This window comes from Semicossyphus pulcher, unplaced genomic scaffold, assembly GCF_022749685.1.
Source record: "Semicossyphus pulcher isolate SPU_LCO1_2020_fin unplaced genomic scaffold, fSemPul1.0.p SCAF_19, whole genome shotgun sequence".
NCBI classification, from domain to species: domain Eukaryota; kingdom Metazoa; phylum Chordata; class Actinopteri; order Labriformes; family Labridae; genus Semicossyphus; species Semicossyphus pulcher.
In genome coordinates, this window is record NW_027211692.1 from 4,938,499 (window position 1) to 4,999,446 (window position 60,948).

The 60,948-nt window shown below is 41.7% G+C and overlaps 4 protein-coding genes across 6 annotated transcripts; 3 read left to right on the forward strand and 1 right to left on the reverse strand.

Annotated features, from left to right (window-relative positions):
- The first annotated feature begins 4,811 nt into the window (after positions 1–4,811).
- bcl9l (bcl9 like) lies at positions 4,812–29,634 on the forward strand. Of its 2 annotated transcripts, none has more exons than XM_069668364.1 (9): positions 4,812–4,893; positions 20,118–20,192; positions 20,394–20,815; positions 23,629–23,751; positions 24,121–24,295; positions 24,462–24,546; positions 24,867–27,276; positions 27,369–27,623; positions 27,786–29,634. In XM_069668364.1, the coding sequence occupies exons 3-9, from the start codon at positions 20,482–20,484 to the stop codon at positions 28,964–28,966; spliced, it is 4,563 nt and encodes a 1,520-aa protein (XP_069524465.1). In that variant the 5' UTR covers positions 4,812–4,893; positions 20,118–20,192; positions 20,394–20,481; the 3' UTR covers positions 28,967–29,634. The 2 variants fall into 2 exon arrangements, with proteins under 2 accessions (XP_069524465.1, XP_069524466.1); XM_069668365.1 differs by having other exon boundaries at positions 27,459–27,623.
- LOC138596905 (C-X-C chemokine receptor type 5) lies at positions 29,604–31,832 on the reverse strand. Its single transcript, XM_069668367.1, has 2 exons — positions 31,770–31,832; positions 29,604–30,829 (listed from the first exon to the last, which is right to left on the reverse strand). Exons 1-2 carry the CDS (start codon positions 31,800–31,802, stop codon positions 29,759–29,761), a joined length of 1,104 nt encoding a protein of 367 aa, XP_069524468.1. The 5' UTR covers positions 31,803–31,832; the 3' UTR covers positions 29,604–29,758.
- A 2,212-nt stretch (positions 31,833–34,044) lies between these two features.
- On the forward strand, positions 34,045–45,044 carry ddx6 (DEAD (Asp-Glu-Ala-Asp) box helicase 6). Of its 2 annotated transcripts, none has more exons than XM_069668352.1 (14): positions 34,045–34,136; positions 34,891–35,490; positions 35,604–35,667; positions 36,396–36,500; positions 36,854–36,983; positions 37,261–37,407; positions 38,322–38,416; positions 38,546–38,668; positions 38,774–38,902; positions 39,164–39,280; positions 39,772–39,835; positions 40,844–40,945; positions 41,066–41,245; positions 41,861–45,044. In XM_069668352.1, the coding sequence occupies exons 2-13, from the start codon at positions 35,291–35,293 to the stop codon at positions 41,239–41,241; spliced, it is 1,452 nt and encodes a 483-aa protein (XP_069524453.1). In that variant the 5' UTR covers positions 34,045–34,136; positions 34,891–35,290; the 3' UTR covers positions 41,242–41,245; positions 41,861–45,044. The 2 variants fall into 2 exon arrangements, with proteins under 2 accessions (XP_069524453.1, XP_069524454.1); XM_069668353.1 differs by lacking the exon at positions 34,045–34,136 and adding an exon at positions 34,518–34,576.
- A 935-nt stretch (positions 45,045–45,979) lies between these two features.
- Positions 45,980–53,903, forward strand: treh (trehalase (brush-border membrane glycoprotein)). The gene is made up of 16 exons (XM_069668873.1): positions 45,980–46,062; positions 46,847–46,947; positions 47,028–47,175; positions 47,257–47,344; positions 47,562–47,662; positions 47,833–47,925; positions 48,066–48,182; positions 48,390–48,512; positions 48,605–48,654; positions 49,244–49,444; positions 49,549–49,766; positions 50,680–50,791; positions 52,326–52,438; positions 52,531–52,584; positions 52,896–53,040; positions 53,862–53,903. Exons 1-15 carry the CDS (start codon positions 45,980–45,982, stop codon positions 53,031–53,033), a joined length of 1,740 nt encoding a protein of 579 aa, XP_069524974.1. The 3' UTR covers positions 53,034–53,040; positions 53,862–53,903.
- Positions 53,904–60,948: the final 7,045 nt, after the last annotated feature.

Below are 60,948 nucleotides of genomic sequence, written 5' to 3' on the forward strand. Positions count from 1 at the left end.
ATAGGATACGATACGATGCGATAGGATACGATGCGATAGGATACGATAAGATACGATGCGATACGATACGATGCGATACGATACGATACGATGCGATACGATACGATGCGATACGATACGATGCGATAGGATACGATATGATACGATGCGATAGGATACGATGCGATAGGATACGATGCGATAGGATACGATACGATACGATACGATACGATGCGATAGGATACGATACGATACGATGCGATACGATACGATACGATACGATGCGATAGGATACGATATGACACGATGCGATAGGATACGATGCGATATGATACGATGCGATAGGATACGATACGATATGATACGATGCGATAGGATACGATACGATACGATACGATACGATACGATGCGATAGGATACGATGCGATATGATACGATGCGATAGGATACGATACGATACGATACGATGCGATGCGATGCGATATGATACAATACGATACGATACGATACGATACGATGCGATAGGATACGATGTGATATGATACGATACGATACGATACGATGCGATGCCATTCGATCAGATGAGATCAGATGAGAAAAGAGACGATAAGATAAGGTAAGATAAGCCAAGATATATAACAATACGATATGAAACGATATGGTAAGATGATAAGATAAGGTACAGTACAATATGATATGATATGAAAAGGTACGATACAGTAAGATAACATAACATAACATGAAATAAGAAAAGAGACAAGGTGAGACGAGACAATGGGATATGGTATGGTACGGTACGATAAGATACAATTTGATACAAGCCGAAACGCTACGATACTATACGATACAATGATGCGTTAAGATATGATATGATATGATAAGAGACGAGACGAGACGAGGCGAGGCTAGACGGTACGGTATGTTAAGATAAGACAAAATAAGTCACATTACGATATGATATGAAACAGTAACATACGATAAGATAACACTGTGTGATACGATTCGATAATACAAAGAACAATAATTAGAAAATAAAAGCTGTAATAATGATAATAAACACATTATGTACAAGTTTAACTTATTTATATAGATATGAATTAGGTAGGGTTCACAGAAGTGTGCAGTTGATTTTAATACACACATGCTGTGTAGCATTTTAATATAAAATATTGTACATGAATATTGCACTGTATGAAACACAGATATTATTGCACAGAATTATATATGTGTATATATGTGTTGTGATTCAATGGTGACATTGACAGAGTAGTACTGTGATCACATTGTAGTTGTCATTATTTGTCATCATTTACTTTTATAAATGTATTTTTGTTTTAAACTTCTGTATTTGCATATAATGTTATAGAAAGTCCTCCCTTCAATACATCTCCCTGCTCATTTCTTCCCCGTAGCGCCATCTCGCTCCCTGAGGATAAACCGATTTACATTCTTGTTTTGCTCTTCAGATCCATGCCAGTTTCCATGACAACATAGTTTCACTTTCTCATCCTCTCTGTCTCCCTCTCTCTCCGCTGCTCTCTCCTTCTCCACTGCTCCGTTCTTATGTTCTCTTGACCTTCCTCCTCCAATGTTTCATTTTCTTTCTCTCCAAATACCGAGGGTCCAAATTCCCTCCTCTCCTCTCGTTTCCTCACCTAATTGAGCTCATTCCTCTGCTTGCCATAAACCAGCAGAGAATAATGGACTCAGATAAAATGCATCTCGAGGGGGAAACGGTGGGAGAGGACTCGCAGCATCTTTTTTGCATTTTCATCATAATACCAAATGCATCACACTCTGTCTGCAGGCTATTTTATTCACTCTTAAATATCCCCAGGCTGCTCTGTTTGGCAGGAAATTATTTAACTAAAACCACGTGCAGCAGACGCTTCTTTCTTTTGATTAAAGCAACACTTCTATTTGGGATTAGTGTGTCTTCACAATAGTATGTGAACTAAAAAGGAAGACAGAACAATTATAAAAACAAGATGCCTCTTTTAAATAATCGTATACGTTTCTTATCCTTTCATTTAGTCGTTCAAACAGAGGAGTAATCAGAAGCTATCATCCTAAATCCAGCATGATCTCCTTTCTGATTTGGCATATCACGACAGAATAATGTAGAGAGCACATCTCTTCCAAGTGTCATAATTAAAATCTCAATTTAATGACTCAATGATTAAAAACTGTCTGCTGCCAACAGGTGTGATGGAGCTTCCCTGGTTAATGAATGCAGCTCTATCTGCTGTGTCTGTAAGAAGGTCATGAAGAAGGTGGTCCTCTCGCTCCATGTCTGCCTGCAGTCGCTCCATGTCTGCAGGTCAGCGAGTCGCACTCACCTCTGTGGTTCCTGATTATTTTCACTGCTCCATTCTGACCCATATCCTCTGCACATTTGTGTTTTATTCCTCTCCCTCTCAGCATAAATCATTGCGGCTCACTCCCCGAGGATTAGGGATGTGCATTATGAGTCCCCAAATATTTAAGTGGTTGTCTCATAAAGAAAATCGTATTCATCCTTTGAGCAAAAAAAAAAGGGAAAAAATCCCAACATTGTGGGTGGTCCAGAAACCTACATCCAAGATTTTCAAGAAGCAACTGTTTCTGGTGAAAATCTGTGCAGCAGTGGAAACATCTGTACAAGGAAAACACATGACATGTGCTCTCCTCCTGAACAATGTCTCATGTTTCCTTCATCATTACAATTATGCGGTATCCAGCCACAGGAAATACGAAGCTTAACTGAATAAATGTGAAATCAGGAATTGAAGCGTTAAAATACACATATGCTCTCAGTTGACAAACTGTGCAAGCATTACTTAAATTCACATTTCAATTTAAAGAGAGTCGGTACATTTGCAAAACATGCCTGTGACCAAAGTTCACATGAGGGTAAGTTTCCAAGCCTCTGCTACCCAAACCACCAGAGGGAGCATTCAACTGAAAAAAGAGCAGCAGTGCAACAACTGGATCCTCATTCTGGGTAGCTTTACAATGCTTCCCCCCAAACGTTAACTGTCTGAGCTTTGTTTACACTGTTTTTGATTCACTTTGAATTTAAAATTAATAATTGGGATCTGAGATTGAGAGGGGGATTTAGCCTACTTAAAAGAAATGCCGTAGAAATAAATCAGATTCTATTGGCTCTAGATGACTGATTCGGTCATGTTTCAGGAAAGCCACACAACATTTTAAGTCTGAAAGATTGAATTTATTTTCAGGGTAAATCATGAGCAAATATTATAAATATCAGAATCAGAATCGGGGTTTATTGCCAAGTAGGTTTACACATAGAAGGAATTTGTTTTGTTGTTTTGGTTAGTGTTGGCAATTACTGCTCTTAGACGGGAGCCGGATCTTTTGGTTCAGTTCCTTTCCGAGACCCGTTCTCGGAGCCATAAGATCTGAGTTGAGAGAGTGGTCAGACTCGGGAACGTGCCTGCACTATATTCTCCTGTGTTAAAAGAGTTAAAAGCAAAAGGCAGAATAATGCAGGAACAATTCATTGACGTCATTGATTAGGCAATAATTTATGAAACAACTCTGTATGACTACAAAGATGTCAACAAACAACAACAAACCTGGCAGAGAGTTATAATGTTGCTCACTGTCACCACTAAGTTGTGGTGACATGATTCCATGTGACCTAGTGTAGTAGAGTTGCAGTTGGAAAAAGCTGCCAGTGGTAATCCGGCATAAAGGGGAGTGGATGTAGGGCGGGCAGTGAAATTTGAAGGGGCTAAAGACTTGCCAAAGAAACATAAGTTCATCATGGTTGGTCATGTTTTTTTTAATTTACGCTTGTCGTCGTGCACCTGGAACGCTCTGAGTTCGGAAGCTGGAAATTTTACTGGGCAGTTCTCAAGTTCCCCGTTGTCTGGACCGCAGCATAAGACTCGGTTCCTGTCGTTCGCACCAAAGAGCCGTTCAAAAGAATCTGATCATTCGCAAACGTCACAGCACTAGTTTTGGTGCAGAGCAACTAACACAGAACTAGACTAAAAGTAAGTAAAAGACTTAAATAGAATAAGATATAAAAAATAGGCAATAAGAATAGAAATATAAAATACAATATGTATAATACAGAATATGTACAACAGGTGTTATTAAAGACTGTACAGATGTGCAGGAGTTGGTTAGTGCAAAAAAGCTTAAAGTGTAAAATTAAAAATAGTGCAATGTGAACAGATAATATAAAAGTCCAGTGTGTGTTAATGTAATGCAGAGTGTGAATATTATTAATACTATACTATTATACTATACTATTAAAACAATTTTATTATAAGAGTGAATAAAATGTTTTTTTATTTTTTTTTTATTGACAAAAATAAACAAGTGCAAAGTTTCAGGTAAAATATAGTGGCACATACAAACAGATCATGAGTGGTGCAAAATTATAAATTGAGACTAATAAAGGACAATCACACAAAATTAAAAAGAAAAAAAAGGAACAGAGACACAGGGGTGCATGTAAGGATATTCAGTTAGAGGATTCAGTGAAAAATAGTGAAAAAAAATGTGAAGCAGCACTGAAGTCCAGTGTGACATATCAGCAGAGTGACATACGGATGCCCGTGTGGCCACACTAATTATTGTCAGCGGCTGGGAGTGATATGGACTCGCAGAGAAATGCAACGTCCTGCCCTTCTACATCTTGAATAGTGGGAGTCATGAACCGCTGCAAGGTGACGCGTCCTCTGATTTCAACCGAAACTTCACCCTAGACACGCCGTGTTATTGATCACCATCTGAACCTCCGTCAAACTGCAGCAGCTCCTTTCTTATCAAACATCCGGATCGGGACCATCTTGCGCAGTGATACGGCGAAGGGAGCAAGCGGTGGCGGCGGCCACTCCGGGGAATGTCGGCTGGCCGTCAGTCCTGACATCGGCCTCTTGTGATCTCAGACAGCAGGTACAGTACACCGCTTTTCAAAACACTGACACTGCCCGAGCATGCTAGCTGTCCGCATATTTCTGAGCTTAGAGAGGACTCGTGTAACTTTCTCCTCTTTTTATGAAGTCTTCGGGTCGCTAGCAAGCCAATAACAAAGTTCAAATCCCGTTAGCTAGCATTGGGTCGCTTGCAGATGTGTGCTACGGCAGCGTCAGTTTAAAGAGAGTAGGGCTAGCGGAGACATGAATTAGCATGCTAAGTTAGCCCGTGGACCTGGCGCAGCAAGTCTCTCCACTCACGAGCGCCGGGGTTCACACCAGGGGCATGTGTCCTTAAATTCTCCTCTCAACATGCGGTGCTTGCTCAACTTTATCTTTTCACGTGCTCAGTCTGCCGATACGAGCATTTCAATCCAGATGTGTAATTTAATAATATTAGCTTGTCAGCAGGCTAATCTGCAGCCAAAGCAGCATTTGAATGGTTTTGTGCTAAGCAGCTAAACCGTGTTCAGCAGGTGACAGACTGCGTAACGATACCTGTCACTTCATCACAGACTCAGCGTGGGCATGTGGAGAGCAACATGCAGCTAATACTTCCGCTGCTCAGCACTATATGCAACCGTAGTACTACAGTGGTACCTCAATTTAGAAATATATAATTTCATAATATAGTATTTAAATAAGCATCTCCTGCCCCGCTGTGATTCTGTTAACACACCTGACAAGCATACTGTGTGGCTGATACCTGACAAATTTAAGTTCTCAAAATGAATATGTTGTGAACAATAGTAGTCTATTCCACTATTACAATTATAGTTATACAATTTTTATAGCCAAATGCAGTCATAAAGCCTGTGTATTCGTATTTGTTTAGTTATTTTACAGGGACAGTGCATATTAATAACATTGCTGAAAATATGCCAGTTAGCCAGAAGGCTAATTTTCATCTGTTGTCCCCAGACAGGCAGTAGTTAAAAACACAACATTTTAGAGCAAAAGCACAAAAATACAATCAACGATAAAAGCAATGAAAATATGCAGATACGAACAAAGCCTGACTACAAAAGATCAAGAAAGACAGCTATTATGACACATAAGTAAGCAAAATAATGAAATGAAAATATAAAACACCTCACTGTTCTAGTGTTCACAAGTCTGATTACTTATAAACCATGCTTTTAGTGTTGAGGAGAAGGAATGGTAGTTAACACAGTTTCTTATGTGTGGTGGCAAATTGTTCCAATCCTGAGAGGCTCTGACTGAAAAAGCACATTGGCCAAAACTACTTTGTCTTCTTGGAAAAAGACCTCCAGTTGTTGCTCTCGTAGTTTGGCTGGTTTGTAATGCGATGTAAGTATGGAGTGGTGGAGGAGCTGTATTATGTAACACCCTGAAAACCAGACAGAATTTTACCAAAATTTCCCAGCTTATGTTTTGTGAAAAGTAATGTTCTGTCTCTCACGTGCATCCTTCCCCTGCCTCTATCTCCCCCCCCTCTCTCTGTATGTGTGTGTGTGTTTTGTCGCAGTCCAGTTAACTTATGACATCCCACGACCCTGCCAGGTTAGCCTGTTGAATATTGTGTGAAAATGCTGCACTTAAACCTGCTTACAGAGAGAGATACTACAGCTTGTCTTTTCCCCTGTGTGTGTGCACAGGCGCTTCATACTGTTTGTGTATCTACAATATCCTGGTGAGCTATATATAGCACCTAACAGAGTTTGCAACTTGATCCGAATTGTCTTTCAGAGCTACAGTACACTGTGCGTTGCTTTCCACTTGAGGTGAAATATCTCCTGGTCCAGAGCATCTTTTTCTTTTTTTCTGACTACTTCTTTTAAAGGACGATCTTCTGCCTTCCTGTAGGCCTTCGTGCGAGTCTGTTGTACTTTAGTGCATTTGTTTTTGTATGAGTGTTCTCCTTAGGGATCTCTGTAAATGCAGTTGAAGAGGATAATGACGGAAACTTTGCACAAGACAATTAATGTAGTATATCAGGGCTTAAAAGGGAATGAAATATTGTTTTGTTTTGGTCCATTATTTATAAACTGCATGGACATTTTACTAAGAATAGTGCACACGCCTGTCCCCCTTTTTAAGGATGAAACAAGTGACAGAACAGGTAATAATGAAGAAGCCTTCCTGTAACAGTAAGAAGGCTGATAGATCTCTAATTTTACAGTAAATTTGTGCCTCTTTTGTTGTCCAAGGTTAATTTGAATGGATAAGCGCGTGGCAGCCGCTGCATGGCCACACACACTGCTCCAGTGTGAGCAGAGGCAGATTTGGTGAGCTGCTGACAAAGTGTTTCTTATCTGGTTAGGTGATCTGAGAAGTTTGGGGTGAGTTACAGGGAGCACCGCTAAGGTGAGCTATGAAAGAATAATGTGATATTGAGAACGTTTCCACATGACAGAATATACTAAGACACTTAAGTACTGCACTCTTCAGGCCTATAGTGTAAAGAGCAAGGCCGAGTCTAATCCCTCACTAGAGCGCATTTTATTACACTTATGACACGTGCGTTATTCTTCACACTAATGCCCCGGTGTCTGTTGTGCTTCTGCGCCTTTCTGCGTTTTTACCTTTTGCATATTTTTGCATACAGTCCTTGTAGACACAAGTCCTCTGTCCGCACTGCTGCTGGTCATCAGCCTTTCAAATTACATTAATATATTTAGTCTCACCAGGCGCGCTCAGAGCAGTGTGTTCTCTTTGCTCTTTAACAGTAGTTTGCTGGGTCAGGTGAGAACAATACCAATGCCACCATAATAAGTGGTGGCGAGCATGCAGTTCTTAGTCATTTTACAAGCAAACTGTGGTGCTGCCTGCGAGAAGTGAGAAAGTAATATGAACCAACCAGAAAATTTAACCCACAGGTACTGTACACAGTTTGTGGGTGCAACAGGAAGGATGTTCACCTATTTGTCAGCACTTACGTATGCTTAGAAGGCGTTGTGTGACAGATCGAGTCACTTTGAATCCTTCTGTTCAAATCTGTCCCAATATATTCTAAACTGATGTGAACCCTATGAGAGACCTGTGGGTCTGCCTGACTTTTGTTTACAGGCGTTAAACCTGTCTGTGTTGAAATTGATGACTCATTTCCAGACATGAAACAAACTGTAGGTGTGATCACAGGGTTGGAGACCAATGAGTCCACATTTCTTATTCACCACGAGGCCTGAGCTCAGATCAGAACTCACAAATCATCAAAGCTTTTTTTTTAACAATAACACAAACAGTTTAAGTAAATTAGGTAAGCTAAGTCTGATCTGTAAATGTGGGAACTGAGCACTGATGAGAAACACAGGTCTTTGTAGGATGGCGTGACTCTCATGTACGCTTTTTAGATCGCTTTAATGTTGTTGAGGTTTCGTTATCATATCTTACAATTACTCTTTCTTTAACAGCGTGGTGTGATTCTTATTTAATGCAATAAACGAATGAACACAAAGCTAATTTTAGAGCAAGTCAAGCAGTATTTAAAAATTGGGCCGGCTGCCGTATGATATTATGCTTTTGATGACAGAATTTGAAATTCCCTTCCTGAGCATGGCGTCATAGCAGCGTGTGAATAAAGTGAATTAAACCGTTTTCCCACTGATCAAAACACCCGCTAACACCTTGCTTAGTGGGAAAGGCTACAATCAGCATTCAGACCCGGGTCAAATGACTCTGCAGTAGACCTGGGTAATTATTGCTTTGGCTCCGATCGGCACTGATGGGAACACAAAACCTGTGTCAACACATTAATCTCCGCCCCCTTTCCGGCGTGATACTATGCTCCGTCGTAACTTCTGCGACTCCTTGTCATCTCAGCTACAAATTCCAGCTGTCACCGTCCGAGCAGCGCTCAAACATTGTTCCAAATTTGACGGTGCCGAGTTTGATACACAGACCAACAGGAGTATACGCCACTGGCAATGGGAATATAATAACAATTTTAATATAATAATAATTAATAGTTCTATAATTGGATCTTCCCGGGTCTGAAAAACCTGCGTCAACACGCTAAATTTAAGTGAGAAAGGGGTTTTAGAGTCTGGTGGTGCTTCCTACAAGTAAACCAACCCCAATGATTTGAGCACAGCGACTTCCATTGCCTTTAAACTAATCTAAAGTTTCCTTTAAGAAAGAATGGTATCAGTTTGACTTTAAAAAGAACTGTGAGGGCGAAGTGCTGTTTTAGAATAAATGCAAACATTTTAATTCATGTAGAAAATCATTAACTCACTTCCTTGTAATTGAATGTTAAAATTTTCCCAAGTCTGTAGATGCTTGTTTGCGTTTTACTTCCTGCTGTATAAATGCACTATAGTATTCTGTCTTTGCGGAGCTCAAACAGTGTACAACATTACTCCCTCCAAGCAGTGTGTATTGCAAATTGTATTACACACAAACAAACGGGCTCTACCTGGGATTCTGCATCCGGATGCGTCGTCCGTCATCACCTCTATCCTCTTAATCTTTCTCCTCTGTAGTCAAGCCACAATTTATAATTGTTTTCAGTTAAAACAAACAGACCCAACAAATACGTTTTATAACATCAATTAAAAATTAGGGTTGTCTCACTTTACACAAGAGACACATGTGCATACAAAGGCCAAACATGCGCAAACACAAGGTAATTTTCCAGCGTGTTTGTATCCATTGCAATCCACCTTCATTCCAGGTGAATGTTCCCGTTTCTTTGGTTTCCTTTCATCTCTTTTCCATCTGAAGTTTCTCACAGCTTGCATCATTGCTTCAGGACAACCTACCTTTCTATTTTGACCTCCACCAAATGTTTTATTTACTTACGACCAGCTAGTAGGAGCAATGTGTGGGTTAGTTGTAACTTGTGTAACCTTTAATGTTCCTGTAATTGTAGCCCTTCTGTCCCCAAGGTAGGCTAATGTTAGGGTGAGTTATGGTCGTATGGGTTGGGTTATGTTCAGGCTAACGTTCTGGTCTCTGTTTATGGTTAGTTCAGTGTTGTTTTGGGAAAAAGACGCTGTGTACAGACGCTAACGCTCCTCAGAGGAACAACAGTTTACACTTTAAGTTCTTTGTGGTTAATTCGCTTTATTTCGCTGCACAGTGTTGACATACATGACAAATGAACATATTTGGACCTGTGAGAAAGCCAACACTCTGTTTGTGCTGGGACAGACTGGTCATCCCCTCTTTAGCAGACTGGTAGGTGTGTGTTAAGCTTGAATTGCTTCTGTCCATCAGTCTGCTTTTGTGCTGTAATGCTTTCTGTCTGTAGTGAGGCTGCAGTTTGCTCTTTTTCCTTGTTCTAGTTGGCTTTCTTCCCAGAATGTGTTGGAAAGGATGCAACCCTTGACCCTCTGTACAGAATGAGCCCAGTACTTCCCTCTCTGAGCTGAGGCTCGACCATGAACGAGGTGCCTGCAGTCTTCTTTCCACTTCATGTTCAGCCTGTTATCAGTGTTTGTCTGGAATAGTCAATGAATCATGTGTAAATTGCCCACATTTCAATGACTTGTGGACATTTTCCCTCGGTCCAGCTCTGTTCAAAACATGAAGGACACAAATATATGTGCCAAATTCATCTTGATGTTGCACAATAAGAGCTGGTCGTGCAATTTCTAGCTTGAATATCCTCCTAACTCCTCTGCTTTTTTCTCCTTTTTGCACAGCTCATAATGTTTTTCCTCGTGAAAAGAAAGGTACATCTTAGGTCATCTCTTTTGTCATCACTGCAGCGAGGCCTGCTGTATCAAAAGGAAGCGATGCTTTGAGATCTTCACAAATGTCTCAGTTTTCCTTTTTTCTCTGTGGCCTTCCTGAGTTGCAGGGCCATCTCTCTCTGCACATCTCCGACTGGTTAGCCTATATTTACTCAGCCCTGTGACATGTTTTGTTGCCACAGCAACCTGCCACAACCCCCCTAGTGTGCTTTTTGTTGGCTGTCACCTGTGTACTGTCCCACAATGCACTGCAGTGCTCTGAGCATTATGAGTGCAGCGAAGGCAGCTATGCAGATCTCAGACATGTAAACAGAGTTTCATGATCAAGTAAAAATACGGTTAAAATAAAGGTTCGAACTGAATCTTTCTTGTTCATCAAATGGATGCTGACCTGCAGTAACCTCTTGTTATGCTCGTAGAGTAACACATTCCTACTACAGTAGGCTGCAGAAAAACAAGTGCATGCTGGGAGAAGAGAACAAGCGAGTGATTGAAGGAAAAAACGGGAGGGAAGAAAAAAATGTTATTTCAAGGACTGTGAAAAGCAAGAAATAGATATGGCTTTACTGCTGAATGTGGTCAATAATCCATGAACAGGGTTTCCCCGCCTCTTACACCCATAGCAGGGCTACTGAGTGCTCTGACCAAGAATGCCAAACATGTAAACTTGTTTTTTCCTACTGCAAGACTTTTAACAAGTTACAGTTGTGTCCTTTCCTAACCTACAGACTCTCACAGCGTTTCCTTCCAACTCTAAAGTTATGACTTTGAATCTACTGCCTCCCTGCAATAAACACTCACACTGGCTGCAAAAGATGGGAACTATTTTCTCACTTCATAATCTGGAATGCGTTGCTATAATATAAGACAAGGGTGGTTGGTGCTTTCCAATTAAGTGACCTTTCAGTGGTCACATTGTTAAGATCCCCGGGAGGGAAATATAACATCTGAAACTTCATTCTTCACAGGGAGTCTGAGAGCTGTAATCTAGTGAGTGCTGGCACCAATAATCACTCAAAATGTACTGATGGCTGTCACTTGCAAGCAGTTTCACATGATTGGTCTCGGTTTGTTTTCCTCGAGTGAAAATTGGCGCCAGCTTGTTGGCTGATTCTACATCTTAAACCTTAAAACAGAGCGCTCCTTTTCCTTTTTCAGAATTTCAACTGTTTCAAAATTGTATTCAGTCATTAATTGTTAACTCTGTTTCCAGTCAAAGTGCTGGTTGTATTTGAAATACATTAGCCCTCCTTTATAGAATAATATACCTTGATGTCAACCACTTACTTATTGTGCAGTGAATGCAGTGATAGCCGCTGCGCACAGGTCTAATCTTTATCAGTCGTACCAACTATAAGCCAATCCTGTTACAGTTCCGAAAGTGTCCCAAAATGGCTCGGAAGAGTGGTGGAAAACTGAGCAGGTGCAGTTGACAGTCTCCTAACGGGACTCTGCATCCTCTTGTTCTGTTGGTATTTTGTTTCTTTTGGTCTTTTCTGCGCCTTTGATTAGCCCTGGATAGGGCTACACTTAGTCCTGAGGTGAACGCATTTTCATATCAGACGAGAGGAATTCCAGGAAAAAGGGAAGTTTGCACAGAGGTGGACACTGTGAACTAAGAGACTGTTAGAGAATACAGCGAGTGGGTTACGTTTCTATTTAAATACATAGTTCTCTTGAAATAATTATCATTCTGTAATCGACACATTAAGAAAGCTGGACTCTATTAAATTTTTAACTTTTATGGATTGTTTTAATGTAACCGCAAACTTGTGCCACCAAACATTACCATCAATCCTAATATGATCTAGCATTAAAGCTTCAGTTGTTGGTTTGTGTTTAGCTGCACGACTTCTTCTCTATTTGGATCATTAAAAGCATTTTTTATATTAGTAAAGTTTTGAGTAATTACAACTCTTTTTCCCCCTCCATTTTATTATATCCTACAATACTGCTGTGCATCCCAATTTTGCTACTCTCTCACAGCAGCTTCAATGGTTAAAGGAAGCAGGCATGACTGTTTCTCTGTTCCAACAAAGAAGGGTTCAAACTGTCCACGTGGCATCGCATCATTTTTCATGTTCCACTGTAGAGTTGATTTACTTTCCCACAGGTAGTGCAACCAGCAGAAAGTCGGAGAGAAAAACAGCATGTCTCTGTCAGTGGAAAGTGGTGATGAGGGTGTCAATTTTGGGCTTGTTTGAAACCTTTGTGTCTGTACTTAAAAGGAGTCTTTACATCAGCCGCACAGCCCACATAAAGTGTGTGTAACATGAAAGCGAGCAAGGGAGAATCCCGTTAGTGGTGTGTGGTGTTCTACATGTGAGCAGGTTGTGACAAACCAGAGCTGCCTGTTGACTTGTTTAGGAAGCCAGGTGAGCTTGACCACTAGCTTACTGTTTGATAGTGATACTTGATTGGACAGGAAAGGTGCTAAATTGCTAGCTAACAATAATGTTAGCTAACCAACAGCTAGCTGGAATTTCTAACAGCAATGTTAGCGAGGAATTGCTTTTATGCTAACGTTAGCTGTCCGTACCAAATATCTTGTTTTACCTTAAAATATGTCTTTTATTTGTTCATTCAAATGTAGATCAATAGAGAAGTGTGACACAACAACGATTTGGTACATTGTCTCCTTTAATTTACCTTCTAAACCTTCAGTACAGAAGTACAAAAATCATGACAGCATTTGAGCTTCCCAGCCTGAGTGCGACATCAGAGGAAAGTGGCCCTCGAGACTGAATAAAAGAAGTGCACATGGCATCTTTGGCGTAATTAATCGGCTTCTTTGAATAATCATTTCTGCATTTTTGCTATAGCCGTCATGTTTCATTGGAGCCAGGAGTGGGAGGGCAGATATGCGTTGCTGCACCTCTTTTCTGTTTGACAGTTTGCCGCTGTAGTGACCTGTCAATCACAAGGTAGCCATGCTGTAAAGCACACCCTGCTTTATTGTCTATCTAACTAAATGGGACACTAATTTACAAATTAACTTCATGCTGTATTGAAGAAGATTTGTTATTAACGATTGTGACCGTAAACTCATTAGGAAAATGTTAACTGAGGTAATAAATCAAGTGACAAGTTTCCTCATAAACTTCTAAACACTTCTTTTAGCGTCCGGCGGAGTCGCCTCCTGTTATTCTGTTAGCAGTCATACATGTTGTGTTAGCCGCGGCCTCGTCCTGAAGCAGAGCGCAGAGCGGGCGAGCACATTTAACTAAACTTTCTCCCCGGGCTGGCGCCATGTGCAAATGCAGTTTGTTAAGCAGCTGATGTAAAAAAAAGTCTCCACTGTGAATCTCAGTGTAACTGTGTGCTCTCCTGCGTCATACACATTATTCATTCATCAGCACTGTTAAACAGTTTGGCCTCAGTGTTTACTGGTGTGGGCCCACAGAGCAGCACTGTGGCATCTGTGTTTTGGACTTGGCGTCGTATTTTGTTCTCACTGTTGGCCCCGACTTCTCAGGGCTCTCTGGGTCTATTAATACCAGCTCGCTCTAAAAATACAGAGTACTGTGTGACCCACTGGGACTAAATATGAGCTCAACCTCTTACCGTAGGCATACTGACATATTCACACACACATATACGCACACACACACACACGGAGCAGTTATTAATTCAGATTTTCTAAGAACACAGCGTCACATAGAACATCAGTATTTTCCGCAATTAAAGGAAAATTGCTTCAGGCAAATTAATTAAAATCAATAATCGAACCTTCAGGCCGAACAGAGAATCGGGCTGTTTGTTTCCACTGATGTAGAAAGAATTTAGGGCTGTGTGTTTGTGCGTTGCCCTTCTTTGTGTGCAGATGTATCATCGCTGCCCTACAAGAAATGGCACTATACGTACAGACCACGTGTTATGGATTTTAAAACTCATTGAATTATTTCCTAATTTGTTTGGAGCAGTGATTTGACGTATCTGGACAAAGTCCAACTGTTAAATTGAGTTAGTTTCCCAAAGCACTTGTGAAAATGTCAAATGAGGAAAGGGAACTGGAGAACACTTTATGCCCAGATAGACCTGAAGTCAGCTCACCTTTTGTTCAAACGTAAACAACACGTCTGAGCTGACACCTGCCCAGACGTGTTTGATTAAAGGCTTAATAAGTTTTCCACATGCCTTGAATAAATAAGACTTAACAATTTATCACCATGTAAACTATAATACCAGCCCTTTGTTTTTGTTTTCAGTTTCGCTGATGGCCCCTGGCCTCATGGGAACTCTGGGAATGTTGGATAATTTCTTTTAACTATTAAAGTTATTTTAGTATTTAAATGCATGTTGGTATTCAGACAAATCCCTCCGTATAATAATCAGCCTGGGCTGGATTATCTTAAATAGATACATTGTGTTAAACTTATTTAACATTGTGCACATCATGAACACAGCGTGCATGTCTTTTCTAACTGTTTACACCTTGTTTTGCTCGAGGAATGACAAAAACTTTTTTTTTTTTGTAGCAGCCAATAGCAGCAGCACGTTTGACCCAAGCAAACAGTCACATTTCTCCTGCTTCAGTTAAAGACCTTACTGTTATTATTTGTGGCCGACCGCCGGGGTCAGCCCTACACACAGCTCTGTATGTGGCTGACTGACTGAGTGAGTGACGGTACTTTCAGAGCCATACAGAGAGAGAGTTGAGACATCACAATGGCGGATCATGGAGCATATTGGACCTCCACTGACGCGACTCTCTGTCTATACGGCTCTGGATACTTTGTTCTGGGAGTAGGCGAGGCAGCTCCTCCGCTGTCCTCACCTACATCCACAGCGTGCACCTGCTTTCAAACACGTTGTCATCGGCCTCATAAGGACTTGTAACACGTTGACCACAAAAGCACACATTGACCTGATGTGGTCAGCCACAGACTAGGTTTTGACCTAGTCTTGTTTTAAATGGGCTCGTTGATATAAGCTCTTAACCCCTTTGGTGTATCCTGGCAACTCTTTTCTTCTGTTTCTTGTACAACTGCTGCACCGTGAAGGCCCGGAAATAGTTTTATAACAAGCAGCTTTTGTGCAATTTGACTAAACATGAACTATAATTGGAACAGTATTTATTTCAATTGGGAGATTTCTGAGTTTTTTATATTTTAAGGTAGGTGGGTCTCTGTTGGAAAAGGTGATGTCACATACTTCTAATCACCAGTCACTTAGCAGTTTTATCAAATGTGGTCAAATCACATCCTCACAGTCCTGATGAGGCAGATTAGCGGAGAGCTGGACTGTTTAAAGTGATAATCTCAGAAGATTTTCATGTAAATAAATGTCTGATAAGTCTCTATCTATCGCTGAATGAGGTAACACAATGGTGATTGAGCCGATGGCCCTCTGATGAAAGCCTTTGCATTTGCAGTATTACAGACTGGGTGTCTGTGTCGACTTGTGGCGACAGTCGAGCGAGGAAAATCCAACCGGTTACAACCGGAGCCAACCGTGGACGTCACACATGCGACACTGTCTGGATATCTGGGAAGTGTGCTCCAGCAATTACCGTCTATCGCCATAGTTGCGGCCAAAAAGAACGAAACTGAGATCTTCTAGATTATCACTTTAACTCTTAATTAATAATAATAAACTTAGAGATGCAGCTGTATATCTACATGTCACCAGTTTCAGCCAATAACGGCTTTAAAATCAGATGTGGCAGCAGCATCAGACTCTATGACCGTCATCAGGAACTAGTGATAGCAAAGTCATGTTCATTTGAGGTGTGCTCGAGTAGAGCAGCATTCTTAAACCTGTATGTGTCTATTTATGAATTACTGGTGAACTAACATACAAGATTATTTTTAAACCAACAAGTTACCAGCAGTCCTGCCCCAATCTGTACGGGGGAAGAAAAGGTTTGTTTTTATCTGGCTACTGTGAACAAGCAGGTTAGCACGGTATCTACTGAACAGTGGACATTTGAGTAAATTTAAAAGTCAAATTTCACCCTGTGTTAGCTGGGTTTCTGTTGCAAGCTTAACACAGTCTTAGAAATGATTCAAAGTGCTTATTTTTCATGTGTTTCTCAGTAATTTGTCAGCCGCTTGTCAGATCGGTGATGCCTTGATTAGTCAGTGTCTGTACACATCAGGTTTGTGTCATTAGTCACAGGAGTCAGTGACCTTTCCACAACAAGCTTAACTGAGGTTTGTACATTTCCGTACTGTGTCAGCACGCTCTTTTACAAAGTCAGATTTGGGTCTTAATCAGGTTTTGTCCATCCATCTGTAATCTCTTTTTCGGCTTGCAGATGGCTGAAGATGTTGGTCACTTCTTAACTACTGGTTTAAGTGCTTAGAATTGTCTGGGGAACAAGTTAATTAGCATTTTGGACATGCAGATACAAATATACGAGAGCGATATATCATTTCTTGCCATTGAAAAGAAGTTACTATAAAAAGGGAAACTACAGAGACCTTGTTTGCGGAGGAAAGCTACAGTCTGTGAGGCCAGATGGAGAGCTGCAACTTTGTCAACATGAACTCGAAAGCTCGACTGAAAACGAACGTTCAAACCTGCTTTTGGCACCAACTGCTCGACTGGGTGAGGGGGAGGGGAAGGGAGAGCACCTCCCTCAGGGGGCATTAACTCTGATTTTACAGCCTCGGTTTTATTGCAGATTAATTGCATAGCAGCCGGCTTGATTTGATTTAATTCCATCATTCAAATGTCACCATAATTAAGCACTAATCATTTCTAAAGCTTGGCTGTTAAATGTCTGGTTATGTGCGGGAGTTGAGGTCGAGATGTAATGAATGCAGATGACACCAATTAGGTTTAGTGTTGGTACTCGAGGTGTTTCTGATTAGTCGACACCTTTTCCATTAACAAAAATGAGAGCTGATCAGAGAGCATGTGACGCTGTTATGTACAGTACACATTGCGGTTTCCCGTTTTGTACTTTTACAGCATTTCAATGAACGTGGATGCATTTTTATTTTTTTAAGATTCTATTTTTGGCTTTTGCCTTTATTCGATAGGGCAGCTGAAGAGAGGAGGAAATGTGGGGAGGAGAGAGTGATGGGTGACATGTACCAAATGATCACAGACTGGGAATCGAGCCTGCGATCAGTGCATCAGGGATTGTAGCCTCTATATATGAGGGGCCTGCTCTCCCAGCTGAGTTAAACCAGCATCCCTGGATGCTTTTTGGACGCTGATCAACTGAAAAAAATAAGTTTTATAGGTAGTTGAAAGGACATCAAGGCGTGACAAAGACTTACGGATCAATGGGCCCCAAGTTTATAACGTGTACCTACAAATTAGTTACCTCGTGTACTTGGGTTGATCATTTCTGCTCTGATTTTATCTCTGGATCTTACCTTCTGTGTCTCAGGTCTAATCTAAAATAAACTTTGAAAACATTATGATTCATGGTTTTTAATTGGACTAGATTCTCTTGTCTGCACTCCACTGAAGCACATTTCTCCATATGTTTCACTACAAACTGGAACTTGTGATTTTTTTAAGCCTGTAAACAGAGCTTTACAAGTACACTGTCTTGGCTTGTTCAGTTTAATGTTATTATACTACCAAAACAACTTTGCAATGGTGGATCATGGAGCATATTTGACCTCCACTGACGCGACTCTCTTTCTATATGGCTCTGGATACTTTGTTCAGGGAGTAGGCGGGGCTGCTCCTCCGCTGCTCGTCCGCTGTCCTCACCTACGTCCGCAGCGCACAGCACGTCATCAGCCCCATCAGGACAGTCCTTGTAACGCATTGCCAAAAAAAGCACACATTGACCGGATGCGGTCAGCCACATACTTGTTTTGATCTCGTCTTGTTTAAGGGTAGATTGGCTTTTATAATCATTTTCATTCATTGGTGTTTTTCCATTTCTCAGAACCTAAAAACCCTCTGAAAGTCATCCCGACTGAAAAAGGCGTTACCTGTCTCGCTGTAATGTTCCTCGTGGCTGATTGCATAAATATAGGCTCCCTACACGTGGAAAGGAGTGGGGATAATGGTAGTGTGTGGCCTAACTCCAGGTTTACAAATGTTCAAGTGAGACTCAAAATTTACTAACAAGACCATCCAATGATTCTCAGCTGCTTCTTTTACAACTGGACTCAGTTTAACTTCTTCAACTTGTTGATCAGATCAACCGCAGCAGGAACGACTGTGAGTGTCCCAGATATCCTCTGGACTGGTATTCACTTTAGATAGGCCTATCTTTTCGTAACTGTCCACTCGAGGGTCAGCGACTCACCATATGATTAGTCTGCCTCCACTTTGTGTTGCACAAAGCAAGTGAGTCACACTTTGTCAACAGGAGCGACGTCTGACTGTCCCCGTTTGAGTTAATGAGTGATGAAGTCCTCAGCCAGAGAACAAGGCTCCTCTCTGTGCTGACTTGAGCCTATGTGAGTTAATGACTAATTACAGCATTGTGTTTACCATTACCTGTCAAGGTGAGTGAGTGGTACAGATGGTTGTGTTAGAGCGGGACAGCTGACCTGACTGACTCGGCTCTGTGCAGCGGTGGGATTGTGTCATCGGCCAAAAATGGAGACCAGTGGAAATGTTTACGTGAGATGTGCGTTTCGTGTGCCAGATATCTCGGCTCGGTGTTTTAGAACAGGCTGTGATGACTGTTTTGACCAACCATTGTTCACCAGCAACAGGTGTGGAAGGGTCTTGTTGAGACCTGCAAAACCTGCAGAAATGTTTAATGCTCTGTGCACGAGCAGCTTTTGTAGGATAGGCAGCAAGAAAACGTGTGTACTAGTTTTTAGCCTGCACTGGAATTCTTCGACACAGAGAAGCACAGCCCAGTCGCAAAGGTTAAAATCAGAAGCTTGGGGTTACGGACACAGGCAGGTGGTGGTGTCAAAAGGGCGTCAGCTTGCAGCTATGGACTTGAACCCAGAATGAAGGCTCATGTACTGGGATGTTTCCTCCAGCCTTAATGTTGACCTAGAACCCTGCTCAGTGAAGGCTTTTTTTAATTCCCTAACATTACCAGCAAAGCTGGAGGTAGATATGAGCAAGACTTCGTCAGCTATTCTCACTAAAATAGACACAAAACAAATGCTGACAAACTCTTGAGGTTTTGTGTTGTGTCTACATAGGCCTAAACTCAGATCTGTAATAAGCAGGTCATGACGTTTTGCCAGTTTGTGCTTAATTTAAAGTGAGAAAGGCAGCACGAGTCTCTGAGTAGGGAGGGAGAGACAGGTATTGCTACAGAGCGTGTTGTGGAATGTGTGGTGGAGTTTTTGTGGTTTGCAAAGTGTTTGGTAGGGGGAGGGACCTAAAACACTGCTGAGCTGCTTCTGAGCTGCAGGTCCCTCCCCCGGCATAAACTCAGTCTTTGCTCTCGGTCTCTTAGAGGAACAGTTTCCTCACAGCGTCTCTTTGGCCTTGCTCTCTTATCAATCTTGTGGCTTCTTCTCTCTCTCTTTTCCGTCTTTGTTCATGAAGTTGATGTTGATCCACAGGCTGAGGACGCACACAGTGACAGATAACACTGACTGTGAAGATTACTATCTGTCTCCACTGATGATATTACTCTGTTGGTGTCCCCCAGGTCCCATGTGTGGTCAGTGAAGTGTCCTACAGAGCAGCATGGCTGTGTGTCAGCTGAGCGTCTGGGTGAGATGAGGTGAGTGAACAGGCTGAAAAGTTTTAAAGGCCAGAGTGTGTTGTTTATCATCCACTCAGTACAGGCTCAATATAACATTGTCTTTTAAAACATTAGATAGCTGTAGTGAAACTATGTATCTGAATGAGTTTTGCACAGATATTATCTGAATATTTCAACCCCAGCACCAAATACAGACTTGATTTCTCTTTTCTCCATCAGTGTCACTTGTAAGCAATGTGAGCTCCACTGACAAACAGACGCAACTATTCTCCACACCAGTCCTCCACCTCAATCACCAGCCAATCAAATGCACACAGACAATAAACTGGCCAATCATGGCAAGCAGGTCACCAGTGACAGCCGATCCCAGATACCCGGTGTAAACCAGCAGTCTCAGCAGCAGCAGCAGCAGCAGGGAGCTGCCGGCCACCTGGGTCCAAAGGGTGGCGGTGCCGGGAGCCATGGAGTCCAAACCAACCAGATTTCCCCCGGCAACCCTGGGCTGAAGGCTGTCAGCCAATCGGTGAGCAGCGTCGGAGGGATGCTGAAAACCAAATCCAAGCGGGAGCGGAGTGTCTCCATTGACTCTGGTGAATCAAGAAATGCCATTCCTCCAGCCGGGGAGACAGATGCCAAAGGAGGTAAGGCATGCATGCACAGAGGAAACTGTGTCAGCATCTGAGACGTACACACAGTGTGTTTCTGTTCTAAGTATGCAGAAGTTCACTTCCTTTCTCTTCTTATCAGCCGAATCTTAACCCGAAATACCAGATTACGTGTATTCACCTCCTCCACAGCAGGAAGTGAATGTTAGGACTGAGAGGACAGAAGAACTTGTTTTCTCTCTTGCTGAAATGCCCTGACCTTTCAGTGAAGCGGCAGAATTTCCCCTGCTTTTTGATAGTGTGTGCCCGCGCTGCTGTGACGTGTCACAGATTAAAAAAAGCATCTTTGCTTTCTGTGGAGCTCAGAGAAAGAGAGACGGGGCATGAGGCTGTGAAAAACTAAGAGGTTTGTATTAAAGCAGGAGACAGTGAGTGGGCGGAAAGACTTAGAGCAAGAGTGATAAGTTGATGTGGTTCAGTACAGAGTGTTTGATTTGCATCTGTTTGCTGCTGCTTATTTAAGCATTCACGTGATCACACGAGTGTTTGACTGCAGATGACATTAATATGATTTTAACTCATGTGGGCTTCCTGTACATGACTTGTACCTCCTCTTTAAACAAACAAAAAAACAAACATACACACTCACTCACACACACACAACTTGACACACAGAGGGAGAGGTGTGGTTTCAACACAAAGAACGACAGAGGCTGAAAGAGATAGGCTGGACCATTTCAAGGGAAATCTCTCTAATGCCTCCATTTGACCTCCCCCCCTTCAAATACGCACACACACAAATAGCACACACACTCCCTCTTTCTTTCCTCCTCTTTACTTCAAATGATTGTGCCACCAAACTTGGACACCTGTAGAACAAACAGTCTGTTCATGTAGCAGACGTGGCTCGATAACTGACTTTCTTGTCAACACGAACCAGTGTCAGCGAGCAACAAAAACAATCACAAAGAGAAGAGATCAGCTCTTTCATACGGCCTCTCTGTGTCGAGGCAGCAGCCCTCCCTCTGCTGTCCTTTTCTCTGTATTGTCACTTCCTTCCTGACTCACTGTACATTCACACTCCTTTAAGTCTGAGGTTACGCAAAGTCATCTGATGTGTTTATTGGAGGGTAGTTTCCGCCACTAAATTAGAAACATGTTGATTAAAGAACCTGAAAAATCACTCGTTTGTTTCTCAAGCGTCTGTGGGAATAATCAGGGATGTTGCTAGTTTACTTCTCTTTTTTGTTACTATTTGGAGCTGAAACCCTTTGCTGTATTTATCAGAGGCTGGTTCTGCTTCTTCTGTTTCAGGTTATCTTTTGGAAATGTCAAAGCTGCTACTCGTTTCTTGCAGCTGTATGCACACGCTGGTGCACAGCAGCTTGTGTGCATCCACAAAATCATGGTTGTGCAATGTGGGAAGGCTCAACAAGTGCTTCTGAAAACATTGCCTCTGCAGATTTGATTAGCATGCAGGGCAAAAGAAAAAAACTGCAGAGATGAGTCTAGCCTGATTTTATTTTTAAGTATATTTGATCATCCAATTAATAGTTTAACATATTTAAAAGTCTATTTTTGTTTTGTAAGTTTATTCAATATTATGTTGTCATATTTTTCTTTTTGCACTGGCCAGAAGAGCACATGTGTGTCATGTCTAATCTTTGTATCAGCCTGTGACAGTGCAAACAGGAGAATGCACCAAGTATAAGATAAGATAAGATAATCCCTTATTCGTCCCACAACGGGGACATTTACAGTGTTACAGCAGCAAAGTGGATTGTGCAACATTACAATAAAGGGCGTATAAAAATAGGTAACTAAACGAGTGTATCCTTAAAAATATGTACAGAGCTAAGATAAAAGACAACAGACCAAATGACAGACTAAGTCAGGAAGTGTACAGTATAAAAATACTCTCTGGTCACAGCAGCAGCAGCATGTCTGCAGAGAGAGGAAATGGTTCAAGCGTGGATCATTAATCCGGGTTTCACCCTCAACAGGCGCACGCTGCAGCTCTGGTTAACATTATCCATAATATTACATGACATGACTGTTGTGCTAACATGACTTTTTTGATGCAGTTAATAACCTTTTATAGTACGGACTATTTTATGATTGATAGTGATTCCCCCATTTGACATCCTACTGAAATTTAAATGGATATTACATATATCAAAGAAGCGGTTAGCTGGGATTCTCTAACTTCTGGTGGTAAGGCAGATTGCAGTGAAACGGATGGCAATACTTTAGATTCTGGCTTAAGAAATTACACTAGTGGGTTTGGACCATTAGAAGTTAGAAGATTATTTTTGTGGCTTTTGACTTTATTTGACAGGACAGCTGAAGATAGACAGGAAAGGTTGGGAAAAGAGAGTGAGGAATGAGATGCACCAAATGATCGGGAGTCGAACCTGCGACCAGTGCGCCGAGGTCTATGGCCTCTGTACATGGGGAGCCCGCTCTACCAACTGAGCTAAACCAGCGCCTCGACCATTAGAAGTTAAAATCAAAATAACATGTATAGCACTAGGGATGCAGAATGTTATCGGCACGTTATCTGTATCTGCAGATATTGGCTTGAAAATGATATTTTTTCCGCCGTTAAAACAACGCTTTTATTATGCCTAAAGGATCGATGATTACCTAACAGAGAAAATGTAACATAAATATGGCATTTTGTACACAACCTAAGTTAAGGAGAAAAACATGTGCCTAATAAATCGGTATTGCAATCAGCAATCTGCAAAAGGGGTTGGAAAATATCGTGCATCCCTACATAGTACCCTTTGTAAGGACAATATTGTGACAGTTGTTGCCTCTGTGTTAATGTTTGTATTATCCTCTAGAGGGTGTTATGCGCAGTAAGCGGCGCTGTGTTCTGGAGAAGAAGCAGCCATATAGTGGAGATGAATGGTGCTCTGGACCTGATACTGAGGAAGATGAAGACAAGCCGCACACTGTGACCCCCCGTGAGTCTCACTTTTGTCTGAATGTAGCAATGCTCACTAACAACCCAGTGTTTATGTCCAAAACTGTGAAGGCTGCATGAATAAGATGTTGTAATCCCCTGCCATGTCTCAAAATGTTTTCTGCTCTGAACACATCAGGTGAAGGCCATGAATTATCCATAACTGTGTTCAGATCTTGCACACACTGAAAGGAAGAGGATGTCAGCTTTGAGTGCTTCACTTTCCCTTTTCACTGATTAGACTTTACATGTGTTTTAGCTCCATCTAGTGTTTAGATGGTGGAGCCAAAAGGATGTACTTCTATTGCAATTGTAAACCAGGATATTATTTTAGAGAAATTAAATCAGTGTCCTTGTGATTCTTTGTCAGGAGAGTGTGGGCTGGCAGGTCCCATCCAGGGGCTCTCTGATCGTCTGTCTGCAGGGCCAATGTCTGAACCCGGGGGTGCTGTGGTGGGATGTAGTGTGGGTCCAGGGCTAAAGGCAGAGCCACCTCAGCCTTTACAGCAAGTGGTGTATGTTTTCACCACCAGCCTAGCCAACAAGTAGGAGAACTATTTCCAGGCCTGACATGCATGTGACTAATCACACCCAAGGAGATGTATAGATTTTGTGTATCTCCATTATAACCTTCATTTGTGTTATATTTAGATTTTGATTCCATCTAGAGTTCAACACTTTTAACCATTTAATGTGCTCTATTTTCTACAGTGCTGCAGAGGCAGTGATGAAAGGACAGACTGATTCCATCCTTCTGTTTCACCAGCAAAATGTTCCACGCAACAAGTTGGAGCAGGTCAGACATCCACAGCTTAGCAGCAAATTGAACGCAATGTCAAATATACTGTATGTTAAACCATTGGTAAAAATCACAAGTACATGGGAAGGTTAATTTGTTTCCTTATTTTGGTCTCGGACATCTTTTTGTTCCTGTTTTTGCAGTTGTTGTTGTTGTTGTTAACACTTGAACATTTAATCCGAAGTGAACCTATTTGGCATTTAAAAAATATTAATTTACTAAATAATAACAGTAACAAACAGCACCAACAATACTGCTAATATAAGTGATCAAATTTTAGTAGCCTGTACTTATTTTCCTCCTTTTGTCTATCACAGGGCCAACCATCAGGAAAGCTTCCAAACCTATCTGAGAAGGTAAACTCCGGCAGCTCTCCACCCACAGGCACCCCTAAATCCCAAAGTGGAACTCCACGGCCAGCCTCGGCAGGTGTTGGAGGCCCATTGCATCCTGTAGGAACACCGTCATCAGCAGGACACTCTGATAATGAATCATCTCAGACCAGACCTGTTGGAGCTTCCAGCAATAACAGCATCATCGCCCATAGGTCAGAGGGAGGGACCATAACCACATCGACAGGCCCACTACCAGGACCTGGAGAAGGGGAAGGTGCCGGGGCTATGACTCTTCCAGTTGCTTCTCCATCAGGGAGTCCTTCCATATTATCTGCACACCTACAGAGTGATACAGGCCAGAGGAGTGGCCCAGGGAACTCAGATGGTCTTTCCAAAGAGCAGCTGGAACACAGGGAGCGCTCTTTGCAGACGCTGAGAGACATAGAGAGGCTGCTTCTGCGCAGTGGGGCAAGCGGAGGCCCCGGAGACACAGGAGGCTCCAATAACAATGCTGGTAATAACCCCTCCAACCTAAATAACAACAATAATACTGATCGAAGTGGCACTCTTGAGGACAGTGACAATGGTACTAATAACTCTGGAAATTGCAGTAGTGGTAATATGCTCTCGTCAGCCTTGACTCAGATGGGAGGGCTGAAGAAATATGAAGAACCCCTCCAGTCCATTATTTCTCAAACACAGTCCCTTGGTGGACCCGCTCTTGACAGCCCTCAAATGGACTCTCATCATAACCTACCACAACACCCCCATCATCAGCTGTCTTCACCTGGTGTCGACATGGGTCCTTTACTTGGACCAGAAGGGCTGACACCAGAGCAGATGGCGTGGAGGAAACTTCAAGAAGAATACTACCTAGAGAAGAGACGACAACAGGAAATGCAGCCCCCGACACAACCCCAGCACTTTAGAATGATGAGTGAGATGGGCATGCATGGAGGTCCTATGATGATGAGAGGACCTCCTCCTCCCTACCACAGCAAGCCAGGAGACCCTCAGTGGGGTCCCGGTAATATGATGGGAGGAGGAATGGCTGGAAATACACGAATGATAGACATGCACCAAGAGGGGCCCCGTGGCCCGAGGTTCCTAGGACAGATGCAGAGAGGGCCACCTGTTGGAGGGGGATTTCCTGGTAGTACAGGGGGAGTGTTGTCGATGGAGGGTCTAGGACCCCAAAGGCCCACAAGGCCAGGGATGATTTGGATAGATGATATGCCCAACAACATAGGGGGTGGAGGTCCCTTTCATGGCTGCTACCCAGGTGGACCTCCTCAGCACTTGCAAGGTGAACCAGAGCATTTGTTAACGCGTGAAGAAATATGTCGCATCATGGAGAAGCGGCAGATGCAGGGGCTGAGCAGATTTGAACTGGAAAGGTTAGTTAAACAGCAGCAACAGGCCAACCTCGGCTCCAGAAGTATGGATAATCCTGGTGGCCCAGACTTTGCCAGTTTAGGAATGGGCCGTGGTCCACCCTCCATTCGAGGTGATCCAATGGACTTTCCTGGCTCACGGGAGATTATGGGCTCTCCTGGAGGTGGTTCTCAGATGAGAGAGTTAGTGGATTCTCCTCTGGGGAGCAACCTCTCAATGAACATGACTCAACAGATGAATGTTCAGCAACAACAGCAGATGATGCTAGCTCAGAAGCTAAGAGGGGGTCCTGCAGGAGGGGGGCCTCTTGGTGAGATGTTTAGTCCTGGAGAGATTTCACGAATCAGGGCTCAACAAAATGGAAGAGGAGGAAATAAGGGAATGATCCCAGGACCTGATGGCCCCTTCCAGTTTCCTAATCAAGGTCCCTTCTCTGGTGGACAGGTGGAAGGACCATATCTCCAACAACCTGGCTCTGATATGTTTGGGTCTGACCAGCAAGGTCCTAATCAAATGGGAGGTACGTCCCGGCTAAGTCATATGCCCATATCTGGAGGCCTTAGGGGAGCAGACCTTGGTCCTAGGCACCCTTCTGATCTATCAATCAATGTAAACCCCATGACCTCTCCTTCAGTGCCTCCTCCTCATCAGCTCAAGTCTCCATCCCTCAACCAAGAGCCATCTCCACTCATACCTTCTCCCTCTGCTTCAGGACTGAAGTCACCCTCACATATCCCCTCTGCCGGGCATCACCCACCTCTTCCCCCTGCATCTGGTGCTGGGACTCCTTCCTCTTCTTCCATGAAATCTCCCCAGGTAATGGGGTCTTCCAACCTTGTGTTGCACTCTCCGTCTGCCTCTCCTGGACGACTCAAATCACCGGCTATGGCCTTGGGCTCTCCAGGGTGGGCGTCTCCCAAAACCGCTCTTCCAAGTCCAGGTGGTCCAATCAGCGGGAAGGTCGTGGGCAACGGAGGAAGTAATTCTGCTGAGACAGGTAGCCTCAAGATTCAAGATAATTTTTATATATTAAGGAAATGCTCTTGCTTGCATTGCTGTGACATTAATCATTTTTTATGTTCTTTGTAGGCCAATCACTTCCCCCCAGGAGTTCCAACTCTACGCCCATTAGCCAGCCTGGATCTATTAATCCTAGTATGCCATTTACTTCCTCTCCAGATGCCCCGCCATCTCAGAATCCTTTGTCTCTCATCATGTCTCAGATGTCCAAGTATGCCATGCCCAGTTCTACTCCTCTCTACCATGAAGCAATCAAAACAATTGCCACTTCCGATGATGAGATGCTGCCAGATCGACCTCTTCTATCTGGTGTCAGCATTGGAGGTATAAAAACAAAGAAATATTTTGACACAGACAGATAAAACCTCATATAGTGTGGCAATAGAATGAGCCTGGTTTAATAGATTTTGACACATCATCTCTATTGTAACTAATTTTCAAATGTTGTCGTGTGATTTTTACGTGCTGGCTTTGTTTTCTCATCAGGAAACATGGGGAACTCCCAGATGCTTGTCTCCCAGGGCTCCATTGGCCCTCACAGTGATCCACAAAGCCCCATGGGTATTGTAAGCCATGGTCAGCAACACCTCTCCCATGACGCCTCAGGACCTGTGCTTTCTTCCCCAAACCACATGGGTATGCCAGCCATGAACTCTGCCATAATGGGAGGCGGTGCACCTGACGGAATGGGGCCCTGCAATGTTTCACCGATATCTCAGAACCAGATGGCAGGATTTCCTCGCATGCAGCAAACCCCTCATGGGCCCATGCACTCCCCTATTGGAGGAATGTCACAGAATTTCCCGCAGTCTAGTGAGGATATTCTACAACCTCAGCAGTTACACCTGCTCAGCAAAGGTCATCCTCACCAACGCCCTTCTCACCCATCAGACTCTTTTTCCTCTTTGCCGATGGGGGATGGCCCTGATCTTAGTGAAGTCATACGACCCAGTCACACAGGGATCCCTGAATTTGATCTCTCCCGCATCATTCCTTCTGATAAGCCCAGTAGCACTCTGCAGTATTTCCCAAAGAGTGAGCCCCATCAAAATCCCCATCAGGGGCCCCCATCCCAGCAGCCTACTCCACAGCAGCTTCTCAAACAGCTGTCTTCTTCTGGCCCCCCACACAGCAGCGGCCCATCATCCAACCCACACCTAGCAAACCTACAGAATATGATGGCCGAACAGCAGCTGGCACCTCACCCATCACATGGTGGAATACGCCAAAGCATGGGCATTCCTCAGGGGGGCTCAAGGGGTATGGTCTCTGGTGGGGGCATGGGCCCCATGTGCCCCCCTGGACATATGATGGGAAGGACAGGCATGGTGCCCCAACAGCTCCAGCAACAGCAAGCCATGATGGCAAACAGCCTTCTTCACCATCCCTCAAATCCTTACCAGGGCATGATGTCCTCTCAGCAGCACCCACACAATCTGATGGCACAGCAGAACATTATGATGATGCAGGCCAAGCAGCGAAGCATGTCGATTCCAGGGGATCCTTTTGGCCCCCAGGGTCCTCTCATGTCCCCACAGGGTCCCATGATGGCCCCTTCCCACCCACAGTCTGGTATGATGGGCCCCCAGGCTCTCAGACAGCGTGGAATGTCTCTGGACAGTCCTATTGGCTACGGCCCTGGAGGGATGGCCAATATGCCATTCTGATCCAGTCCACATAAACTGTAAAATGTGTCCAGTAGGTTTCCTTCCCATTGTGTCCCAAGTTTTTTCATTAATGTTATTTCCTGCAATTGTTTGAAACAAGAAACTGTAAAAACAATAATTCAGCGATACTCTTCAAATTTTGGATTACAACTGATTTAAAAAAATTTAAAAGCACTGTAAAACGGTTCAATAACAGATCTGAAGCCATTTTCTAAAATACTGTAAAATATGTATATTTCAAAGATGTGTGTATTTGTTGTGGGAACAGAGTGGCAGTCAGGAGAGGAGTGCCTCAAATTTCTATTTGTTTTAATATCATTGATTTATTTTCTCCAACTACCAAACTGTTGTGCAAAGGAATTCTATATATAATATATACTTGCTGTATATAAGATGCAATTTGTGATTGTTTGCAGTTGTTCTGTATAACTGTGTTTTAATAGAAGTCTAAAAATAGAATACCTGATCTCTAAGGTGGTTTAAGTTTTGCTTATTGTGTTGTCAATTATTTTTGTTTGATGACACCGACGAGGAGACACGGTTGCTGTATACATGACATTTTTATTAAAATTAATTAGCAGTAGCTAACATACAAGCAAAAACAGATTTCAGCCAACAATAACTTTTTTTTTTCTTGACTCCGTAAATAAAACATCTTTTAAATGCAATCAACGTTACAATGGGTAATATATTGTCAAAACACTTGTAAAATCACAACATTTTACACCTTTACAAATGAAATACTGTTGAACAGAAGCATTTTATTTACAGCTGGCATAGTACAAGAATTTATTAGGTGTGAGTGATGCTGACGGATGTCGTTGCTTCAGATATTGATGGTCGGCTGTGACCCTGAGCTCTGATGAAAGGCATACAAACTCTACTGCAGCCCAATTTACAAAGTAACTGTATTAAGTCGTTGCGAAACCGCACACCAACAAAGGCATACAAGAAAGGGTTCAGACAACAGTGTGAGAATCCCAGGCTCTGTGTAACATCCAGGGCTGGTTGCAGTAGCACAAAAGATCCACAGCTTTTATATGAGATAACTTGCAGGTCTACCAGAGTTTTTATTAGCAGGGCGATATTATATGGCAGCCAACAGAAGCAAAATACAAGGGTGACAAGTAAAGCCAGGCGAATTGCACCTTGCTTTGCTCGGCTTCTATGACTGTTGAACAAAGTAACAACCACTGCTGTGTAACAATAGCTCATGACAGCCAGAGGTAGGAAAAAGCACACATGATCTAAGACTCTACTGGTCAAAACCCAGTTGTGTGCATGAATCCCATAAAAGTGATAGGAACAGGAGAGCCTAGATGCGTTTGTCCTTTCCTCTTTGACAGTAAGAAATACGACATTTGGTATTGAGAAAGCCAAGCAGATCAGCCATAACATTATGCATATTATATGCACTGTTTCCCGACGACGACTTTGCCAACTCTGAATAGCATGAACAATTGCCAAATAGCGATCAAAGCCAATGCAAGCCAGTAGGACACTCCCACAGAGGAGGTTGAGATTTTTCATTAAGCCCACCACCTTGCAGAGAAACTCCCCGAACTGCCAACCAGCAACATTGTTCACTATGTTGAAAGGAAGTGTAAAAAGGAGCATGAGGTCAGCCAAGGCGAGGTGCAGCAGGTAGATCTCAGTGAAGCGCAGGAGGCGCCAGCGACTCAGGAGGACTGTTATCATCAGGCTGTTCCCCACCACACCCAGCAGAAAGATCAGACTGTAAAGCACAGGTTGAAACACGACATTGAAGGTCTGCAGGCCCCTCTCCTCATCATCACACATGTAGTCTGTCCCGTTTTCATAATAGTAGTCTGTCATATTGTCGTATTCTCCGGTGAAATACATCTGTTAAAAATAAACAGGGTACAAATTATTCTTTTAATAACCTCATGACAGTTCAATAATCCCTGTTTGTGCTGTACAATAATACATAATAGTACACTTGATTGATTGGACTAACTGCTCAATGTTGTTTTTGATATTATAAAATAAATAATTAAATGAGCTGAAGAGGTTTAAAATAACTACCTTGGTCATGGTTATGCTTTTGGCCGAAACCTGCAGTTGTCAAATTCAAATTGTTTGGCGGAAAACTCTGAATAGTCATACATGTTTCAGTTCCCCTTTTGGGGAAAGATTTTCCAAAACCTTGTAATATGGCTGTATACAAATAAACTAATTTGAATACTTCTCGCCAATCAAAGACAAACAAGTTAATATTACATCTGGTGAGGGCTTAAGCTGAAAACCTGAATTTTCACTGTAAATGAGGAAAACAGGTAGAAAAAATAATTGTTGAAACCAAATGGCTCCATGTTTAATAATGGTGTGAAGTCAGTGACCCAGAAGAGCACAAAATATCATCTAAATGTTCATATTAGAAAAAGATAAAATGTGATATTGTGCAATTAGTAGTCTTCTCTCACTACTCACACATAGGCAATTAAGTATTACATGATGTCTTCCCCCTGACTTCTTTTTCACAGTTCACTGATTCAGTCTTCAAAATCATGTAGTCAGATAAACACCAATTTGCTGGTTTTTACATTCAAATCTCTTACTTTGAAATGCACGGTGCTGCAGCTGAGGTTAAAAAAACTAAAAAATCTTCCTCACTATTACACCTACTAATTAACCTATGCCAAACTGGTATAAATGAAATGAAAATTAAACCCAAGCTTGACCCTCTACTGGTGCTTTTACAAAGACACTTAAGAGAAAATGCATCTACAGAACATCCAAAGAAGTTTACCATTCACTACAAATAATCTTGATAATGACTTACCCCATTAAATGTAAAGACTTGTGTTACAGCCATGAGGGTAAATCTTGGCCACCTTAACGTATATCAGACACTGCAGCACGAGTGAAATGTGGTCATACTTCCTGTTTTTTCTCGTTCTATATGTGCTTTGCTGATTTCTTTGTTGGGGTCGCGTTTGGTTAAAAAAAACAAAACTCAAGTCAAAACAGCCAAAAGCTTCCTGCCAGGTTTATATAGCAAACATGCGTGCACTGTTTGAGTAACGGTGCCCTATGGTACTTTCTTACTTTACATAAGCAATGGGCAATTATACTTAACTGTTCAGATTTATTGAGGTATTTTTGGTAACAATCACAAACACTTCAAATTCATATCTGAATAAGATAATTATAAAAATCTTCCAACATGGTCCAGGTTTGCATTTGGTTTCAGTTCTCTGTTTATAGGTAAACATCTTGGAGATCAAACTTAATCTTGCTTATTAAAATCTAACTTAATAATCTTAGAGAAATCGGCTTGTGACCAGAAATTCTTACTTGTGGTTCACCAGAGGAACTCAAAGTTATTGGGGCGCATTTGACCGAGGTGTTAATCAATACTTTTTCAGTTTTAAGTCTGAACCATAATGTCATTGATGTTGTCTTCAATTCCTCTTTGATACTTTTTGGAGCAGTATTAAACAGCTATTTTTAATGTAGTGTGAGTCAGCTGTTGAATATGTCTTAATGCTTTCAAGTCAAGTCAAGTCCATTTTATTTATGTAGCCCAAAAAACACAATTTCCCTCAGGGGACAGACTAATCCTTACACCCTGGATTCAAAAAAGAAAAAAACAGAAAAATGTAAAATGAAGGAAAACCTCATTGAGACCAGCAGAGAAGAAAACCATGTAAAAATATGAAGACCAAATTACAGATACATGGTGTTTAAAATATGTAAAGGATATGGATTCAGAGGATGTCCAGCAACTTCAGTTTTTGCCCAAAATCAGAAACAAAAACAACAGAGGTTCAGAGCACTGCAGTGGTTATAAGAAACCATATAGTTTTGTCAGAAGGAGGACCTGAGCTGTAAGCTCTAGGCTTAAGAGATTTCTTGAGACTGCCACTGACCTGCTAGAAAGGTAACGATAACCGGTGCATGACCTGGGTTTTAGAGGAGTGGAATTAATTGAAAGTTGAGGCTGAAAGATGCGTTTTTAGCTAAGAGTTAAAGGCCTCAACAGAGTCCGATTGTTGGATGTCTACAGGGAGGTAATTCCAGAGGAAAGAGACGTGATAAGAGAAAGCCCTGCAGACTGCTGACTTCTTCTAACTCTGGGGACAGAAAGGAGCCCTGTAGCTATTTTGAGAACTCAGTGTTTGAGATGGGAAAAAAAGGTTTAATGAGGTCATACTGGTATGAACGTGGGAGTCAATTTACAGATATGAAATTCAAGAGAAGCATCTTAAAGTCTGATCTGACAAAAATAGGGAGTCTATGAAGTCATGATAAAATTGCTGTAATATGGTGAAATGTGTTGGTTTCAGTTAAGATTCAATCTGCAGCTTTCTGTACATTCTGTTATTTTCATTTAGGCCTTATAAGCCTGGATATGTTGAGGTATACAGCTATAAAGTGAGGCTAAACAAAAAAACAGCAAAATCGTTTTACATCTAAATGTATTCTTGTAATATGTCTCTGAAATAATAATAATAAAAATAAGGTGGATAATTTAATGAAACAAATAAGGGGATTGCAAAAAAGTAGCTTTTGTAATGTTAATGTGGACGACACTTCTTTAACTCATATGGCGTGATACTCTAAAAATTATATTTTGTGTTTTTTACTGGCCAATTTTTGTGGAATATACATTTTAAACAGGGGTTAGATTCATGCTATACTACTGTCAATTTAACCGCCACCATTACTTCCTGCTTTTGCAGATAACTATTGTAATATTGTTACTAGGCACTGTCTCTTTTGCATTAACCCATACACTTTATATTTTTTACTTATATCTGTGTTGTTTTTTGTATTTTTCTAATTGTACTGTATTTTTTATATCTGAGCTATCTGCCACTAAAATTTTCCTTTGATATTAATAAAGTTCCATCTTATCTAATCTTATCTTATACAAGTGTCAATGAGAAAACTGACAATGCACAAGAGTTTTGTTCCATGTAGTGAAGAGGGTGCAGTGCCTTATAATAGTCTGAAAGTCCTCTTTTGACAGGAGTCAAACCGTTGATTTGAAATGGAATCAGCTGATCAGTTAGATGGGGGCGGGTTCAAATACGAGCGGACGCCATCTTGAACGGTTGGTTGACATGACTCCTTCGCAGTCAGCTAAAAATTGAGTACACCTTACAAACACCGCAAAGAGAACCGGTTAATTCAGGTATTCAAGGTAAACGCATGCACGCCTAAACAACTTGTGTCTATATATACTTGTTAAGCAGACAGTGCGTTATTCCGTGGTGACCTTTACTATTCGGGTTAACCGTTAATGTTTCATCGTTAACCAGTTCATGTAGCTTGCTAGCAGCCTAGCACGGCAATTGCTTCGGCTGAGTTAACGACAGCGCAGGGTTATATTAGTTGACGGTGGATATCTATTTTTTGTGTGTTTGCCAACGCATACAAATATGTCAAGTATGATCAACATTTGATGTACAACAAACCGACTGGATTAAAGTATTCGTAATACGATATTATGTCGTTGATTAGGTGCACAGCACAACATTAGCATGACGCTCGCGCTAGTTAGCCAGATGCGACGGTAAGCTAGCATCAGGGTATCGTAGCTCCCCTCTCGTTGGACGGATTTAACAGACAGAAAATGACCCGGTAAAGTTGTGTATTGAGGTATTTATCAACTTAGATATTCTACAGGTGAATTTGAGTTTCCGTACATCAACGCTGTTTCCACATTTTTTAGCAAATGGTAAATATAATTCATATCACCGCTGGTTGTCGGCTAATTTCTGACGTGAGGCCAGTCATCTACGGTTACAGTTATTGATCAGTTAAATATCAGCTTTATATCTCTCCCTACCCTCAACATACAGCGTATTGTCATCGGCCACATAGCATTATTCAATTGTTAAGGTTGTTTATTCGTCGGCTATGCTTATTCTAACAATGTGTCTTGTTTGTTTCAGGGTTTGGGAAGACCGAGAAAGGACGCAGCGGCGCAGTTAAGCTACATGAGATGGCTAGCTAAACAGTCAGCCAATACTTGATAGCTCGCGAAGCCCTACTGTTATATGATTTTCTAGAAAACTATGGACATTAACACACATGCTTAGCTCTTAATAACTGAAGACATGAATGCCTAAAAGTTTCAAACAAATTGAAAGGGGGATAATTATTTTGACACTTGATGTTCCAGAAACGAGGAGCCTGCTGAGACGAAAGATTTGAACAATTTACTAATTTTTTGAAGTCTCAAGAGAGAAGGACAATCAAGCTTTGAGTGGTCCCCGGAGAGTGAACTTGCATCATATAGAGACTGTTAGAGCTTTCATTGCCATTTGAGCAGAAGAGTCAAGCAAAGCAAAAATGAGCACCGTCAGGACAGAGAACCCAGTGATTTTGGGCTTGTCGAACCAGAATGGACAGCTGAGAGGCTCTGTGAAGCCTGCAGGAGCACCAGGTGGAGGTGGTGGAGGAGGAGGCCCTCAACAGCAGCTTAACCAGATGAAAGGTGCAATCAACAATGGTAACTCCCAGCCGGCCCCTACAACTAACGCTGTCATCAAGTAAGTTGTTTGACATAGGAAATCCAAGATTTTAAACGTTGTGTTTTCTGTATTTTGGCACATTTTTTTTTATTTGACATGCTTGTTGCTGAAAAGTACTTGATGCTCCACAGGCCTGGAGATGACTGGAAGAAAAATTTGAAATTGCCCCCAAAAGACATGAGGATGAAAACTTCGGTTGGTACATTTTAGTTCTCTATTTATTAAGCTGATCTTTTAAAAAAAAAAAAAGTTTCATTATAAATTAATGATACCTGTTTTCACTTTTGCTTTTGACTTGTCCTTTTGCTATTTATTCCATTGACATTCACACATTGTTTTGTTGTCTTGTCTGCATTTTTTCACAATTGTTCCCTGTCAAATACTGTGATTTTGCTGCCCCAAGCCATGCTATCATATCCTGCTAAGCTTGGCTAGTTTTTATCAATAGAAGGAACATAATGTACCTACTTTAACCATAAACTTGTGTTGAAATACAAAACTGCTGCCCTTGCTTTAGAAGCCCTTCTGTACTGTGATCTTTGGTGCATAACCTCTGATATATTGACCTTGACGAGCATATTATCCTCATCATCATTTTTCAGTTTTCCAATTAGTTTTAATTAATTGAACTAAAGCAACAAAGGAACCAGCTACTCGATTGCAATTTGCACATTATAGTTTAAGATATCAATTGTTTTTGTATATTTTTGTAAAATGATTGTTAGTTGGCAGAGCATTATTTCTTTTCATTGGAATTTCCTTTTCTGCAATTGGCAGGCACTAGTGTCTAAAACCTTTGCTTGTTTCTTTTAATGTCTTTCTCCCCTTTCTTTGTCAGCAGAGCATAATCCACAAGTTTACAACCCTATGATATGTTAACAACATGTCAAACAATTGCTAATCAGTCATTTTTATAATTCCAGGATGTGACTGCAACTAAAGGCAATGAGTTTGAAGATTATTGCCTAAAGAGGGAGCTACTCATGGGAATCTTTGAGATGGGCTGGGAAAAGCCATCTCCAATCCAGGTACGTGCAGACACAATTCGGATTGTATCCCTTTTGCAATTTTTGTCTGTTTGGTGTGCCCAGGTATAGTTGATGTGTGGGGAAACTCTACTATACCTGCAAATCTAATGACATCCCCACTATCCTGAGCTGAACTTTGTGTTAAGTACATTATCAAACGTTGGAATCATAAGATGTTAACTTAAACATCGGCCCCATTTTTCACTCTACATGTTACATTTTAACAAATGTTCCAATGTAATGTTTGATTTTGTTTTGCAAGCACTGTCATAATCTGATATCTGACAAAATGCACAAACTGTACTCAGCCATAAATGTGTTATTGTGTGTTAATCTGTTACTGTTTTTTACAGGAGGAAAGTATTCCCATTGCACTGTCAGGGAGGGATATCCTGGCCAGAGCCAAGAACGGCACGGGAAAGAGTGGAGCCTACCTCATTCCCTTACTTGAACGCATCGACCTGAAGAAGGACTGCATACAAGGTGAGTAAACTTGCAACAGTTTTCTCCTGGTAAACCACAAAGTTCACACCTGTCTCTTGCCTTCTCAAAAAGTTAAGTTGATTATTTAGGATTGAGATGAAAATTAAATGTAAAAAAAAAAGATTGAGATGAAATAAATTAAACTAACACTGCTAGTCGTTTCGTCACACTTTCTATCTCTAACTGACATGTTTGTAGTGTCCAAGTTAAGATGAACCTACCTCACATTTTTTTAATGTTTAAATATTAAATACATAAGTGTTCATTTTATTTCCAGCTGTGGTCATAGTGCCCACCAGAGAACTGGCTCTGCAAGTAAGCCAAATATGTATCCAGGTCAGCAAACACATGGGTGGAGTGAAGGTGATGGCAACCACAGGTGGAACCAACCTCCGTGATGACATAATGAGACTCGACGAGACAGGTAAATCTACCTAAGGTTGACATGCATCTCCTCAAACTACATACCTTGTTTATGCATAATGACTGAGTTATTAATGTTGGTACCTAAGCTCTCATTATAAACTATCCTTTTAGACCAAATGAAACTGTAGTGTTTGGGTTGTTACATTTTTAAAACAAATAGAAAGTCCTACTATTCTGATCAATAGAAAGATGAACACATGAAATAAAAGTTTATTTTCAATGTGGAATTCTTTATAATTCAAGACACTGCACTGAGGTCTGTGCAGAAATTATACACATAATGGATGTATTACAAGGCCAGACGGTGGATGTCAGTCTGGCTCGTGTATTATTAAGGAGGCTGAAAAGCCTGTGTCTGAGCTCCATATCTAACAGCGATAATGAAGGCTATGTTTCCTCTTTGATTGGACATTGGCAAGCTGAGTCTCTCAAAAAGTGTTTTTATTATAATTAAATAACCACATCACAAAACCAGATGTGAGGCAATGATTCTTTTCTTCTTCATTTGGGTCATGATTATTGTCTACACTGACTTATGTTACTATGGAGAACCAGGAAATGTGTCCCGGTGACTAGCTAACATAATGCCAGCGCTCTGTTCTTACAAATACCTCCGGTGGTTTTAAGCTTTTTTGGCAGATGAGGCTTGTTAATTAATGAAATATGGCAGCCAGTCAAAACACATGCTTTCTGGCTGAGTGAATACTGCCAAATGATTTCCCCAAAAGTATTGGATTCAAGTTTCTATACTGCAGTCACCAGTGGTTTATTATTCCCAATCCAAAAGACATGATACCTTAAAATTATACAGTGACAGTGAAAGCATTTTGTTTTTACATATGAAACCAAACTGTTCTGCAAATCATGTTTATATTATACTTGTAAGTTACCAATGTCTTATTGTTTTTACAGTACATGTGATCATTGCCACTCCGGGGAGGATTCTGGACCTCATCAAGAAAGGAGTGGCCAAAGTCAATCAAGTGCAGATGATTGTTCTGGATGAAGTGAGTTGAATAGTTTGATTTCATTGTTTGACCTATGTTCCCTAAATGAACAAGTGTGACCTAAGAAATAAAGCAGCTGCTTTAGACATTTCTCAATTTGCGTGTCCGCCATGTCACTCTGCTCCACAGGCTGACAAACTCCTGTCTCAGGACTTCGTGGTGATGATGGAGGAGATGCTGGGCTTCCTGGCCAAACAGAGGCAGATTCTGCTTTATTCTGCAACCTTTCCTCTCAGCGTGCAGAAGTTTATGGTACATTCTTCTGCTATTTGATTGAAGCACTTGTTTAAATAATTTCCTGTTGGTGGATTAACAAATCAGCCTGTTAAACAACTTGTGTCTTCGCCTTCTCTGTAGAATGCACACTTGCAGAAACCATATGAGATCAACCTGATGGAGGAGCTGACACTGAAGGGTGTGACTCAGTATTACGCTTATGTAACTGAAAGGCAAAAGGTCCATTGCCTTAACACCTTGTTCTCCAGGGTAAGTGTTGCCTTTCTGCACTTTAATTAACGTCAGCTGTATTGTTTAAACTACTCCGTAAAGGTCAACTTGATTGTAGGCTTTTAGTGCAGATGGCTGCTTTATAAACTTTGATCGTGCTGTATTAACGGTAAAGATTTATTTCTTCGGGCATTCTTTCTTTCTTTGGTTCATTTTTTGGATACCATTAAGAAATATTCTGAAACTTTACAACTTAATCCTTTCACCAGGATTCACTGCTGTTGGTTTTCTCTTTTTCAGCTCCAGATCAACCAGTCAATTATTTTCTGCAACTCCTCTCAAAGAGTAGAGCTCCTCGCCAAGAAGATCTCCCAGCTGGGTTATTCATGTTTCTACATTCATGCCAAGATGAGACAGGTCAGCTCATAGTACTGCTTTTTAAAAATGCCAGCTTTACCAGATTTCAGACCAAAATAAACAAGCGGTGATGGATGAATGCCAGAACAGCTGTGCTTCCATTTATTTTAGCGTTATACTGTGTAGACATGTATGTGCTTCTACTTGAATGGCTGCTAGTGTTCAAACCAAAGCACTATTTCTGGATTGTTGCGATAAGTAACACAGGTGTTAACTTCTTTAATGGGTCGCTTTTCATACATGAAATGTGTTGACATTGCAGCCTAGTTTTGGTTGTGCTGAAGGTATTAGGTTTATCGTTAATAAACCTAGAGTTGCATACCCTTAACATGGTGCTTTTCCTTACTAAAAATGAACATATTTACACTGCACAGTCTGCTTCATATGAGTTTTCAATAACATGCTGCTGTTTATTCTTCTCTTTATGTAAAGTATATGTCTACATGTGAGTAGAGCTGCCTTTAAATGCTTTTTTCTTCTCTGCTCTCCAGGAGCATCGCAACCGTGTGTTCCACGACTTCAGAAACGGCCTCTGCAGGAATCTTGTCTGCACTGGTAAGTGGTGGGGCCATGTGCATCAGCATCTGCTTTTTTTTTAACGAGCAGAGTTGTAAAATACTCTAGAGGGCCATGTTGTTTTAACTGAAGGCAGTTGTGAGACGGTCTACACATCACCACCACAAGACCACCTCAAGCTGTTTTCATTGAAGAGAGTGGTGATACAGACTTTTCAGATTTTGTAACCATCACTGAGCCAATAAATCCAATTCAGTTGAATGTCAACCCTGTTTGCCGCTGCCTTTTCCAAATATGTCGAGTCAACTTACAGCCGACCTAAATACTTCCTTATTACACAGTCTAAGTTGCCAGAGATGTTACATCATTGAGCTGAGCTAAAGGTTTCGTGCTCTATTAAACGCAGTTTTCATTGTCATATCTTAAGAGCCTTTGGAGTATGTGTACAATTTGTGACGCTGCTGGAAAGACTGATCCTGATTGTTGCATCTTGAGTTCATTTTTTTTTTTTGTAACAGACTGTTCCTTCTCCTTAACCTGCAATATGAACCCACATAAACAAAACAGAGCAAATCAACCAAAAGACAAAGAGGTTGTAGCACAGCAGCAGTACATGCACTTAAGGCTTTGTAAAGATTTAAACTAGAACTGATTGCTCCTCAAATTATTCACCTGATCATAGAATAATAGAAAAGTAGTGCCACTTTGGGCTTGTTGCCTGGAGGGGGACAAAATACCTTTTTAGAGTGCATTTTTGGCCTTTGTAAGTAGGTAATGAGGTTATGTTTTTTTCACCATGTTAGGACTATGAGAGGTAAGGTGAAAAGAAAGTGAGACTTGATAAATGTGGTGATACATGCTCAGATATACCTTTGCTGACTTTCTCCAGAGGTGCTTTTTTTGCTGTTTATGTGGAGGGAAACAGAACTCTTATGTTTACTTGATGTTTTCTCAGTTTGTTGTGACTCATAGGTTTTAATAAAGTGTTGTTTCTTGAAGTTCTTATTCTGAAGATACTGAGCATGCTTACTGCTTTGTTTTCTCTAGACCTCTTCACAAGAGGAATTGACATTCAAGCTGTGAATGTTGTGATCAATTTTGACTTTCCAAAGCTGGGAGAAACATACCTTCATCGCATTGGTCGATCTGGTAAGAGCCCATATTGGTTTTGTTGTTTTTGCCTGTGCAGCCTCTATTCTTGTAAAATATATATATTCTAGGCATCAGTGTTAAAAACAAATTAAACCCCCCCTGTCCTTTATTATCCAGGCCGCTTTGGACACTTGGGTCTTGCCATCAACCTCATCACCTATGACGATCGCTTCAACCTGAAAGGGATTGAGGAGCAGCTTGGAACTGAGATCAAGCCCATCCCTGGCATCATTGACAAGAGTCTCTATGTGGCAGAGTACCACAGTGAGAGTGGTGAAGAGGTCAAGCCATGAGCCAGTGAGTACACGTTAAATGCCAATATGCACAAGTACTCTCTCAGGATAAGTCTGTTATCTAATAATCTTTATTTTTCATGTCATTTATTTTGGCAAAAGCCACAATACGTTTCATAACTAGACTGAGTGGCAGTGATCATATTTAGTTATCACAACTGAAATGTAATCTAAAAAGTGTAGCTATTACAACTATGACTTCTTCTGTAACTTATATTGATATGACGAACATTGACTTCAGAATGAAACTCTTGAAATGGGTAAGACTGCTGGATTGTTCTGCCAGTGAAGAGTTGTCACTCACAACTCCAACAGTCTACTCCTTAGGGTATATCTGGCTTTAGAAACACGCCCGCTGCTCCCTGGCTGTTTTCAGTAGTGAAGGGAGGTTCTGGTTTATTTTTTGTTTCATACACTCATTTTCAATGATAATGACGCATATGTGAGTGAAAGCGAGACTAGGCTGGCATGTAGGGGACACTAGCACACTGGGGGTGGAAAAATTGTCTGACAGTCGTCTGTAACTAAACCTCCATCACATGAGAACTCTTGAATTTTTATTACACAGTTCATTGAATACTATTTGGCCTAACTTAATTTCACTCTCTTCTCTCCACAGATCAGTCCATCCTCCATTTCCCCTTTGTACCTTTTTTCACCCCACCCCGCCCCTGTCTTGGAGTTCCTTTTTTTATGTACAGTTTCTGTCTGTCTTCCTTTTTTGGATGCCACCATTAGGAATGTGTATTTGGATGGACGCGTTTTGGAAGAACTCATTTGCCTTTTTATTGGGCTCTGTGCTGCATCACCACCACCACCCTGAAGACATAAGCACCCAGAGGAAAGCATGGGACCAAGTTGAAAATAATCAATGCACATTGTGACGATTCATATCCACCAATGACACAAAGCCAGCACCAATAGACCGCTACATGTCGCCCTCCATTCTCCACTTTTTATTTTGAAAGGTTTTAACCAATTTGTATCAAGTGCCTTAACAAGCAGTTCAACTCGTTCTAAAGTAATAACCCTTCATTATCCGCCATTATCTTGTTCATCTCCGACCACACACTCACTTTCACCTAATTGAAAATTTGTCACACTAATTTAATGTCCGACGGCATAGGTGAATTCATCACAGCTTTTGGTTGGGTCATTTGTTTGAAAGGAATGGAGATCATAAGGAGGGAGACTGGTCTGAATTATCTTTCTGCTGGCTTAGCTGCACCCGAGTCTGGCTGGAAAATGAGGACAAACTTGGATTTTCCATGGACAGAGATGCTGGATTTTTCCAAGAGACAGCCAGACTGTCCAGTTGCTTGTGAAGAAGCTTGTGCTTCTTAAAGACCCAAACCTTTTCCTCTGTCTTCAGCATCAGAACACTAAAAATGATTGAGCAGCCTCTCAACACCATGAGTCATGAAGATTCCTGTTTCGGAGGAGTTTAATCGTAGGGAATCGTTTTGTTTTTTTTCTTTTACGTCCTGTGTTTCATCTTCCTATGGATGGCCATACTAAATTCTGCGAGACGTGCAGCCGACGTGAGGTGCACCTCACACCTTGTGTATATACCTTAATTTTAAGATTGTTTTAAACAAGTTCAAAAGGCTGGCTGACAAACTGAAAAGCTTTTCCCCCCTTCTCTCTTGTTAGCACTGGAGACTGTTTCCTTAACTGTTTGTTTGATCTGCAAAATTGGCCTGTGAATTTATTTATAATTTTAGAAATTGCAGAATTTATTAGAAAGTAAAACATTGAAATGACCTTGTGCATGAAATGTTTTTGGAGGCAGAGTTGATCACTGGTAATCTTTTAGCCCCTCCAAATTCGATGGCAAGTGCAATTGTTCAAAGCCGCACAAACTGAGCGTTTAAATTGTTGCCCTTTTTCTCCTGCTCCCAGTGTTAACAAGTGTTAGGTCCAGACAGACGGCTTTGTCAAGCTTGTGCATTTGAGTAATGAATTCTTTGTTGTCACCAGCCTTAACTTGTGAAACTGACTCTTGACACTCTCTAAGATCTCCCGTTACAGTGAGTGTTGTTGGAAGAGAAAATATTATATCATGTAGTTGTACTACTCGCTGCAGTGCAGCTGAATTGGCAGAGAATTAGTTTTCTGGGGGAGGTATTAGCTGTTACGTTAAGCTATGTGCTCTTTAAGCACAGCTACATTATTTCACAAATGTTGAGCAGGGAGCTGTGGATTTTTTTTCCCCCGTTTGAAGAATGTCGGCCGAATGCATCAAAATGAAACATCTGACCTTAAATGTAGCAGGAATTCATTCTCTGTGCATTGCAAGTTAGCTGGCTTTACTGAAACCAGCCAAAAAAGATGCCTCACTAAAAACAACCTTAGCAGGTTGGGCTGCACTTAGCACACAGAGAGATGGGTTCAGGCAATAACACTGACTGCACTGCTTTTTGTACACTCATGCTGCCCCTGTGAGAGAAGTTTAAGGTGGTGCAGAACATTAAAAAGAAATTAGCACAGAGGGGGAACTTGCATGAAGGATTACAAAATTACTATCAGTCAGACTGCTTGTTTAAAAAGATAACTGAAGCACCTCAGACTGCTGAGTTTATGGCTTATTTCTTTGCCCTTTTATTGTTTGTTATTTTGGGTTTGGGTTACTTTTTGCATTTTAATGCAACATGACAACCTTATTTTGCATAAAGATTTTCTGAGCACTTGGTTGCTCAGCTGAAACCTTTCTGCACACGAGGTTCCCTTTTGTTATGGTGAGATGCTCTCAACTGTTCTAACCAATGAGAAGTATTATTGCACATTTAATTTAAGCTCTTTTTAAAAGATAAAGGTGTAAAAATATTGATTAGTTCAAGCTTTCCCTTTTATTTCTCATTGGTTAGAAGTCTGCTCCCTGTTCTCTCAATTCTATCGTTGTCCCCTAAATACTTGCTCATCTGATTTGGCTGTTTTGGCTCGTTGTGTGGGTGGGAGGGCAGTATTGTATTTTGTTAAAAAAAAATTAAATTAAATTGAGCATTGGTTGAGAGAACAGGGATCTAACTGCGCAGGCACTTGGCAGCTGTCTGTTTGGTGTCAGCCCACTGGCAGTAATCAGCACAGCAAACGCTTTCAAGGCTAAAATCAACGATCCTTCAACATCAAGTGTATTGTTACCTTTAACGGCGTGCTGCTTTACTGCCTGTGGCTGACATCTTGAGAACCTTAAAGACTGAGACAAGAGCATCTTGCCCCAGATTGGGTAAATAATTTGAGAGTTTATGTAATTAAATTGTCTCATTCTTTAAGGTCATTTTAAATTTATGGGAGGTTAAATTAGTGTTCTTGCTGCCCTGATGCACATGTTCATCCTGTCTTGATAGATCTGACACATTTAATATAACAAAGCTTTTGTGTACAATTTGGCCAACCTGTTATCTATCGAGGAGGATGTGAGTCCTTGAGGGCTTTCTTGTGCATCAGTAAAACAACGTGGGGAGGAACCTTTGGAATTACAAAAAACAGGATATGATCTAAAGATCCAGAGTTACGGTAATGGGTATAAAAAAGTTTGAAAAAGTTGCCCTTAAATTTGGATTTTTGTTTTCTTTCAAATTAAATGTTCAAGTGGAGTAAAACTTATTTCAGGAGTTTCCAAATTTAAGTGAAGAATTTAAAGCCTGAGTTCTTTTTTTTTTATTATTTGATGGAAATTTGGTCGTTATTTAATTGGCAGATTTTTCAGTGAAGCTAATTTTACAGTGGAGTTGAGTTTAAAAGGATGTCATCAGTATGATTGGATATGAAGTTTTGTTGAAAATAAAGCTCACTGAAATTTATTGTGTGTTAAGTTTTTTTTTATTTTTTTGTTCATTGCCACCACTGAAGAGACTGTAATCGCCAATGAGCCAGATACCCCGAATTTGGCCGTCGTGCCAAATTGGAGGGACCGTGTCTCATAGTGATTTTTATAAAGGTCTATGTCTCTAGTGTTGGAAAATGTATGATAGCATTGCAGCAATGGTAGCTTTCTATGTGCTCTCACTCCTTTTTTTTCATGTTTTTCACGTAGAGCCAATATAAAAGAGGGTAACCTACACAGAATATCATGAAGTCGTATATCATTGTAAAGCTTAGACTATATTCATCTACCAGTCACATTTTCATGACGCTGAGGACAACAGAATTTGACCTTTGACCTCTAATGCAGTAACAGGGCAAATTCTGCATGCCTTTGCAAATGCCCTTGTAACTACCTTCATATTGAACTGATATGCGTATGGAAAGCTCCATCATAGAGCACAAAAAGAGCTTTAAAATGATACTACACGAATAACAATAACATTTCTTATCAGAATAAACTTAACTTTGTACAGTTGGATTCTGATAGAATGTTCAGAATTTTGTACTGGATTCTGTTATTGGGCTTACGGCTTTGTAAGCAACAAACGGAGAACGGTAATGCTTTATATTAAGGTCCTTGTAATAACCGTTAGTTAATAAGTAATAAGACCCTTATAAGTCCTTATAAGATGCTTATTAACATTAAATATATATTAATAAGACAACAGTATATAAGTGTTAATAATAGTATTATCATTATTATTGTTAGATTATAAGACATTTATAAGCACTTATGAGAAAGGGGGCAAACGCTCCAGGGTTCGGTTCAGTCGAACTAAACAAGGCTGTTGTGAACCCGCCCTTAAACTTTGACCTGGAGGCGTCTCTCCGACCGCAGGCTCACACTGCTGTCACCTCAGTCTAACTCAGGATGCAGAACTTGATGCTATTTTGCTTTTCATTTGTGGTTTTTTTTGCCTGTGCACGTAGCGCTATTCCACCACCATGTGACAGGTAAGATAAGTGACCAATTGTCTGTCCTGAAAGCTTTTTGTTTATGTCTGGCTTCCTGTGCTGTTGATTATGGAAAAGTCCTGTTTAATTTATAGCTGTCAAACTGTCAAGTTAATTTAAAACGTGTCTCTTGGCACCTCGAGCATTCCTGCATCCTAAAACTATTCCTTTAACTTCATTTGCTACAAAAAGGTACATTTTGTCAAGTAAATCATTTTCTCTCCTTGGAAAGAATTTTCTACATCTAGTGTTTGATTCTTAAATATAAACACTGAACAAAAATAGATTTACAATAATTTTATTGTGGCCAGCCTAAGGCACACCTGTGCAATAATCATGCTGTCTAATCAGCATCTTGATATGCCAAACCTGCGAGGTGGATGGATTATCTCGGCAAAGGAGAAGTGCTCACTAACACAGATTTAGACACATTTGTGAACAATATTTGAGAGAAATCAGCCTTTTGTGTACGTGGAAAAAGTCTTAGGTCTTTGAGTTCAGCTCATGAAAAATGGGAGCAAAAACAAAAGTGTTGCGTTTATATTTTTGTTCAGTGTAAACGGCCCTCTGGTGGCAGAGATGTAGTCAGTAATCTCAGCAGCTTTGAGCACTTATCTTATTTAAAGGGTGTACTCTTAAAGTTGTAAACAGACCTTTGCCCTCAGCTGCTTATTATTAGTGATGGTTTTATTGGTTTCCTGCAGGACTCTCTCTAAATTACTCATACCTGATGGCCTTGGATCATGTCTGTTTAATAATTCACAACTCTATTAATAAATTTCAGTGAGATATACTGCACCGGGCCCATCTTGCATCAGGTACAAACAGCTAAACTGTTTAACGATGACAAGTACTTTGTTGACATGAAGCTGAGAGAAACTCCCGGTAAGTCCGTCAATCACCTTTTCTCCATGACGTCCGTGATGTGTTTGCTGTGGTTTCTCATTGTGCGTCTCTCCCTGCAGATGTTGTTTTGTCGGCTTTTCACAACCTCTCACGTGAATCCCCGAACATGACTGTCCCACCTGCCGAACTGCAGCAGTTCCTCAGTACGTACTTTGAGAAGCCAGGGACAGAGTTTGAGACTTGGACACCACCAGACTGGCATGACAAGTGAGACCCAGTCATAAGCAGCACAAACTATAATCTTTTAATGCTTCTTGTTTGACATGAGTCCATGTTTTTCATGTGAAGCCCAAAGTTCCTGGGAGGAATAGCTGACAAAGAGCTACGCAGCTGGGCTGAGAAGATACATCAACTGTGGAAGTCTCTCGGCAGGAAGGTGATGATATTAAGTCACCCATTTGATCAATTAATTAGTCAATTGGCAGAGCACTGATTGCCAGCTACAGTATTTCCTAATTGAATAATCACTCAAATCTTCAAATTGGGCTTTATGAAATGGTGTCGCACATTATTCAGTTGATCTTAACATGATTTTCTAGCACACACCCATTCTGAGTCAAGAGATTTGAACATAAATAGCTTTGTCCCTCCAGATCCGCCCCAGTGTTAAGGATCACCCAGAGCTCTACTCGCAGATCTACACGCCTCATCCTGTCGTCGTGCCGGGGGGCCGCTTCAGGGAGCTGTACTATTGGTGAGTGAGTGTTGAAGCCTGTCTCTCAGCTGTCTGTCTGAGCGCTTTAGAAGAGTCTCACCAGGTCACAGTGAGGCGAGATCACACCCGCGCCCAGGCAGGGGTCTCTGCTGACAGCCCACCCAGGTGCTGTGTGCAGACAGTGACGTGAGCCGCTCTCTGCCCAACAGGGACTCCTACTGGGTCATCAACGGGCTCCTGCTGTCAGAGATGACAGACACGGCCTACGGGATGATTCAAAACTTCCTCTACCTTGTCAACAGGTGAGCCTCAAAGCACCTTTCATCTTTCACGGTGGAGAGAAAGCGTCCAGCTCTCTGAGGGTCGTTAAGTGGGCTCGGTCTTTAGACGGAGCTCTTGGTGGATTTGTAGAATAAAAGATTTTTTTCAATCACTCGTACAGATACGGCTTCGTTCCAAATGGTGGGCGGATTTACTATGAAAGGCGCAGTCAGCCTCCATTCCTCACTCTGATGGTGCAGAGCTACTATCAAGCAACCAAGGATAAAGAGTTCCTCAGGTGATATTTAGGCCTGAGCTGATGTCCTGTCAGACACATTATCATCCTTCAGCTGCATCGCTTCTCCTGCAGGAGAGAGGACAAAGCCTCAGTGCTCGAGTGCTTTCTTTTAACATGCCTGATTTTATCGTAACAGCTCATTGTTGTGTGTTGAATGTGAGAGAAGTCTGCCTTAAAACACTGTCTGTGCAAACTTGTACGCTTTAGAGCGGCTTTACCAGGTCTGGAGCAGGAGTACCAATTCTGGATGCTGAACCATTCTGTGGCTGTGATGGTGAATGAAGTGTTGCATGTACTGAACCGGTACCATGTGAAAGTGGGCCTGCCCAGGTACGTCTAAAAATATCAATACATCTACAATAAATGAATATATGTGTAGGGTGCAGCTCGTCTTGTCTAACCATGTCTTTTCTTCCCACCAGGCCTGAATCGTACACAGATGATCTGGAATTAGCTGAAGGACTCACTGATGGTAATGGCTTATTAGTGTTCATATTCCTGGTGGCTGAACATTTCCCCCTTCATGAGCAGGAGAAATATTACCCTGCTATGGTCATTTATTCCACGAGAGAGAGAGAAAATGGATGTTCATAATTGCTCCTTAGCAGAAAAGTGGAATATATTCCCCCGGAATCAAGGATCATCTGTGCAAAATACATTTGCTCTGAAAGTACCTCAGTACAACGTTGTCATGAATATTTAATGCTAAACACTGTCGGTCTTTTGCATAGCTCATGAACTAATTGACCACACATGTTAAGAAAAGCTATTTAAAGAAACACACTCTTGTTGTTTGCTAAAAGGTTGAATAATAGAGAATATATTTAAAAAACAAATAGACAAGGTCCTTCATTGTTTTCTCCTTGCAAGAGAGATTTAATTTGTTGCCTCTGAAGCTTTTAAAAATCGTTACAAAACTGACACAAACATGTTTTTCAGAGGCTGCATATTTTCCTTCTCCCACATCCAGCTAACAAACAAGACATACATGAATAAGTAACTGAATCGGGGATGCTGATTTGTTGTGGCTCTGTTACTGAATTCATTTTTTCCTGCCTCAGAGCGTAAGCAGCAGCTGTGGATGGATCTGAAAGCGGGTGCTGAGTCTGGCTGGGACTTTACATCCCGCTGGTACAGTGACAGTGACGGCCACACAAACGGCACCCTGGGCTCGACCCGCACAAGTCAGATCCTGCCGACTGACCTCAACGCGCTGATGTGCCTCAACGAGAAAACCCTGGCTTTATTTCACAGGATACTGGGTGAGTGCAGGAGCAGCCTTTGACCTTGGTGCTAACTTTAGTCCGCACTCTGCTTTTAGCTCCTAACTGGTGTTACATAACGGTGATGTGCTGTTTGCTGACAGGTGATGGTGACTCAGCTGCACGGTACGAGGAGGCTGCAGCCCGCAGACTGCAGGCCATAGAGTCTGTGCTGTGGGATGCTGAGAGGGGAGCCTGGTTCGACTTTAACATGGCGACACATTCCAAGAACTTTGAGTTTTTCCCCTCTAACCTGGCGCCTGTTTGGGCGCAGTGTTATTCTCAGCCTGAGATGGGAGAGAAAGCAGTTCAGTATTTGAAGGTTGGTCAACATTATCGCTTTACCTTTCGTCTAGTTCACAAATAGTGTGGAAGAAAAGATCTTTCTGATTATAACAGGGGTCAGTTCATCCAAATCCCCCACCTACCTGTGATGATATCTAGCTTTGCAGATACGGCAGCTTTGGTTTTATTTGAGCATGTTTTGTGTATAGAATTTTGATTTATTTATTTAAGCGTTTAACAAAATGCATTTAAAAAAAAATTCACAGCGGCTTGTTGCACAGTCAAAAGAGACATCCTTTAGGTGTGAAGTAGTTCTAATGAAAAAGCAAAAACAGACAAATTACTAATTACCACTTCGGATCTAAAATAACCTGGACAGACGAACTGAAACGGTGCAGCTCGACATGTGAGCGAGAAAATCCACAAAATGGACACAAACTAGAGCGATTCAAAAAGCAGCTGCTCCGTTTGTTTCCTATAAGTTATTCAATCAACATAATTATCATATATTAAAAAAAACTACACATTATATAACCTGGATTACATAAGGTTGAGTTCTTACAGTGACCACTGAGTGTGTTTATTCACAGCTCTATCTCGGGCAGAGCAGACGGTCACGCTGAGCTCGACAGCTGCAGCTACACAACACAACATTAGATTTCCTTCTTATCAGACGCACACACATGTTGTCCTGCACCAGTTTGTTGGATGAGCAGCCAAACCAAAAATAAAATGATCAAACACACACAGATGACTGTTTTGTTTAACATTAAACATACATCTAAAAACACACGTTGAAATAATACATTCAGTTGAACAGGAAATGAAGCCACTGAGGAGGATGTGCTTTATGAACTGGGCTCACTTGCTCCAGCAGATGGCGCTCACATACTACGCTGGTTTCACCCGTGCACGCTCTCATGGCTGCTCCTTTTTTCATGTCTGTGCAGAGGAGCGGCGCCCTTCAGTTCCCCAACGGAGTTCCAACGTCGCTGAGGGAGTCCGGCCAGCAGTGGGACTACCCCAACGCCTGGCCTCCTCTGCAGCACATGCTCATCGAGGGTGGGTGGCAGCACACACAATCCTGCAACCATGAGACTTTCCTGAAGCCTGTGCTGATGATTCACCAGTTGATCAAGATGTTGCTGTGACGTCTTGTGCATAATAATTTTTGTAAAAGCACAGCATTGTAGGGTGGTGCTCTAGCCTTGAACTTCATCTCATTGATTTTTTCATTCGACAAAGCAGGTTTAAAAACGACCTTCAGGTGTAACTTGAGGGTGTTTACATCCACACTATTAAAGGTGCCCTGTGGAGTTTCCCTGAAAGCAAACAAAAGCTCTGAGTTATGTGTGACCTTGGGCTCTAACAAACATGTTGTGTGTATTAACCTCCCTGATAAAATATTTACAATGCCAGTTTCAAACCCACATTCCTCCTGAGCAGTCCCTCCGCCTTTCCTGCCACATTGCTGATTGCCGTGCCACCTGTCAATCAGTAGAATAGTGTGACACCATCGGCTGGAATCTGTACCATGTTATAGGCATTCATAGTGCTTTCCTATGCGTGTCCACACCTCCAGCAAAACATAACCCCTTCCAAGTGGTCAAACACTCTTAATGATACATTTAAAGAACGTAACAGGACAGGTTATAAAAAGTCAACATATTCAGTATTTTATTTCAAATCAAACCACCCACAGACGTCTGCCCTGCTGCTGCTCTGCCAGGCTCGTCCTGCAGCCAGACTCACTGTTGGATCATTTGTTCATGTCCTTCCTCTGTATGATTAGGATCACTGTCCAGCTGAATTCTACTAAAACTGGTGGAAATCAGCAGTCACAACTGAAAGAGCCACGACCTCATCACATATGAGGTCAGGTGTACTTAAAACTGTAATCTCGAAGATGTCAGTTTCGTTCTCTTTGGCACCACCGGTGGCGATAAACAGTAATTGCTGGAGCCCACTTCCCAGATATCCAGACAGTGCTGCATGTGTGATGTCCACGGTTGGCTCTGGTTGTAACTCTTGATTTTCCTCGCTGACGGTCGCTTTCCTTTTCAGACTGTTTGCTTCATCTGAGCGTCGAGTTTGTTTCTTTTTCTTTGGATTTTCACTTATTGTTGAGGTTGTATCTGTAGTCATCCATCTTTTCTTTGTTTGTTCAGCCATAGTAGATTACTGTTTACTCACAACACTCGCAGAGAGCGGAAAAGCAGCCGCTTAGCTCCGCCTACCCTCTCTGACAGACCAACCACTGCTGGCTGATGGGAAACGCGTCACTACTGGGCGCCGCTTGTGATTTTTTTCCGCTAAAGTCGCCACAGACACCCAGTCTGTAATACTGCAAATACAAAGGCTTCCATCAGTGGGCCATAGGCTCAATCACCATTGTGTTACCTCATAGTGACTTAACAGACATTTATTTAAATGAAAATCTCCGAGACTCTCACTTTAAAAGTCATTGTTGTGTATAATTTCCAATGCACTGGGAGGACAAATTAAGAACATGTCACTTGTATTTTTGCTTTGAGCAGCCTCATGTTTAAGAAGTCTGTCTGAGGTTTGTTGAATGATGGAAATGTTGTGCTTCCAGGTTTATCCAAACTGCCTTCAAAGGAAGCTAAAGAGCTAGCATTAGATCTGGCTCAGCGTTGGATCAAGACAAACTGGTTGGCGTACGAGAAGTACGACGCCATGTTTGAAAAGGCGAGTGCTTCAAGGTTTCAGTATTTCCGCGCCCGTGTTGTGCAGTGATAACACAGCTGGCTCTGAACGTGTGATGTTCTTGCTCCTCACAGTACGATGTGAACGGTGACGGCAAACCTGGCGGTGGAGGAGAATATGAAGTTCAGGTATTTTCTTTCATGTGTTGACGGTGTAAAACTAATGTGCTTAAAGTCACACACGTCTTTTTAATTTCATGCAGAACGCTGTCGATTCTTTTCACCTCGCTTCTGCTTCTCAACTTGGACACATTTGCATGCTCATGTGCACATAAAGTCTCGCTCCTTCTTAGTCATTATCTCTCCTCTTTTTTTGGAAAATGTTCTTGTTCTTATTTCTTTGTCTTTTTTTTATTGGGTTTATCTCTCTTCTTTATTGTTTTGCGTTTGTGCTAAAAACATCTATTCTGCTCGGCTGTGTTGCCCCTTTTTTTTTTTAGCTGGGATTTGGCTGGACCAATGGCGTGGCTCTGCAGCTCCTGGACCAGTATGGTGCGACTCTCACCTCAGGAAGCGGACGTGTGTTTTCTTGCCTCCTGCTGCCTCTGGTCATCTCAGCCGCGCTCATGCTCCAGTGAATCAGAGGTGACAAAAGAGCCTGACTGGAGGCTGGGTTTTATTTTATTCTGGTTTCACTGCACTAAATCAGTCGTGTTCACCAACAGCGCTCACACAAACACATAGTGACATTTAAAATAAGACTAAATTGTGCATCTTTTCACAAGGCTTGATGTTTCTTTAAATCTCTTATGATCAATTTTATTCGCAGAAGAAACAGGATATGATTTATGATGACTAAGAGTTCCTTGGATGAATATTTTAGTATTTATCCTCTGAGGTAACTGATCTCTTCTAATATCTGAACATGCAGATCATGCAGACACTCTGGGACTCTCTCCAGTAACGCAGGCTGTTAGAGCTTCCTGCTGCTCGGATCACAACATTAACTTGTCCCAGATATTGAACTGACATTACAAACAGCTATTCACCTAATTCAATTATAAAGTTTATTGCTGAACTGTAGCGTTACGCCCTCGGAGGCTTTTCATTTGCATAAACACTTAAGTTGAAATGTAAACGAGCTTGTGTGCGAAATAAAATACGAAGAGAATAAACGAATGTTTCAAACACAGCAGTCGTTATTTCTTCTGATTTCTACAAGTCAACCCACCATGTCACATGTTTAATATAGTGATATATTTCTGCACAATTTTAGCACTAGCTTCCCTTTTCAATTGACACAGTGCTCAGGAATGTATTACTTTCTCTGCCATGATTTCACCTTCCTACACAAACAGGGATAAATACACGGGGTTTCCTGTGGCAGCTTCACAATAAAAGCCAGGGGACATTTTTTATGTTAAAGTGCTAATCTCGAAGATCTCAGTTTCATTCTCTAATTGCAGGTGCACACTTCCCAGATATCCAGACAGTGCTGCATGTGTGACGTCCCCGGTCGGCTCCGGTTGTAACTCATGATTTTCCTCGCTGACTGTTTGCCTTCATCTGAGCGTCGAATTTGTTTCTTCTTCTTTGGATTTTCACTTATTGTTGAAGTTGTATCTTTCATCATTTCATCTTTCTTTCATCAGTGGGCCATAGGCTCAATCACCATTGTGTTACCTCATTCAGCGACAGATAGAGACTTAACAGACATTTATTTAAATGAAAATCTTCGAGATGATCACTTTAAAGCTCAGTTTGTGTTGATTTTAGCACCCCCGTGCACAAAGAAGTCCCTTTAACTCTTTGCTGATCGTGTCCTGTACATGTGTAAGTCGTGTTTTCTGCTGAACAGTCTTCATCTGCTTTCTTTTAAGATTTAAACACATCATTAATCGAGAACCTTTGCCGTGAAAATGTAAACAAAGGCTGTTTTGCCCATGTACTGGCAATCGCCTTGTCTGACACTTACGGGGCGGCTGTGGCTCTGTGGTAGAGTCGGTTGCCTCTCAATCGCATCGATGGTTCGATCCCTGACTGCTACAGTCACATGTCAAAGTGTCTTTGGGCAAGCCCCAGATTGCTCCCGGTGGCATAGCCATCAGGTATGACTGTGCATAGATCTGATTGGAGATTGGCACTTGTGTGAATGTGACATGTAGTGCAAATGCAGCTTTGAGTGGTCGCCAGACTAGAAAAGCTCCATATAATTACAATCCACTGACCCCACCGCATTAAACATATCTACAAAGAAATCTTGTCACTGTTGGTCTCGCTTACTTTTGTAGGTCGTATAGATGCATCAGTGTTCATTACAGTCTGTTTCATAACCACCAAGAAACTCCTCACAGGAGCTTTAAGTAGTAACAGTTGGATGTTGGGTTTTTAAAAGGAACTTGCTGACATGAAGGAGAATGAACAATATCCAGTGATGCAAATGAAATAGCATAGATTGTATCTGTCCCTGGTGCATTAAATCTATTGAATCCAGCATGAAAATGGCGGACTCCGACGGTAACAATGAAACTAATACATAATCGGGTAAAGTACATTGAATGGCCATTATATAAAAAGTGACGACCTTAAATAGAATCAGAAATGGGGATAACTTTTGTTGAAACTAATGTTTCCACTTGTGCAATATGTTTTCAGAAATGTTTCAGTTGAACTAAAAGTTTGACGTGGTGTGATGTCGGGTCGATAATCTCCCTTTACTCCAGTTTGAATGTCAGCTCACACCACAGAGAGAGAAAAGCGCCAAAGGGCATGAAAACTTCATGAAGACGCTGTAAATATTTTATTGTCACTCACACAAACAACCCGTTAATTCAAAAAGAAAGAAAGAAAAGTCAACCATTTTTGCCATTTCTGATTGTTCCCAGCGAGTCATTCTTTCTTTTCCATTTCTGCTTACATCTGTGGTGAAATGCAGGTCAAGCATGAAATTAAGTCTATATAGATATTCAAATGGATGTTACAAAAAAAGTAATGAGAAATTTGCTTCCTTAAGAAGAAATTGCGTCCCTCGTGGCTGTGAAGATATGAGGTCTGAGCAGGGATTTCACTGCTTCTCTCTCCTTAGCATGAGTGCACACAACAGATTGACTCTGCAACTTAAATGGGCAAAAGGCCAATAGGTGCAGCGGTCCGTGCAACCCCAAAGATCACACCTCAGTAATGTGCTATGGTGGGCCTCCATCTGCACGCCACACGTCCCCCTCACATATAACTGTAACAGCCGTACAGTGGCAGCCGTGTGCCTGATGCTGTGTTTAGAGAGGTTTAAGCAGGAGGCTGCAGTCATTATGTTTTCAGCCCTCGCTGACAGCAGGAACTCAAGTAGAACCTGCTCCTTCTGATAACTGGCACATTACCATGCCGTTTTAGCTCAAATGTGTTGTGTTCACTTAATGAGATCGAGCTGTAAAGTGAGGAGGAAGTTGTCCGGCAGTTAAGTGGCGATGAGGTGAAACTACAACGTGTTTGTGGTTGAGTGTGCACGTGCGTGCACCTTAATTACACAAATGTGAGGACGTTATTCTGAGGAGCACGTTCCATGGGCGGTCCATGAATTGTAAAGCAGCAGTGACAAGCGCATTACATGTTGTTGTGGAAGTAAAGGTCAATGTGTCTTGTACTCACCAGTCATCCGGTTACTGCCACTGCATACAAACAAGCAGGCACACAAACTACTTTTTTACTTGGAGAGCGCTTCACATTTTAAATCAGACCTCGAACTGTTTAATCTGGTTAAAGACTGCGTTTAGTTATTCATGTGTCTTTAAATTCTAGACGTACTTCCTCAAGTCTTCTTTAATTATGTACCTCTGTCTTTAAAGGTATAATAAGCAGGATTTCTTCTTGCATTTTGTCAACAACACATTTAAACTGGGCCCCTCCTCCTGGCTGTTCGTCACCAGAAGCTCACTCTCACTCTCACTCTCTCGTGCGAGAACACGCCCACCCCGCCGAGCTAACACCGACAGCATCACGGTTACCTTTGTGCTAGCATGCTAACCGCCGGTTACCATCGCACTAGCATGCTAACTGCTGGTTAGCTTTGCACTAGCATGCTAACCACTGGTTAGCTTGTCCTACCCGGTTTGAGGCACCTACCTGTGCAACAGAAAGAAGGCCAACTTTGCATCGCTCTTTCGCCATGTTCGCCGGTCTCAATGGGGCCCAGTTGCTAATTTGAACCACTCCCACGCTCACCTCTATGCTGTGATTGGCTCAGGGAACCACAACAGCGCCCCTCCTGAAAACGTCCCGTGCAAAGGAAAACAACAGAATAGATGCAGAGGGAAGGGTCTCACAAGGGTCTGCACACACACTCACCAACACACATGTATAGAGGCCCAGAAGTGATGATTTATATTATATTTGTAAAAGTCTATATATTATTTTTCTAGGAAAATCCTACTCATTATATCTTTAAATATGTTATATAATAAATGTGTCCTGGTTTCCCTTGAGATAAGGATGCAGGCTGACGTTTATCAAACAGCAGTGAAAGTGGGCAATAGCAGTGGATCCATATGTCTGAGTGTCTGTGCGGCTGCAGAAGGAGGCCTGCGCCTGCTTCATTACAGTTCCCTGCCTTCACTCACCCCTGCAGCACACATCACAAACATGCTCATTATCCACTGAGTCCTCGTGGTGCCGCTGAGTCCTCGTGGTGCTGCAGGAACCTCGCTCTGCACTGCCAGGATAATCCCTGCAGTCTGTGAAGACCCACGGTGGGGATGTGCGGGAGGCTGCCTGTCTGTCCTCTGATGGAGAATCACAGAGTCAGAGATGGTTCCTCAGCTTCCCATCAATAAACTCTGATCAATAAGTCATTGAGGGATCATGCTTGTTTTCGCCGCTAATGTATTTATCTAATTATGAGTGTGACCTGCACAACAAAAGTTTGTTGTCTCTGGCTTAGCGGCTAAATTGTTTGGCGATCAGGCCAACTCCTTGACCTCTAAACTGGCAGGACTGGCTAACTGCAGGCATTATACGGACAGATATGAGATAGCTCAGTAATATTGATTCTGCACTGTCCGGAGATATCAGGCTTTTCATAATCGATAACTCTTGAGGAATGATTCCTATAGAATTTCTCCTGCTTAAGAGGAGAATTTAAAATCCAATCTAACGGAAGCAGAAGCATCAGTGAGAGAAAATCTAATATTGTCTCAGCTGATCTGCACCCCTGAACTCCAGAGCGGGGAAAGAAAACTGCGTGAAAAGCAATTCACCTTGCTTATGCAGTTCACAGCTTTCTATTCCTTTGTGAGCATCCCGGTCTGCTCTTACATATTTTTCTATGATATTGTCAAGTGCAGCTGTGGATATATTCTGACTTTATGTTTTGAATAGATGGATTGACTTCTCACCCAAACTCTCTCGCAGCACGTCGGACTCGAAGCGGAAAAAAATCCCATAACCTTCAATGTGTTATATTTAGCTTTAATGAGCCTATGTTGGTCATATCTGTAACTACTTAGCGATTAAAATGGCTTTAAGACATTGAAAACTTGGTTGTTAATCTCTAGCTAATTCATTTTACATCATATATTAATGCAACAACATGAAGGTTTGAGGGAATGAAGGTGTTTGAAAATGGCTTATTATCTCTAAACTCTCTCCACCTTAAAGTCAGACGATGGGTTTAGGCGCTAAAAATATCCAGAAATAAAGATGCTCTCAATTCTCAAACTCATATTGCACAGCTCCCATGATTGTATTTAAACTGTTTATCTGCTCTTTTATTAAGATTTTCATAACACCTGGTTGATCACAGTTTTGCTATTTGATGTACCTCCTCTCGTTGTTGCCCAGATGTACCACAGTGAGGCGGTAGAGGTCTTTGTCGTTGTGCATTACACGCCTTGTGTTCTCACTCATGCCGCTTGGTTCTGCTGGGCAGACGATCAATATGGACGTCACAAAAGCCTCTCACGGTTTGCAGAGTGGCACGGTGTCCCTGCCTGCTGATGGAAGGCTTTTACCAGGCACTTTACATGGTTTAAGAAAAAATAATCACATTCTGAGTTTGTCTTTTCCAAGATGTTTTTTGTTGTGTTTGAACTACAAGCCGAGAGAATCACACGCAATATTTCACACTGATTTTTCCATTATCCAGCTGAGTGGGATGTCAGTGTGATGACTGGCTCAGATCAATAGTCTGCTGTTTGGGAGGATCTGACGTGCCAGACCCACGGCTGCACACTCTTCTCTATGTGAGGGAGAGTTTTGTTTTGTCAGAGTAATAGAGAGTGATCACGCATCTTGTACATGCCACAGAGAGAGCTCGTCTGAGGTTATCACATTTACGCTTGCAGCACGCTTTCATGGAAAGATGAAAGCAGTGTTGTGTTAAGTGGCTGGGCTTGCTGCGTAATGGCAGGACATAATGTGTGACAAAAGCTTCAGAGCCATTTCTGCACACAGCGAGCCTGGCTCCATGGTGGCTCCATGGTGGGATGCAAACAAGTCAGTCAAACAGCGATGCAGGGGAGGCCATGCCTGGAGAGCGGGACGAGCCAGAATCAGGAGGGAAGAGAAAGCAAGGGAGGGAAAGAGAGCACATGAGGAGTCCTGCTTATTACAGCTGCACAGATGGTGCAGCAGATGAGATGGGAGGGAGAGATGGATGGTTAAGGAGTGAGAGTAAGACAGGGAGAGAGAGAAATGGCACGAGAGCACGTGTTTGACAGTGTACATAAGGAGCGCCCGATTGGAGAACTTCCAAGAGAAACACTTTAATATTTATTGTTCAGTGGCTGGTCGGAAACTTTCTTTCCTCCTCCAATTCGTCAGCAAGAAAAATGGCTGAGGAGCCGCCTGTGAAATATTAATTCCATTGCAGAGAAGCGGGATGCTGAAGGTGGGAAAGCTAGAGCGGCATATGGTGGGAGATCCTGAGGGGAAGAACACCGGGAAAGAACACGCGACAGACAAGGGAGGGTCGGAGCAGCGAGGACACGAGGAGGAAGAGAAGGAGGGAAATTAAATTATTGGGAGGAGGAATCGGAGGAGCTCATGAGTCTGCATTTGCGAGGGAGCGGTATTTGAATAGCCCAGACTTTGTGCTTTGTAAGCTATTATTCCAGGCATAGTCAATATTCATTCAGTCTGTCTGCCAGTGATAAATGCAGAGGTAATAAGAGGAAGATGACATTCCCTCACTTGTATTAAAAAGGTAACCTCAGCCGACACGGACGCTTCACAGTAGCCTGGTTTAAAGTCTGTTTGATGGACAACATTGTTCTGCTTTCTTTGATTTGGTTTTAACATTAAAATTCAGATCCTGCACAGTTGGGACGCGTGATAACTTAAATATGACAGATTTTAAATGATAAACTGTATTTCTAACAGGAAAGAATAGAAGCAGGCTGTGAGCATTATTATACAGTCATGTGTGATTGTGCTTTTGACAGTAGTGCAGACATAAACAGAAAGTCCTCTGTGATTAGACTCCATGGAGAGTAAATCATCCCACTGGAGTGTGCACACTGCTGGTGGTGGAATTACTGAGCATATGGCTTCTGGGTTTGAACTAATGTATGATTCCCTCTGTGCAAGTTTCTTATACTAAAGGCTGTCCTTTGTTTCCTCATCGTGCTGTGTTTAATTGTATTTTAGTAATATTGAAGCTGCATGTCCAAGACGCTCCTACACACACACATTTGAAAAGTTTATTATGCATGTTGCAAATGTAAAGTGTTAATCAAACTAAATAATAGATATAGGCACATTTTTATTGTATTATTCATTGACAGAGTGTTTGCATAAGACTATCATTCTACAGTCACTTACTGAACGAGTAGTTTTACCATCCTGTTTAAACATTTTAGGTAAATATTCTCACCTCATTTTTACCAGATTAAAAACATCCCATCACTCCTTAATGTTTCAATCATTACATTTTAACTACAACATTAAAAAGGTGCCGCCTCCCTCCCAGCTACTTCTTATTATTGTTAATTAACACAGACAATTGATTATTGAAGCCCTCGCTAATAGAACTGAAACCATTATACCATTTATGACACAACACGACCAAACTGGATTCATTAAGGAGGCATTTAAATATCAGCATTTGCCAGTTATACAGTACAACACACCCTGCAGCAAAGAAACTATAATTCACTCTGAATGTCCGCTACATCACTACAGTCAAAGGCTAATCACTGATATTAACATGCAAAGGAGGCGAGACAGCAACAGCATCTCCTTCAGTCTTCACAAGTGTACTCACAGTCCTTTTTGCAGCAGAGTGCTTGAATTAATCCCGTACTCAAAACACAGAATACCAATAAATGACCCAAAAATACGTCTTTATGCAGATGATGTTCGACTTGTTTACAATCTAAAATCTTCTTTAAGGTCACAACCTGCTCTAATAACCGGCCCAGAACTACAAACCTAAAACTTATTATTAAAAGTTGCAGTCAAAGCACCACCTGACTTACTATCACTCCTAAAAAAATCGAGACCACTCCACATGTTCCTTAAATCAGCAACTCTCTCGTCACGTCACAGCCAGCACAATCCAGA

What these genes read in the sequence shown, in the direction of transcription:
- bcl9l (XM_069668364.1), top strand. Translation starts at nt 20,482, where the DNA reads ATGCACACAGACAATAAACTGGCCAATCATGGCAAGCAGGTCACCAGT. An exon ending in GCCGCACACTGTGACCCCCC is followed by an intron (nt 23,752 to 24,120) that starts GTGAGTCTCACT and finishes ATTCTTTGTCAG; the next exon opens with GAGAGTGTGGGCTGGCAGGT. An exon ending in CACGCAACAAGTTGGAGCAG is followed by an intron (nt 24,547 to 24,866) that starts GTCAGACATCCA and finishes TGTCTATCACAG; the next exon opens with GGCCAACCATCAGGAAAGCT.
- treh (XM_069668873.1), top strand. Translation starts at nt 45,980, where the DNA reads ATGCAGAACTTGATGCTATTTTGCTTTTCATTTGTGGTTTTTTTTGCC. An exon ending in TTCCTCTACCTTGTCAACAG is followed by an intron (nt 47,926 to 48,065) that starts GTGAGCCTCAAA and finishes TCACTCGTACAG; the next exon opens with ATACGGCTTCGTTCCAAATG. An exon ending in GTGAAAGTGGGCCTGCCCAG is followed by an intron (nt 48,513 to 48,604) that starts GTACGTCTAAAA and finishes TCTTCCCACCAG; the next exon opens with GCCTGAATCGTACACAGATG.
- ddx6 (XM_069668352.1), top strand. Translation starts at nt 35,291, where the DNA reads ATGAGCACCGTCAGGACAGAGAACCCAGTGATTTTGGGCTTGTCGAAC. An exon ending in AAAAGCCATCTCCAATCCAG is followed by an intron (nt 36,501 to 36,853) that starts GTACGTGCAGAC and finishes TGTTTTTTACAG; the next exon opens with GAGGAAAGTATTCCCATTGC. An exon ending in GAAGAAGGACTGCATACAAG is followed by an intron (nt 36,984 to 37,260) that starts GTGAGTAAACTT and finishes TTTTATTTCCAG; the next exon opens with CTGTGGTCATAGTGCCCACC.
- LOC138596905 (XM_069668367.1), bottom strand. Translation starts at nt 31,802, where the DNA reads ATGGCTGTAACACAAGTCTTTACATTTAATGGG. An exon ending in AAGTCTTTACATTTAATGGG is followed by an intron (nt 30,830 to 31,769) that starts GTAAGTCATTAT and finishes TATTTTTAACAG; the next exon opens with ATGTATTTCACCGGAGAATA.